We start from the raw sequence: 72,089 nt of genomic DNA, 5'->3' as shown, positions 1-72,089 counted from the left end.
GCATGCCACTACATCTTCCCCTTTTCTAAGGATTTACTGCTAGCATCACATGCCACTTTTGGCCTTACATCTGTCACACCTAGCTCTGAAGGACCCACAGCACAGATCACATACTTCCTTATGGTTCGGGGAAAGGAGGGCTTCATATTCTCTCTCAGCTGTGTCACTGTAGTGCCTAGATCCAGAGAAGCAGATGGCAGAATGAAGGACAGAGTCCTTTCCAAGAGATCCTCCAGTGCCTGTGACAAAACAAAGGGCTCTTGCATAAGAACAATAATGGATAACAATTGGCCACATGCACATAATTTCAGTTCCTGCCCTCAAAATTATGAATGGGTCTTGTTTTCCTCCCTAGGGTCACTCCTGATGGGAATGAAGTAACCTTAAAATCACAACTGCAGTTTGAACCAAAATTTAAGACCTGGATCCCATAAGATCCATGTCCTACCTTGTGAAGTTGACCCTGAGGAAGAGATAAACTTCAAAGCCCAAGCAGATGTCCAACATAACTACACCAGCATTATCATGGACTCGCAAAAAAAGGAACTTTAAAATACCCTTTGTTGGGGGGGCCTCATGGGAAGCTACTGGAACCCTTTTAAGCAAGCTCAGTTTTTATTACCAACCCCATACTCATTTTCTAGAGGCTTCAAATGGTGGCCAGGATGAACAGTTTGTGCTTTGTAATGTTTCCTTTTCTGAAATATCAAATTCTCTCCATTTTCAAGCACACCCTTCATCCACCTACTCATTTAATATTCCCTTAATCCCTTGTTGCATGACTTCTTCCCTCATCATGTGTGCAAAATAATCTGAAATCTGAAGTTTTAACTTCTTTAATTTAACAAAGTGTTCTCTTTCCCTTTCTGACAGCTACTGTTCCATTTTCTACTGCTGGCAGTACTCTACAGCTCTGCAGCTGATGGCATCTCTCAGGTTACAAACAGACAAATCACAGCGAGGGCCTTTTTTACAACTTTGCAGAGAGTATATGGTTTCACATCACAGCAACATCTTGAGTTTATAGCTACCCTGAGCCTTGATGGGGAATTTTCCCATAAATCAAGATATTTCAAAATACACAGGAATGAGTAGTAAGGAAAGTGAAAGGGAAAAAAACGCAGGATGATGTCAGCATGGATCATGGAAGGCAAGAAAGTTACTCCAGGGCTGGCAAAATGTGACACTGTCATTTTACTGCAGCCGTTTTTCAGAGACCACTATGAAGAGTTACATGACTTATATTTTGCTGTCTCTGCATTTTGATCAAACCAGAGATAATGTATTTCAAAGATGACCTACAATGTGTACTTGGGACACTCCTATTTTGTAAGGATTACATTAAAGCATTACCAGCCAACTTTCCTCCCAGACATTGCACAGGCAAAGGCTGAGACATCTCAACTACCTTGAAAAAAGAGCATTTCCTTTCTTGTCTTACATGAACTTAAATATATATATCTCATTTCTTCCATCAGACTAATGTCTCCTCAATTCTGATATGCAATTAAAATATTTACTCTGTAAAGGATGAAAAGGCACTGGTCAAAAATAATCACCTTGCGTTTTATTTGTCCCTTTTGTTCACCACTCTCTTCTCTGCTCACTTTAGCATGTTGCTAACTCAAGGGTTAGGCCCCAAGAAATTGTTTAGGCACTCAGTTCATTATGAAGGCACCATTTGCTCTGTGTTTGTGCAAGGGATTTACAAAATCTCATAGATGGAGCTGAAGAATCTTGATAATATCATCTTTGAGCCATGATCTGAACACCCCCACCCCCTCTTTTATTTTTTTTCTTCCCCCCCCCTGCATTTGTTTACTTCCATCTTACCATGTGGACTAGCCATTAAAGATATTTCTTCAACTCACAAGATTTTATAAAACACTAATAACCCAGGTGTAACCTTTGACACTTCCACCAAATCTGGCTCTAATCTGCTTCATCCTTATTCCCCTTTTCATATTTTTTGTAGTTAGGGCAGAGCATTTTCTTCCTTAAAGCTGCATACAAACAAAAGTGCATTAGAAACCATCCCTTTACAATATCTTTCCTATCTCTTCTCAAAAGGTATGGAAATACCAAATGGTGAACCCTAACATCTTGTCTCCACTTGTATTTGGGATGCACAGCAAGTGAAACGCAAGACCTCGCATTAAGCTCTTTCTGCAGGTTTCTGTTTTGTGATCCCTGGTCAGTACTGCCATAAGATACAGAGTGGGTGCAGACTAATCAGGAAGCAAGTACAGAGATCAGTGTAAATAATACAGCATTGTATGATATGCACTGCTTCTCTGGGCCAGCAAGATGCTGTCAAGTAAAAAAAAGAAACAAAAAGCACAATGGACAATACACCTTCCAAAGAAAGATCTGCCCTCGTCCCTTCTATTACCCCTCATTCCTTTCCCCACTTTCTTTCCCCTTGGTGATTAAGTTTCCCTTAAATAATTCTGTTTGAGTGATAACACACACCACATTACAGTGTTTTACTCCATTCTCAGTCCTTTTACTTCCCTCTGTTCACATCCTGTACCTTGTGAGGTCAATTTTATTGCTATAGAATCTTGTCAGACAATGAGTGCTTTTTAAAGGAATATTAGGAGATATAACCCAAAAAAGTTCATTGGACCAAATGCAGAGGCACAGGGCTCTGTCTCTGAACAGAACAGAACAACTGCATATGTTCATTTTGTTGGCTTTTATTTCTCAAGCTGGGGATATTTTCAGTGTTTAGTCAACACAACTGTGATTTTCAAAAAAAGACAAGTGAGCCAAATCCCTAGCAGCATGCCACTTTTGTTATACTACTTCATCATTCTTCTTTGATCATGTAAGAGATACTTCAATTGCATGAACATTGTTTACTGTGTGATAAAATGCCAGCCTGGGATCACTGCAAATATCTTAATGGTTCCTTCTTGTGGGTAGTATGCAGCAGAAATCATGAAGCCTTGAGTGGAAGAATTAACTCAGTACTCATCATTCAGGTGTAATCATAAGAAGCAAGAACTAAATGGTGAAATACTGGAACATGCTGCCCAGGGATGTGGTTGAGTCCCTGTCCCTGGACAGGGATCAGATTCAGTGTGGCCCTGGGCAGCCTGATCTAGCTGGATATGTCCCTGGTGACTGAGGGGAGTTGGACAAGGTGACTTTTGAGAGTCACTTCCAACCCAACACAACCTGTGAATCTGTGAATGTCACAGACATTGCCATCTGAGACAGCATCCATTATATACCTCCATTATTACTTTTCTGATGGCTGATCCTGACATATAGATCTTAGAATACCCTTATGGAATGCCACATCTTTTGTGAACATTTGATTTATATTTTTGGGGGAAAGAAACACATGGAATGTGAATATATATTCACATATATAGAGGGTTACACAGGGGGTTACAGGCATTTAAAGATTCTCTTTTCCTGTATTGTAAAAACTGTCAGCAAAGCACTTTAGTTTATAATCGAAAGAAAGAGGCAGACAAACAGCAGGAAAATATTTCTGGCATTTGTAACTTAAGAACAAAAATTCCAGGATTGGTCCAAACAATCAGAAAACTGAAACAATAGATCTACAACAGGAGAGAAGGGGGGAGGGGGGACTTAAAAAAAAAAGAGAGGAAATTCTGCACCTCTGTTTGCTTATTTGCATTACTTGTTTTAGTTTGTGTAGAAAGGTTGTTGCTTCAAAACCAAAAGATAAATTACTAAAGGTCTAATGTCTTTTTTTTTTTTTTTTTTTTTTTCTAAAAGCTTCATGCAAACACAAGCCTGTATTGTTAACCTAGAAAATCTTTGTGGTTGCTTACAAGAGTATCCTATCAAGTGGTGGTGAATGGTGCCACATCCAGCTGGCAGCCAGTCACTAGTGGTGTGCCCCAAGGATCAGTGCTGGACCCCATGCTCTTTAACATCTTTATTGATGATCTGGATGAGGGCATTGAGTCCATCATCAGTAAATTTGCTGATGACACCAAGCTGGGGGCAGGAGTTGATCTGCTGGAGGGTAGAGAGGCTCTGCAGAGGGACCTCGACAGGCTGGACAGATGGGCAGAGTCCAACGGCATGAGATTGAACACATCCAAGTGCCGGGTTCTGCACATTGGCCACAACAACCCCATGCAGAGCTACAGGCTGGGGTCAGAGTGGGTGGAGAGCAGCCAGGCAGAGAGGGGTGCTGATCGATGGTAGCCTGAACATGAGCCTGCAGTGTGCCCAGGCAGCTAAGAGGGCCAATGGCATCCTGGCCTGCATCAGGAACAGTGTGGCCAGCAGGAGCAGGGAGGTCATTCTGCCCCTGTACACTGCACTGGTTAGGCCACACCTCGAGTCCTGTGTCCAGTTCTGGGCCCCTCAGTTTAGGAAGGATGTTGACTTGCTGGAGCATGTCCAGAGAAGGGCAACAAAGTTGGTGAGGCATTTGGAACACAAGCCTTATGAGGGGAGACTGAGGGAGCTGGGGTTGCTTAGCCTGGAGAAGAGGAGACTCAGGGGTGACCTTATTGCTCTCTACAACTACCTGAAGGGAGGTTGTAGACAGGCAGAGATTGGTCTCTTCTCCCAGGCAACCAGCACCAGAACAAGAGGACACAGTCTCAAGCGGCACCAGGGGAGGTTTAGGCTGGATGTTAGGAAGAAATTCTACACAGAGAGAGTGACTGCCTGTTGGAATGGGCTGCCTGGGGAGGTGGTGGATTCACCATCACTGGAGGTGTTCAGGAGAAGACCTGATAGGGTGCTTGGTGCCATGGTTTAGTTGATTGGGTGGTGCTGGGTATAGGTTGGACGTGATGATCTCGGATGTCTCTTCCAACCTTGTCTATTCTATTCTACTCTATTCTATTCTATTCTATTCTGTTCTGTTCTCTTCTGTTCTATCCTATTCTATTCTATTCTATTCTATTAGATTCTATTCTATTCTATTCGATTCGATTCGATTCTGTTCTATCCTGTTCTATCCTGTTCTAGTCTATCTTTTGGGTAAAATTGGTTACCACAACAAAGTGAGTACAGTACCAGAAAACATACACAAAGAGTTAACTAAACACCCTATGGCATACAGAAAGGACCACCCCCTCCAATAACCTTAGAAATCAGGTCTTGGCCATGCAATGCACTGGTTTCTTTCTTTTGTTTTGTCTTCCTCCTCCCCCTTTCATTCTGGTGAAATGAAGACAAACTGTGTAAATTAAGATCTTGCTAGGTTCCAGGAAAACAAGAAAGTACAAAATAGCTCAGTGATACAAGGTGTGAGTAGCAAAACAATACTAGAGCCTCCATCTGGCATGCTGCTATTGCAGCTTCTTCTTCTCAATTTGTTTACTTATTCATTTGGCTTTATTTTGTTGTCTCTTTTCTACTCTTACTCATTCAACTGAGATGAATATTTAGCTTTACTTTTTGCAGCTGTAGACAGAAGTTTATAGGTACAGCTGCTTGCACACCTATGAAGGCCAAACCTTAGAACGTGTCTTCAGCAGCAAATATGAAACATTAATTTCAGTGAAAAATATGAAAAAGCCACTTTGAGTTAATGCAAAGTAAACTATTTCAAATGAATTGGACTGTATTTCAAAAAATATTTTCATTTAGAAGTGTATTTTAAATTGTTCACATTTTAATTTTTCAGTAATTTTCTCTCAACAGTCTTTTTGGTATTGGTTAGGAAACAGTGAACAATGAAATACCTGAATAATTCATTTACTGAGTAAAATTTAATATACTTGTTACCAAAATACCAACATCAATTCTAGTAACAAAAGTAATCATGAACAGATACACAATAACTTCAAAACATATAGCATAAAAATAAAAAACCTATCTACAAAGCTCTAAATGGAAAGTGAAGCATTTAAAGTTCAACAAAACCACTTCAACTACAGTGAAAGGAAAAATGTCTAGAATTTCCACCAACTGGATTTCTTACTGCACCCAGCTCTGTGCTTTCTTGGAATGTGGTATATTCAGGCAAGAATGTCACTGCATGACTTTTGGTACATTACCAAATCTTCAGCACGGTGGCATCAAGGAGGATGCAATTTCATCGTAGATGTCTCCAGTGGCAACACTGGTTTTAAAGTTTCCCATCCTCCTTCAGTCCTCAGACAGCTCCCCTGCAGCTGTTCATCCTCTCCCATGCTCAGGCAACACTACAGTCTGAGAATGGGAAAGAATATGAAATCCACCATCTCCTTAAAGAGCAAGTAGAGAGAGAGGAAGAAGGAAAGCACTGATGAAGTGCTGGTTGTGCCTACTGTGTCCAGTTCTGGGCCCCTCAGTTTAGGAAGGATGTTGACTTGCTGGAACGTGTCCAGAGAAGGGCAACAAAGTTGGTGAGGGGTTTGGAACACAAGCCCTATGAGGAGAGGCTGAGGGAGCTGCGGTTGCTTAGCCTGGAGAAGAGGAGACTCAGGGGAGACATTATTGCTGTCTACAACTACCTGAAGGGAGGTTGTAGACAGGAAGGGGTTGGTCTCTTCTCCCAGGCAACCAGCACCAGAACAAGAGGACACAGTCTCAAGCTGCACCAGGGGAGGTTTAGGCTGGAGATTAGGAAGAAATTCTACACAGAGAGAGTGATTGCCCATTGGAATGGGCTGCCCGGGGAGGTGGTGGAGTCACCATGGTTGGAGGTGTTCAGGAGGAGACTTGATGGGGTGCTTGGTGCCATGGTTTAGTTGATTGGGTGGTGTTGGATAATAGGTTGGACGTGATGATCTCGGATGTCTCTTCCAACCTGGTCTATTCCATTCCATTCTATTCTATTCTATTCTATTCTATTCTATTCTATTCTATTCTATTCTATTCTATTCTATTCTATGCTATGCTATGCTATGCTATGCTATGCTATGCTATGCTATGCTATTCTATTCTATGCTATTCTATTCTATGCTATTCTATTCTTTCCACTCAGTAGATTATTTTCTTTAAAGCCCTGGTAAATATTGTCAGTGTCTGTATGGTATCACTCTGAGAGACCATACAGCATGGCACACTTCCCACTTAAAATCTAGACAATACAAAGGCTGGCAAGTCAAAGTGAACTCTGAGTTAGTGTCACAAAACTAGATTCTTATCAGAATAATAGGCTAAAGCCAAATAAGTGCAAGTGATATAACTTTGCCTCCTAAACTTTGTGTTTAGACTCTGTTGAATTAACAAATTACTTACTTACATGGTAATTACACCCACTTCTAGGTAGCATTAACTGAAAAAGACACTTCTCAGTTCTAACAAAATTAAAACAAAGAAAGCATTCCAGAGGAGCAAATGGGAAAGGACCTGTCATCTTTTTCTCAGCCATATGAATAATGCTACTTCTCCTGAGCCCAGAAAAGTCAAGAAAAAAATAGTTTGTCACCTTTCAGGTCTTTGGCTGGGAAGCACTGTAGGAATCCCACATGAATTATCATTTATTATTAACTTATTGTGTGCTGTTATAGAGCCAGCAATGAATAGTTCATGTCAAAGAGGCTTATAAAATGCTTCTAAGTCAAAGGTAATAAGCTTAAAGAGCACTTTGCAGAATCTTTCTCAACTAAGAACTGTGGTGTAATGGATGGGTGTTTATTTTTCAGTTGAAGTCACTGTAAAAGACTTTATCCCAATGAAGATATAACAGAGAATGGGGAAATGTAAACCATCTGCCTGTGAAAAATTGCAAAGGATTTATGGAATGGTTGTGAGGACTTCTGCACAATGTATAGGCAACAGCAATTTTTTTTTGCTTTTGATCAAGAGACAGGATATGCTGAAACAGCCACAGGCTCTTTGCCAGCACATGGTAAGAAAAATACTGCAGTTGGTCAAGATGAAATTCTGACTTTAACATATGTTTGGAGACCCTTTGTCCCAGACATATTCATTTTAGCATTTTAGCATGTATCGTCTTACCCTCTTTAACAGAGAGAGCTTTATCCTAGATAAAGCTTTATCCTAAAGCTTCTTCCTGGATAAATTTAAATAAACCATCTGCCTCCATGAACTTCTCAGAAAGATTCCACCACATTAAGTGCCATAGGAGCTCTGGAAGAAGGCCCACCATTTGTCTCACTACATATTAACTTGGTGTTGCTTCAAATGGACATCACAGGACAGATTCAGAAACACACCTAAATATTGCTCTGGAAAATGCAATAATCAGACTCATCCAATTGTAATACCAGGAAAGACAAGAGGTCCCTTTGGGTTCAGTGATTCTAATTAATTTGTCTAGGTTTCATAGGTGAGAGAAGGACTGTGGTGAGAGACAGCAGGAGGTTTTGCAGACAGGAAATGATGGGAACAGAGTCTTGGGGGAAAAGCTTAATCCAAGATTTACATTCTGTTATTGTTATTCAGTAACCAGTAAAGACAAACCCCTCAAAATATAGCTAAGCTATGCAGATATGTGGCATACCTGTATTTCACGGGCCAGCCTTTTCTACAGTCTGAGTGATGGGAAAGCAGACAATACGGTTTGAGGGCACACCGGCATGTCCATGCTTCTATAACAATCCAAAGAGCAGCACAAGGTTGCTGTCTTGATTTACTCTTTCAAACTTTCTATACTGCACTTAACTCTGCATCTCTTCTCAGAAACCTCTTTTAATGTCCACTTTTTTTTTTCCCATTGTGGCTTAGCTACCTTACCTTTGCACTTTTTAAACATGTTGCTAAATTTGAATTCCTCCCATGACTAGAAAAGATGAGCAGGAGAGACTCGGGCACAACCAGTCAGCATAAATCCTCAGCCTGATGAGCAATCTGGCATCACACAAAAAGGACAGCACCTAGAAGAAGATCTTATAAAGGTATAATGTCATGTGTTATGATAAAATGTATCCTGTTCTGAAGAGCATTTATGATGTGGACAGAGCAATGGCTCCTCTCCAGGCTGATAAGGCAAGGGAATAATGAATAAAGGCAACAACTACTAAAGGCTACTAAAATGGCACAATGTATGTGGATGGTCCCTTCGTCAGCCAAACAGGAAATATTTGGTACAAAAGGAAAGAGAATGGCAGAAAATAGGGGGGTTGTGTGTTGGGAAAAGCAAGTAAAATGTTTCACCTGCACAGAGTAGATTTTGCTGTAGTCTGTAGTCTTATTCAGAGAACGAATAGAGCCTCTTAGCTGCGTCCCAGGTTGCATCAACAGGAGCATAGCCAGCAGGTCAAGGGAGGTGATTCTCCCCTTCTACTCTGCTCTGGTGAGACTCCACCTGGAGTACTGCATCCACTTCTGGAGTCCCTATTACAGGAAGGATATGGATGTGCTGGAATGGCAGAGAAGGGACATGAGGATGATCAGAGGGCTGAAGAACCTGTCCTATGAGGACAGACTGAGAGAGTTGGGGCTGTTCAGTCTGGAGAAGAGAAGGCTCCCAGGAGACCTTACTGTGGCCTTCCAGTATCTTAAGGGGGTTACAAGAAAGCTGGTGAGGGACTTTTTAGGATGTCAGGTAGTGATAGGACTAGGGGGAATGGGAAAAAAATAGAAATGGGTAGATTCAGATTGGATGTTAGAAATGAGTTCTTCACCATGAGGGTGGTGAGACACTGGAACAGGTTGACCAGCCTGTAGTGCTGCAGGGGGTTGTTGTGGCCAAAGTGCAGCAGCCAGCACTTGGACTTGTTGAATGTCATCATGTTGGACTCTGCCCATCTGTCCAACTGGTCAAGGTCCCTCTGGAGAGCCCTTCTGCCCTCTAACCGAACAACACCTGCTCCCAACCTGGTGTCATCTGCAAATTTACTGATGACTGACTCAATCCCCTCATCCAGATCATCAACAAAGATATTGAACAGGATGGGGCCCACCACTGATCCCTGGGGGACACCACTAGTGGCTGGCTTCCAGCTGGATGTGGCACCATTCACCACCATTTGTTTCAACATTACTGAGAGGGCAAAACTTCAGGAAAAGGATCTGTAGAGCTTGAATTTTATTATTTATACATCACATAATTAAGACTGAAGGATTGTAAGCAGACACTCACCAAGTCTATTTACTAATTTACAAATGAACCCTCTAGCTCAATTGCACAAGAAGGCACCCTTTTGGCTTTTATGTTAGACAATAGCTATTGAATTACCCAGCTTGAATAGACTATTGATTTTTTTTTCAGCTTATCTAGGTTTCTCTACTACAATCAATACATGCTATCAAAATGTCTCAAATACCTTATGCTATGCCTAACAATGTTAAATGGCAGATATTCTTGCGAGTTTTATCAGTGTGTCTAAGGAGGAAAATGTTCACATGCTCTCCTTCTCACTTTTGAATCTGTTGATCTATGTCAGCCTTTGTGGCAAAACTAGACATCTCAAAGGTGTTTAATTACACAGATGTTACACATTGACAGAGAGAGAAAATACAATCTTGTGTTCTTACTGAGGGAAAGCTGGGGAAACACTCATTCCCTTTTCCCGTTGGCATGGGGTGGTGAGCTACTCATCCCATGTGCATTGGCTGGCCCCTCTGCATGTGCAATTGTCTGGTTCTCTAGTTCAGTTCTAACTCTAGCTAGTGTTTCTCCTCTCACCTCAGAAACACAAGGTAAAACAAAAACAAAGCAACCAAATAAACAAAAAAAACCCAAACCCAAACCAACAAGACAATAACATAAAGGCAAATGCTGAACTTAAAGCACCGTCAGCACAGCAAGATCTCAGGTTACCGAAATGCAGATCTCATGGGATATTGGAAGGGAAACTAGCTTATTGCAGAGAGGTGTTGGGTGACAGAGCATACAGATTTGGAGGAAAGCAGGCTTTATGAGTTCTGCAGCTCATGGAATAACTTGTCCTCCCTTCTTGTTTACTTATGTTTCAACAAGAACAAAGAACAAAACTATCCTAATAGCATCTTCTGAACTGGGCAAATATTCAGGAACTGCATTCTTGTAGAGGTTCCCTTTTTCTAGTTGTTATGCATTAGATGAAGGTGTCATGGGCTAGTGCTATTTGAAAGTAAAGCTTGGGTAAAGATTTTCAGGTAAGAATAGATGATTATTCCAGCTCCAGGAGACAATACAAGTGCAGCTGTGTGGAAAGGAGGAGATAAAAAACCACTTACAAATTCCAAATAAGGAAGGCTTCAAATGGAAAAATGTCCCTTTGCAACAAGTAATTGCCTCCCCACCTTTTCAAAACACCCAGAGAGTTTCTCCTTTGTGGAGTCATTCGTTTACCTCTATTTTACAGGAAAGCTGAGAATATCATATAGCTGTCTCAATTCCCCTTGCAGCTGGAATAAATTGTCTTAGATCTATTCAGATTAATTTAGGTCTAGAAATATTCATAGACCTTTGCCCTTTTTTGACTCTCCAACCAGCCTATGTTTTGTTTGCCTTCGCAACTGCCGACTGGCTTGGCAATGGACCAAATCCCAAGCTGGGATGCTCTGGTCCTTAGTGAACCCTGTGGATGTTCAGGTTATGCAGCACCTTCAAGAATCATCTGGTTTTGGTGTCGTAGATGTTGGCATTTTTTCACTGAGTGGCTAACAAGGGTATACTCACCACATGATATGCTCAGGAAGACACATCCACCTAGGCATTGGTTGCTGGGCTTTTTTTTTAACACTTAATGCTTGTTTCTTTTCTCAGCATGCCAAGTGATAATCTTCCCATGCATTACCCTGCTTTGGTGGAGAGATTCTCAGCAAGCCTAGCTCTCCAAACTGACTGGAGGAAAAAGCTGAGCTGTGAAATCTAGGCAGGATTGCTGGAAAGAAATATAATCCTTTATTCTTGTTTTAAAACTTGTTCTACATTTTGTTTTTTTCTGAACTCTGGAAGCCAAGTGACAAAAGTAGGTAGGTGGAGAACTTCAATTCTTTTTATTAAGGCAAAGCCTCTTCTTAGCACATGCATCTGCAACAGAGCAGATATTTTTCCTGTGCAAAGACAGAACTTTATTTTAGGCTGCTGCTCCAAGGACTTCACTTTTTGGAAACACAAAGTGCTACCTGGAAAAAGCACCATTGAAAGCAGATGCTCAGAGCTACTTTAGAAACCTAGTTTATGTCTGTAGTAGGTAAGTGTTCCAAGGGTTTTTAAACATAGCTTTATGGACCTTACTGCCTTTGCATACACAGCCAGGTTTTGAACAAATTAGGAATGCTATGATTTGTGGTATGATATGGCCTGTGGTTTCAAAATGATGCTGAGCTTGTCATTGAGGTTACCCTGAAGAGACAGACATGAGTTATTTAGCTCATTCTTTGCCAGACTTTGCTAATCTTTGCACCCTTTAGAGGAGTTTGTGCAAATTGTAACATCTGTGAGGCTTCCAGAATTACAGAGGTCTCAAAAGAATATGAGTACAAAAATGCATGGGGCAACACTGGCCTATTTGATCACGAGGTTTAGCTCCCCATCCTACTTTCAAGACCTTTTATGAAACTTGCATAACCCCTTAGTTCAGTTAAATAAATACTCAGTTAAATAAAGCTCCTCTAGCTTCACAGCTAGATCTAGCCTTCATTTTCTGCTGTTCCTGCCACAGTCCTATGAGCTGAGGCACAGGGACATCAGGGAAGCTGGTTTGATCAGTACTGCTCAGTCTGCAGGTTTACCAGTTTTCTTCCCAACATGCAGACTTCACAGCTCCCACTGATTCTGTGTGGAGTCCTGAATGCTTTGAACTGCTGAAAAGTTCAATTCTGTACTTTGTAAAAACTACCATGAATTTTTTGAAAATCACATTCTCTATGGTCAGTGCTCTGGATTTTCTGATCCCATCATTTCCTGATCCCATCATTTCCTGGTACCAAAGACTAAGGAAGAAAAATCTGCAGAGTATAAAGTGACAAAATCAGTAAGAGCCTAGCTTGTCACCTCTCCCTACAACCTTCATGACACAAATTAAGTTGGAGGGATACAGAGACTGACCTATTTTATAGAAACAAATAATGATAACCATAAACAGACATTTTTCTCCCTTTCTCATTATGCAGAAAATAAAAGTGCCTCGCATGTATTAGTTTGAGAAGTTGCATACTGAAACAATAATCTTTTACAGTGGTTTTAAAACAAGATAGATGAAAGTGTCGGATGTTGTACGTTTTCAAACGGAGAAAAACATGCAAATTAAGTGAAGGTCAAATTTCTTGTGGTTGAACCCATAAAGCAAATGCAGAACATATTTTGTTTGTTTGGATCTTGGGGGAACAAACTGTTTTTATGGTGGAGTAGTTGCATTACACCAAAGCAAGCACTGTAATGTATTGCATTTCAAAACCACATTTTTAGCAAAGGTACTGACATCCAACACAATCAGTCTTGATCACACAAACTGCAAACCATTCTGAAAAGTGAAAACTTGAAAAATGCACCTTTATTTTCTAAATTATTACATACAAAGGAGGAAAAAAACGCTGCAGTGAATGTTGATGTAAACCATACCACTAGGATCTGATAGTGAAAATCTGTTCATCATCCATGACTTTCTTACATGAGTCTAATTCAGACTGGTCATTCAAAATGGCTACATCTGAAGCATCCTGTCTTGCTAAAACCCACTAACCTCTTCATGATCCAGCTGTTCATGATGCAGTAGTTTACTTTAAATACTTTGAAAAAGTTTTGCTAGTAAAATTAAGACAATTACTGGTATCTTAAGACAATTACTGTTCAGAATTGGTTAGGAGGGGTGTCTGGAAAGTTTTCAGAAAGAAAAACAAAATCCTTCAAGATTTTCAGCAAAGAAAATAAGAATCAGAAGCTTAGAGTAGAAAAAAAGGGTATTTTGTTATTATTGAAACTACTATTTAATTGCAGGGCATCAGGTCCATGCACAGGTGCTGCTTTGGAAGCTCCTTGGGTTTTAAGCAAAAAATTGTATGTAGTGAATAATCTGAGCAAAAATTCTTACCAACTCTGATTCACTTATGTGGTGGGTTGAAATTTCCCCCCAACATTAACTTTGCCAGACCAGCTCAGCTGGAAGCAAATGGAAGCTGTATTTACAGGCAAAACTACAATCTACAATGGAATGCAATGAATATGCACAAAATATACAGTATTTACAACATGTCAGATATTTACAATTACCAAACAGCACAAGAGCCCCCTCTGGTCAGAGACCAGGAGAGGCTACCAGCTTCTCCTTCTCTGCCTACCAAGACTCACCCTGGACAAAGACGAGAAAGGAGCAAAGAAAATTGCTGTTAGATTTAACCAAAACAATGCAGCCAAGGTGAAGCAGAAGCAAGTTAGTATCTCTCCAGAGTGACAAAGTAGAAAGAAGAGACTAGAAGAATTGTTTTGGTACAACCAATCTTATGGTAGATATCTCCCCAATAGAATTGTTTAGAATTATCTTTAATTTCCTTTTCACTCCCAATAGTGATTTATTTACATTTTACTACTTTTCTGCTCATGATCTGTGAAAAAAATTTTATAGGCATAGCCTAAAACTACCAGAACTTATTAACCGCTGTGATTGCCACTAATCACCATTTTCCAAAACCCTTATTCTGCAGAATTCCTAACCTGCTGAATCAATGCCTCTCTCCCAAGATAAACAAACTGCTCTGTACTGATTTATGAGTGGTTGCATTTGGGAATTAGTGTATGCTAGGGAGTTATGACATTTCTAAACAAATAATGATGTTGAACACAAAAATGCTAGCCTGTTTGTGATCCCCTGAAACACAAGATGAATCTCAATATTCCTGAAGGAGGAGTAAATTACGCTCATTAGTTTAAGGGATACAAATAAGCACAGTGTGTTTCTAATTCTAATAGTGAGTCACAGCAGAGTGCCCATTAATAAGATGCTTTTGTGTGCCTGAAGCTTGTCAACCTCTTCACAAAACAGCATGATTGTCCCTCTTCCTTTCCTCAAGTACTAAGCAGCATTAGCCCATAATCACAGCACAGACAGTTTAGATCATGATCCTTAGGTCATGGTCCCTTTATACAAGGGACATTTATACTGTCACTATGTAGGTGCCACAAAAGAAAGTATCACAGAATTTACTGGTTGGGTGAAGTGGTATGACTGATGTGTGTGGTAGAGCTTTAGAATTATACTGCTTCATAAGCAGATCTGAAAACATTCTGGTCAGACTACCCCACCTCAAAAACTTTCAAAAATCGACTTTTCAAGGCTACCCTCATAATAAAAGGGGCAACAAAGACAACATGTTTAAACAAACTCCAAACTTGAAACAGGGATTCAAGTACGATGGTCTTTGCAACCTCCAGTGGATCGATATTCTCTCATTAGTGGCATATGACTTTTCAGGTCAGAATTGCACTTTAGACAGCTGCAACTCTAATGTCCTGATTGCTTAATTTTTGCAGTATTCTGTTCATTAAGAAAACACAGGAAAGAGAACAGAGGTTACCTAATCATAGAATCATAGAATGGTTTGGGTTGGAAGGGACTTCCGAAGGTCATATAGTCCAACCCCCTCTGCAGTAAGCAGGGACATACTCAACTAGATCAGGCTGACCAGAGCCCTTTTGAGCCTCACTTTGAATGTCTCCAGGGATGGGGCCTCAACCACCTCTGTGGGCAACCTGTTCCAGTGTTCCACCATCTTCATAGTAAAGTTCCTAACATCCAATCTGAATCTACTCTAGTTTGAAACCATTGCCCCTTGTCCTATTGCCATAGGTCTTTATAAACAGTCTCTCTCCATCCTTCCAGTAGGCCCCCTTCAGGTACTGGAAGGCTGCTATTAGGTCACCCTGAAGCCTGCTCTTCTCCAGGCTGAACAATCCCAGCTCCCTCAGCCTGTCTTTGTAGCAGAGGTGCTCCAACCCCCTGATATTTTTGTGGTCCTTGTCTGGACCCACTCCAACAGGTCCGTGTCCTTGCTGTATTGAGGACTCCAGACCTGTACACAGTACTCCAGGTGAGGTCTCATCAGAGCACAGTGGCAGAATCACCTCTCTGGATCTGCTGGCCACACATCTTTTAATACAGTCCAGGATGTGATTTGCCTTCTGGGCTACAAGCTCACACTGCCTGCTGATGTCCAGCTTCTCATTCATCAGCACCCCCAAGTCCTTTTCCTCAGGGCTGCTTTCTAACACCTCCTCCCCTAGTCTGCATTGTAGTGAGGATTGTTCTAGCCCAGGTGCTGCACTTGCCTGCACATGCTTTTGTTGAACCTCATGAGGTTCACCTGGGCCCACCTCTCCAGATTGTCCAGGTCTCTCTGGATGACATCTTGTCCCTCTGGTGTATAGACAACACCACTCAGCTTGCTGTCATCTGCAAACTTGCTGATAGTGCTCTCAATCCTGCTGCCTATATCATTAATAAAAATATTAAACAGCACAGGTCCCAGTATGGACCCAGAGGGACACCACTTGTTACAGTTCTCCATTTGGACTGCAAGCCATCGAGTACTAGGTCTTGCAGGAAGAAAATTAGGGTGGCAAAAGCACATTTGGAGCTTAGACTGGCCTCTGCTGTGAAGGACAACAAAAAATCCTTCTATAAATACATTAATAGCAAGAGGAAAGACAACCTCCACTTCTTGGTGGACACAGAGGGGAACGTTGTAACAAAGGATGAAGAAAAGGCAGAGGTACTTAACACCTTTTTTGCCTCAATATTCACTAGCAGGACAGAATGTCTTCCAGACAGCTGGCCTGCAGAGCTGGCAGAAGGAGCCAGAGAGCAGCATAGTTTTCCTCTGTTCCAGAATGGGGTAACTGGTGATCTGCTTAGCTGCTTGGAATCCCACAAGTCCATGGGACCAGATGGGATCCATCCTAGGGTGCTGAGAGAGCTGGCAGATGAGCTGGCCAAGACACTCTCCATCATTTTTCAGCAGTCCTGGCTCACTGGAGAGGTCCCAGATGACTGGAAGCTGGCCAACGTGGTGCCCATCCACAAGAAAAGCTGGTTGGATGAGCCAGGGAATTACAGACCTGACAGCCTGACCTCAGTGCCAGGCAAGATCATGGAGTGCAATCACACAACACTTACAGGATGGCCAAGGGATCAGGCCCAGCCAACATGGGTTTAGGAAGGGCAGGTCCTGCCAGACCAACCTGATCTCCTTCTATGATCAGGTGACTGCCTGGTGGATGTGGGGAGGCCTGTGGATGTAGTCTACCTGGACCTCAGCAAGGCCTTTGACACCGTCCCCCACAGCAACCTCCTGGCCAAGCTGTCAGCCCATGGCTTGGATGGGAGCACACTGCGATGGGTTAGGAACTGGCTGGAGGGCCGAGCCCAGAGAGTGGTGGTGAATGGTGCCACATCCAGCTGGCAGCCAGTCACCAGTGGTGTGCCCCAGGGATCAGTGCTGGGCCCCATGCTCTTTAACATCTTTATTGATGATCTGGATGAGGGCATTGAGTCCATCATCAGTAAATTTGCTGACGACACCAAGCTGGGGGCAGGAGTTGATCTGCTAGAGGGTAGAGAGGCTCTGCAGAGGGACCTGGACAGGCTGGACAGATGGGCAGAGTCCAACGGCATGAGATTGAACACATCCAAGTGCCGGGTTCTGCACATTGGCCACAGCAACCCCATGCAGAGCTACAGGCTGGGGTCAGAGTGGGTGGAGAGCAGTCAGGCAGAGAGGGACCTGGGGGTGCTGGTCGACGGCAGGCTTAACATGAGCCTGCAGTGTGCCCAGGCAGCCAAGAGGGCCAATGGCATCCTGGCCTGCATCAGGAACAGTGTGGCCAGCAGAAGCAGGGAGGTCATTGTGCCCCTGTACACTGCACTGGTTAGGCCACACCTTGAGTACTGTGTCCAGTTCTGGGCCCCTCAGTTTAGGAAGGATGTGGACTTGCTGGAACGAGTCCAGAGAAGGGCAACAAAGTTGGTGAGGGGTTTGGAACACAAGCCCTCTGAGGAGAGGCTGAGGGAGCTGGGGTTGCTTAGCCTGGAGAAGAGGAGACTCAGGGGTGACCTTATTGCTGTCTACAACTACCTGAAGGGGGGGTGTAGTCAGGCAGAGGTTGATCTCTTCTCCCAGGCAACCACTGACAGAACAAGAGGACACAGTCTCAGGCTGCACCAGGGGAGGTTTAGGCTGGAGGTTAGGAGGAAGTATTACACAGAGAGAGTGATCACCCATTGGAATGGGCTGCCTGGGGAGGTGGTGGAGTCGCCATCACTGGAGGTTTTCAGGAGGAGACTTGATGGGGTGCTTGGTGCCGTGGGTTAGTTGTTTGGGTGGTGTTGGATTGGTTGATGGGTTGGACGCGGTGATCTTGAAGGTCTCTTCCAACCTGGTTTATTCTATGTATTCTATGTATTCTATGTTGGATGATAGGTTGGACGTGATGATCTTGAAGGTCTCTTCCAACCTGGTTTATTCTATTCTATTCTATTCTATTCTATTCTATTCTATTCTATTCTATTCTATTCTATTCTATTCTTTCTACCACCCTCTGGATGTGACCATTCAGCCAATTCCTCATCCACTGAACAGTGCACCAACCAAATCCATCTCTCTCCAACTTGGCAAGTGGGATGTTGTGAAGGACCATGTCACAGGTTTTGCAGAAGTCCAGACAGATCACATCTATAAGTTCTCCTTTATCCACAGACACACAAAGCCACTTGATTGGTCAGGCAGGATTTGTCTCACCAATATGAAGCTTTGTATGAGTATCTGTTGTTGTGGGGTTTTGGGTTGTTGGGGTTTTGGTTGCTTGTTTTTTCTTTTGGGGGGAGGGGTGGAGGGGTGTTGGTGTTTTAAACTGGAGAGACACCATGACAAAATAAATTTCATTATGAGAGATGTGATTATTCCTCAGTTGCCATGTAACAGTAGACCAGATGTACACTGCACAGTCATCTGGGCAGAACTAATATACAAGTAAGCCTATGGATTATTCATCTTGGACAAAGTACATGTTCATGGTTAGAAATAATTTCAAGAATTACTTCTGTCTATGAATCAGTCTATCATCTGTCTATCTATCTATCTATCTATCTATCTATCTGTCTAATCTAATCTCCCTCTTGAGCCCACTCCTGCACACTATCTTAGAAATTAGACAAGTTAACCAATTTCCATTTTCCTCCATAAACATCAGCCTATATCCCTTCCTTGTTTCACATTCATCTCTGGTAGTCCCTTTACCCGAACAGTTGTATAACCAGAAGGGTACATGCAATACCATTTAAGTGTGAGTTTGTATGAAAACAATCCACTAATAAAAACAATCCACTAATAAAAACAATGTATTCACTCCAAACCCAAGGAGTTTTATAGCTCTCATTTGGACCTGTATAATTCACCAAATATGCTAGCATAACTCATGCAGTTTCTCCAGCATGAATAAAACTGCTTTTATTTTGGAACAATTACTGTGTTCACAAAACAGAATAAAATAATTCATGGTGGAAAAGTCTGTCCACCTGGAGAAGATATTCCAGAGCAATCTGAAGAGAAAATTTCCTCCCTAGTCCTCCCCAGTGGCTTGATAGGATACTTTTTATTTTTTTTTCTTCTGTCCTAGTCAAGTAGCTCTGGAGCAAAATCACAACCTCTACTGATTTTCTCATCTGGCAGTCCTCCAGCAAGCTTAACCCTGTGCGGCAGAGTATCCCAGCAGCATCTTGATTCTTACTCTCCCTTCCTGTATTTGTGAATCATTTTGTGAAAAACAGACTCTTGCCTGATTACAAACAAGGAAGTTGAGTGGCCCCTCATGCAGAAAACCTGGACTCTCCAGCTAAATGGAGAGGGTCTGCAGCTCCCTGTGTGTGCTGTGAGCCCGCAGAGTACAGGACCTGCCTAAATATGAAGTTGTGAATCCTGCCTGCCCATCAGACCACCTGTGAGCCAATCTTTCCTCAAAACTCTCACCCACTAAACTTCTAGAAACAACAACACAATCTTTCCAGAAATTCTGAAGGAAGGGACAGATTTGTTTTATACTGAAACCCAGAAACTCTAGAAAGCAAAAAAAGAGAATGATCCTGTTAAAGCAAACGAAGCATATGGTGTAAGAATTAACCTCAGGATGACAGCAAATCATATTTTATTTTTCTTTTCACTGGCCCTGTGCTGCCAGCGCTCCATGTGCTAAACAGGTCTTTCTTTGGTCCATAAGTCACTGAAACTCCTAAACCTTCAGCACAATGTTTAAATATAATAAGATTAAATAAGTGGAAAGCCACTGGCAGCACTTTTTCTGGCAGTGGACTGTCTTTCCACCCAAGTTAAAACATCCTTCATTCAGCCTCCCCACTGCTGTCCAGACACAATTCTGCTTTTGCCATCCACAGTGGGGTGGGTCTGCAGCCTGAAGCAGAAGTGCCCAGCACATACTCACCCCTTGCAGGTCTCAGTGTTGTGGGGCTGTGTGGAGTCCAAACTAGACAGAACAGGGAAAAGGGATCAATTGCATGACTGTACAAGATGAACCAGACACACACACACATGCTGTGCACTGCAGGGCTCATTGGAGGCTGAGGTTTCCTTAGGTCTTTAATGAATCTGAACTTGATGGTAATGGTACCGTCTCCAGCTAAAGGAGATACAATCCACAGGATCAGCCTGAGAGGAAGCATGCCAGCACTTTTGTAACTCTCCTAACAACCTTTCTCATCTCCATTAGTGATTGTAGCCCTTTCAAGCATATTTGAACTGCTGTTTGGCATTTCATTGCTAAGAACTGATGAAGTAGGCCAGTGGGAACAACTGAGAGAGGCATCTAAAAATCCACAAGCATGTCCTATGAGCAGGCATGACTGCCCCAGCGCACATCAGTGAGTGGATGTTACATACTGTTACGAGCTTGCAGAGGAACACCTCACAGGTGCATAGCTGAATACACCTCTAAAGTATGAAAAAAACCAAAACCACTGTGTTTTTCACTCTTGTTTTCAATCAAGAGATACTGTGTTGCTTATATGCTTTCATATTTGAGTTCTAGGAAAAACAAATCATACTAAAACTTCAGAAACTGGGTATCAAGCAAACTTAATGACTTCAGAATCTTGTCCATTCTTTCTGTGGACAGGAGATAGATTTTCTTAAAAGGAAATAACACCTGGAAATCTCAGACTCCACCCCAAAATGAACATACAAGCTGAAGGAATCCAACCCTCCTTTCCTTTTAGCTTGTAAATCATTTAATGGATAGTATAGCTAGGAAGGAGACCAGGGGAAAGAGGAAGCTATAGATCTCCTCTGTTGCCACTACACAAATGGAATATTCACCCACCAGCAGCCCTACTACCTGTTCTGCATCAGAAAAGGGCACAAACATGCTGTAATGTCTTGAATTTGAAAACACTTTTATTACTAGGCAGCACTCACTAAGAAACAGCATGTTTTCTCTCTTATCATATTCAAATCTATTTGCTTCTTTCTTGTGTCTTCGTTTCCCCACCACTCTAGATACATTTGACAGAAAAGTAGAGCAACCAGCAGCCAGGAAAACACATCTACTCTAGAAGCAGTTCAAAGATTGCTGCCTTTGCCTTTACTTGAAAAACACCTGTTCCAAAGTCTTGTCCACTTTCCCATATAGATGAGCTAACCTAATAAATGATTTCACAGCTCTCCCACACTTTTATCCCTAGATTATAAAACCCCCTGTTTAGCTCCTTCTTCTTTTACAACCTTCCTTAACCTTTGTGGGGTTTTTTTGTGTTTTTTGTTTTGTTTTGTTTTGTTTTGGCAGCATTCTTTTCAAGCTGCTCTGCAAACAACCAATTTCTTTTCACCCAAGAAGCCCTCCTGAGAAGCCTAAGTGAGATTTAGCAGGAAGCCCTTCATCACACATACCTATGAATTAATTGAAAACAATGATTTCATGCATGATGAAAAGCCCTACTGAGTTACTACCCTACCACCTTCTCTTCCCTCACCTTACCACCTGTCATATTGCTTTCTTGGTTTTGGTTGGCATAGAGTTAAGTAGCTCATATGGTGCTATGTCTTGCATCTATGACCAAAACATTGTAGACAGCATACCCATGTTTTCAGTTAACAGCAGTGCTTACAGTGTCAAAACCTTTTCTAACACTGCCCCATCAGTGAGCAGGCTGTGGTGCAGAAGAACCTGGGAAGGGACATAGCCAACACAGCTGCAGTTTAATTGTGCTAATCCCCAGTGCTTAGACATGAGTATTTTAATAAACTGCAATCTAACTTAAACAAACAAAGATACTATAATGACATTAAAACTACTCAAATGTGCTGTAAGAGATTCCCAAGAACAGAAATTTCCATGGCCAGTGGGGTAATAGAATACATAGAATACATAGAATAAACCAGGTTGGAAGAGACCTTCAAGATCATCACGTCCAACCCATCAACCAATCCAACACCACCTAAATAACTAACCCATGGCACCAAGCACCCCATCAAGTCTTCTGAAAACCTCCAATGATGGCGACTCCACCACCTCCCCGGGCAGCCCATTCTAATGGGCAATCACTCTCTCTGTATAGAACTTTTTCCTAACATCCAACCTAAACCTCCCCTGGTGCAGCCTGAGACTGTGTCCTCTTGCTCTGGTACTGGCTGCCTGGGAGAAGAGACCAACATCCATCTGTCCACAACCTCCCTTCAGGTAGTTGTAGAGAGCAATAAGGTCACCCCTGAGTCTCCTCTTCTCCAGGCTAAGCAACCCCAGCTCCCTCAGCCTCTCCTCAGAGGGCTTGTGTTCCAAACCCCTCACCAACTTTGTTGCTCTTCTCTGGATTCATTCCAGCAAATCAACATCCTTCCTAAACTGAGGGGCCCAGAACTGGACACAGTACTCCAGGTGTGGCCTAACCAGTGCAGTGTACAGGGGCAGAATGACCTCCCTGCTCCTGCTGGCCACACTGTTCCTGATGCAGGCCAGGATGCCATTGGCCCTCTTGGCTGCCTGGGCACACTGCAGGCTCATGTTAAGCCTGCCGTCGACCAGCACCCCCAGGTCCCTCTCTGCCTGGCTGCTCTCCACCCACTCTGACCCCAGCCTGTAGCTCTGCATGGGGTTGTTGTGGCCAATGTGCAGAACCTGGCACTTGGATGTGTTCAATCTCATGCTGTTGGACTCTGCCCATCTGCCCAGCCTGTCCAGGTCCCTCTGCAGAGCCTCTCTACCCTCCAGCAGATCAACTCCTGCCCCCAGCTTGGTACCATCTGCAAATTTACTGATGATGGACTCGATGCCCTCATCCAGATCATCAATAAAGATGTTAAAGAGCATGGGGCCCAGTACTGATCCCTGGGGCACACCACTGGTGACTGGCTGCCAGCTGGATGTGGCACCATTCACCACCACTCTCTGGGCTCAGCCCTCCAGCCAGTCCCTAACCCATTGCAGTGTGCTCCCATCCAAGCCATGGGCTGACAGCTTGGCCAGGAGTTTGCTATGGGGAATGGTGTCAAAGGCCTTGCTGAGGTCCAGGTAGACTACATCCACAGGCCTCCCCACATCCACCAGGCAGGTCACCTGATCATAGGAGATCAGGTTGTTCAGGCAGGACCTGCCCTTCCTAAATCCATGCTGGCTTAAGCTTTTTTTTAAGCTTTTGGAAGCTGCTGGACTTATGCCAGGAGGAAAAGGATAAGCCCTATTTCTTGCCTTGCTACAGATTTCCTGGGTGAGTCTGGCTCTGGCTCTTCCTACCGGCTTTTGTTTTTTTTCTTGAAGATCATCTCAGCAATAACACCTCTTGCTGGAGAGCTGCAATCCAGACCTTTTGTGTAGCTTTATGCTACCTAGGAGAAGGGGAACACCTCATGAGGCTTCCTCAGACAACCCGGCCTACAGTATAAACTCAAATGCTATGCTTTATCAAGAGACTTTCATATCAACTTTCTCCCCTCTTTGTCTGCTCCATGACTCCAGCATGCAGATTTGTAGAAGGGTTTGACCCTAACCAGCTTTTATCTGTCCTTGGTTTTAACTGAGTGGGGCAAACCTGAGCCAGGATACAGATGCCTGCATTGACTATTTCTATAGAGGACCATATTCTATGTATTGTCAGGACAATCACATCTTGAATGAGTGCACAACGCCTTGCAGAGGGACAGCAGCCAGGATGTGCCCTGCTGGACTTTGCTGGAGAGATCTGTGAAGAGATACCTGTCCTGAAAAGCTACAAAGGAATGACAGCCAGACTGCCAGCCCTCCCCGGTGCAGCAGGCTTTTTACAGGGATGCAGGTAGGCTTGCCCATGACGTATGAAATGCCAGCATGTCTCGGGGAGGAACAGTACCATGAATTTTGCCCTTGGGTGGCTCAGGGCAGAATTTTGACAGCAAGTAAAACAGCATCACACTTGGGAGACAGGATCGCAATTTCAATCGTGAAAGATCTTTGCTGTTTCAACACACATCAGAACAACAAATTATTGCAAAGACCATTTTGAATGCAGACTGTTTTATTCTCTATGCATTTTTTTGCAGACTGCTTGATCAGATTTGTTTGTATGGACCTTTGGTGGAGGAGATGTGGGTGCCACTTACATGACTGCACCAGTAGCAAAAGTTCCTTAGGTATACACACAGGCAGGTCATGCAGGTTCCTTGCAAACATCTGAAGCTGTGAAATTCAGCCTGTGACGCACCAAAATTCTGCTGGCTGAGTGCTTAAAATGGTACCAAAATGGGGTTGTGGATTGGGCTGTGAAAGGCAAAAGTAAACAGGGAGACCATACACTTGGAGTTCATACAAGCACCTCACAGTCATTATTACAGGCCTACTTTTAGATTCAGCTCTGGTGACACATTTCTAGTTCTGCACAGAGAGAACCTGGAAGAGGATTTGCTACACTCCTGGTGGAGTCTTGTTGGCTGGCTGGAAAGCAGAATCAGCCAAGAAAGGGACAGTTGGGGCAAAACCCAGAAGTCTTGACCTCCAGTTCTTCCCCAGTCAGACCACACTGTCATGACCCTCATAATGCACGAGGCCAAAGCTTCTGCAGGCAAGAAATATGGCTGCTAAACTGACCTTTGCATTTCCATCCATGGAATGGAGGTAAAAACCCTACCTGAGCTCAGGGAGCATATTGGAGTAAACTGCAAGGACAGATCATTTTCTTAAATGAAAAGGGTTGCAAGTTGCTATGATAATTGCAAAAGTAAGTCACAATATTTTGGTTTTGTGTGTGTGAAATTAACTGGTCACCTTTAGTCAGTTTTGGCAGTATTTCACTGCTCTCCTTGCTCCTAGTAAAATTATGAATACTCCATGCAGAAGTTGAGAAATAAATTTTGTGCAAGACTTAGGCTGTTTTAGACTTATAAACAGACAATGATTCGATTTCTGACATTTTAATTTCAAGTTACTCCAGTGTTTTATGCCCTGCATATGCTGTAATTCAGTATCAAAGAGCTTTACGAGGCTACCTTTAGAACATTAGCAAGTTCCCATTTGCCTCTTAGCATAGGCCTAAGTAGAACTCAGAACTAACTGTAGCATTTAATGAAATGTGCTACAAGAAAGATAAGGTCAAATCTGCTCATGCAGGAAGGCAGTGTTAGTTTGTTTCTCACTTGAACTTTATTTGCAGCGACACTTACTTCCAACCAACCACTCTTGTCCGGCAGAATAAATCAGAGCAGCTACATGTTTAAGAACAAATTTGTATACACTTGTTATGCTGCACTTCCTCTCATAAAAATACTCAAGTGCTTTGCTATTCAGGGAGGCAATGGAAGTGCATTGACACGGTACCTGACGTGTCTGTGCTGTCACTACAGCAGACAGCATTCTCAGCTGATTCTAACAGGAGGTAATTTCTCTTCTAGTACCAAAGAACCAAAACGTCCCCGCTCTTCCCTTCCCCCTCCACCACTCCCACCCCATCCCCCATGCCAGCTCCCCGCAGCAGTACTCACTGCCTCTGCTCAGTGGCAAAACTAGCTACTCTGTTTCTGCTTCAGGTCTATGGAGGGAATGCCCACTCACTCGGAGTAACTTCTACCCTTTTTGCCCTTTCTCCGTTTGTTTAGCATCTAGGGGTCCATGGGGGGGGCTTCAGAGAAAGCCTTTGGCTTCTAAAAGGATAAAACTTCCAGCATCTTTCCTCTCAATATTTGAGGAGTCTGTACCCCCCAAAATAATTTTTCTTCCCAAAGACAGAATAATTCCTTCCCAGAGCTAGCAGTTGCTCTCAAACCCCTTGCCATTCTAAATTTCACAGAAAGTATCTCTGAGTTTGAAATGTGTAAATCATAATGAGCCAGTCAGCCACTGCCTGTACACACGCAATCTGAACAGCCACTCCCAGGCTTGGTTTCTGAGGCACTTCACCCTGCATCCCCAGAATACAAATAAAGGTGGAAAACACCTTGTAGAACACTGAAACAAATAACCACTCAATACAACACTTGTGTATTGGGACAAGTAACCAGGTTTGGGGGAATGCAGGAAAAAGAATTAATTTTAAGACATCCTGAAGGTTTAACTACTAATTTGCATTATTAATGTTACACAGAGTCCTTACAATTATCTCTTGTGCATGATTTATCAAGTACTATCACAAAGTAGTACAGAAAATACTTACTACAGTGAAATTGCTATGAGCGCATTAAAGGGTTTCTCCCCCAGAGAATTTCACTAGCAGAGAAACTGAACTGAATAGAGAAGAAAACCCATTGTACAAAATCAGTACAGGAGGGGTTGTCTCAGCTATTGTTTGACAGTGTTTAATTGGCAGATCTAAGAAACACTCTGAGTTAGGAAAAACATCTTTTATTGATTCTTTTATACGTCCCGGCACTCTGATGAACTTCACTTCAAAGGCAGGCCCTGTGAAGGTGGAGTACTGCAAATTAGTTGTCAGGCTTCTGCAGCTAAAGGATGACTCAAGATGACCTGCTCTCCTTTGTAACAACAGCTAATGAAAAAGAACAGTATGTTATAGATACATATGCACACACACATACAGGTAAAGACACACATATGCAGATGTTTATGGTAAGGCTTTGTCTTTTTGTGGTTGCAAAAGCATTAACAACATTCACACTTACAATCTTAATTGCTACAGCTCACACTTTACTTCCATTTGAAGTCCTAGCCAGCATTAAGAGGACACTGGTGAAACAGAATAAAGAATTCAAAAGGCACATCATTCTCATGAAGGCCATGAATACAAACAGATCAGCACTGCAGAAAACAGAATCACAGAATGTTAGGGGTTGGAAGGAATCTCCAGAGATCACCTCTGACTACCCACAGTACAAGACAAGCCCTAGAAGGTAAAGTGTTAACAACATAATTGTCATCATTTCTATCAATCAAGTATCCCATCTCACTCTGACGGATTTCAGTTTAAGGTATGCAGCACCAAATGACATGGTAAGATAGTATGTCCCCAGCAAGCTAAAGACACGCCTCTGGCAAAGGGGTGGCATTGAGACAGGTTTAGCTACCCTGAGGAAGCCTACATTGTCATACCCTCTATTTCTATTAAAGAAAAAATACTACTATTGAGTAGTAGTACTACTACTACTAGTAGAGCAGTAATACCACAGTTACTGTGAGTTACTGTGTGCAAGACAGAATTCTGTCTTGGAAAGGAGAGCAATTATACTGTGAAAACCTGTTAGAAATTCCTTCCTGCTGCAAGGATTTTTTTTAAACGTTTGCTGGCCAGCTGTGCAGAGAAGAATCCTTCCTGGCAGAAGCCACGTTGTCAGGTAGGAGAAAGGTAGTATAAACAGTAATGAAAAGCACAAAACTAAAAAAAAGGCCATATAATTGTTCAGAGCATTGATCTAGTTCTCTACAATGACTGAATGCCTGGCTATTGACAGATAAGAAGAGAGAAATTAATCTGGACCATGCTTCCAGTGAAGATGTGTCTCAGCTTTTCCCCGGGGATTTGGAAAAAACGTTTAATGCAAATAAACCCAGAAAAGATTTCTCTGCAAGGAATGAAAAATACTTTAACTACATAAACTTCCAAATTATCCTTCAGCAGCCACACTAAGTCCTAAGGGGAGGAACAAGGCAGAAATTTTTTACATCTCTACTTTGTGTTGCAAGATCTATGCACTAAGCAGAAAAACAGAAGTTGGCAAAAGCAAGTGAAATTCCAACAGTTCCAGATTTGTAGTAGCTAAGCCGTCTAATTGGACAATAGTAAATAATACTCAGCCTCATAGGGATTAAAAAAAAAAAAAGAACTGTACATTTCATTCTCTCAAAGTCTTCTGTAGAAATGAGCAAGTGGCAATTTTCTACATAAAACCCACCTGAAATTTCCTGAAGCCTCAAACTTACAAATGTGAATTCAGAAGAACGTTCTTTTCAAGAGGTATGGAGAGGACAACTTCTTCTTTTTTTTTTTTTCCCTTTCCACAAAAGCATTAAAAAAATTACTACTAGATATAACCAAATGTAATACAAACAATATACATGAAATTTCATTCCTTCACCTCACTCCCCAAAATACATCAATATTCATAGAATCATAGAATCAATAAGGTTGGAAAAGACCTCAAGGATCATCAAGGCCAACCTGCCACCCAAGACCTCATGACTACTAAACCATGGCACCAAGTGCCACGTCCAATCCCCTCTTGAACACCTCCAGGGATGGTGACTCCACCACCTCCCCGGGCAGCACATTCCAATGGCAAATGACTCTCACCATGAAGAACTTTCTCCTCACCTCCAGCCTAAACTTCCCCTGGACAGCTTGAGACTGAGTCCTCTTGTTCTGGTGCTGGTTGCTGGGAGAAGAGACCAACCCTCTCCTGGCTACAACCTCCATTCAGGTAGTTGTAGAGAGCAGCAAGCCCTCCCCTGAGTCTCCTCTTCTCCAGGCTAAGCAACCCCAGCTCCCTCAGCCTCTCCTCATAGGGCTTACGCTCGAGACATCTCACCAGCCTTGTTGCCGTTCTCTGGACATGTTCAAGAGTCTCAATGTCCTTCTTAAACTGAGGGGCCCAGAACTGGACACAGGACTCTAGGTGTGGCCTAACCAGTGCTGAGTACAGGGGCACAATGTCTTCCCTGCTCCTGCTGGCCACACCATTCCTGATACAAGCCAGGATGCCATTGGCCTTCTTATGTCCTATTCCTTTCTTCTTATTCCTTTGATTACATCAGATTTGGTACTTAAGAAATAAATCTTTTCCCCTCTCAAGTGCTCTCAGAAGGTATCAGTGTTAGTTACTACAGATCAGACTAAGGTATGACCTCATTAATGTTTAGATTATGTAAAGGGTGAGTGCCAAGAGGATGGAGCCAGGCTCTTCTTGGTGATGCCAAGTAACAGGACAAGGGGCAATGGGTGGAAGCTGAGGCATAGGAAGTTCCACAGAAACATGAGGAAAACAATTTTCACTGTGAGGGTGATGGAACACTAGAACAAGCTGCCTAGTGGGGTTGTGGAGTCTCCCTCTCTGGAGATATTCAAAACCTGCCTGGATGCATTCCTCTGTGATCTGGTATAAGTGATCCTGCTCTGGCAGCGGGGGTTGGACTGGAAGATCTTACAAGGTCCCTTCTAGCCCCTAACAGTCTGTGATTGTCTGATCAGAGAATGTGATGTGATTCCAAGCTTATACTGTGGGATATGTCTTAACATTCTATTCAAAGGAAAAGAATGCTTGATGCTTGGTTTTCATCAAATGCAACTTTCTGAAGTAACAGAGGATCTTTCAGACTAGTCCTGAGAAGTGTTGTCCTCGATCTAATACAAGATGTACTGTTGATTGTCCTTGATATGTATTTTCATATATAGTATTAACTGCATACTTTTTGAGGGGGGAAAAAAAACAAACACACAACCAAAACCAACCAACAAACCAGAAAAACCTCAACCAAATAAAACCAAACAAACTTTACAGGAATTCTTAAATATCCCAATATTTTTATTATTCATTTAAACAGACTTGTACATCACACTGAGCTTAAAAGCATGATTATAAAAACCACTCACTATCCCCTTTTATTTTTTTTTTAAATCACAAAAGAGTTTAAGAGCTGAGTAACTTACACAGAGGTGATAGCACTTAGATTTTCTGAGGTCTTGGTAATATTAAGTATATTATAAATCTAATTCTCAAAGTAGAGAATCACAAATATCCCCAGGCACAGAGACCCTATTCAAGTACCCTCATTTCCAGAGTGCCTCTCTTTAACACATTACTTGGTACACTCACACTTACACTTCTGAGCTGCCCATTCTCAGCCCATTCTGTACTTCTCAGAACACACAGTAATTGTAAATATTTTTCTTCTCCAAAACAAAGTCTGACCATCAGAGAAAGTCTATCAGATTGTGTAAGTATCTTCTCAACATCTATATGTAAACAGAAGTCATTGAACTTCAGTAAAGGCAGTTTTTCCTTCTGAGAAATAATGAACAGCTTTTGTGAGAAATGTGAAGAGCCAGTATGTTCAACACAGCACCCCCCGTGTAATTCCTTCAGAGATTAAACTACAACATCAATGCTTGCTACAACAGTATGTAGATATAGCCAATTGGCTCCATGAGTAGGAAACAACATGATTTATTGCAAAGAGTAGATTTCGGACAAACAGGTATTTTGAAGTCCAGCTTGTTATGATTTTATTTAAACAAAACAAGAGTTTAATGTTTTCATGCAACATCTGCACTAAAGTCTTCTTAAATAATCATGACAAACAGCAGAAGAGTTAAGGAATGCACTAATTATAGACCTTAGTGAATATACAAAAAAAAAACACCCAACCCTCAGTGTTATAGGTTATACAAAGTAAAGAACATCTTCAATACTTTCCCAAAATACTGCAGCAGCCGAGACACAGTGATAAGCCTTATGAGGGCATAGGAATGTCATTTAGAAATCACACGGCAACTACCCATTTCCTTTAATTTCACAAACAAGACAAAAGCAACGTTCAATTCCACACACTGATTTTTTTTTTTTTTTAAAGTATGTCTAAACAGTACCTTGAGTTTTATCCAAACAGCAAAAGTTAGACACGGTGCTTATTTAGTAAACAAGTAAGCGGTAAATCTCTATTACACTTCTTCCTTGGTTTTACCTGGAGTGGCCATGTTATTTAAAAGAGGGTAGGTTTGGCACTTTTATACTGATGTCACCAATATTAATATTTCTTGGGATCTCTGGCAGGTTCATATTCTTTACAGCTGAAACAGCCCGGGCTGGAGCTCCAGCTAAACCAGCCTGCATATAAAGTGAGGGAAAGTGCAAGTTAGGCAAAGTTGGTCACGAGAAGGTCGTCGGCTAGCAATATACACAGACAACTAACTTTTCAAGTATTTTCATGGTTACACAATTAGAAAGACCAGATGGTAATAGTGTTTGGAATGAAATGGGTTATTTGGAAACAGTATACCAGAAAGAAAACAGTTCACACGTTCTTTTTTCATATGGTAAAACATGTAATGCCAACTTGATGGAAAAGTATGTGGGGAGGCATAAGAGGCTCATCCAAGTGTGGGTAATGGATAGGTTATAGAACAGTCGTGAGGGTATTGGAAATCCAATGTGCTGTCTCTGCCTCTTACCTATTCTATTCACACTGCTCACAGATGACTGCTTACAAGTTCAGAGTATGCAACCTCAAAAGTAACAAGCTACTGAATGTCAGTTGAATTATATTACTCATCTAAATGAAAAATGACTTTTAAAAATGAAGAAAAAGGATTTCAAGGTGGTTTAGCCTAAAATGAAAGGATAAACACCTTGCATTTGTAGGTGATAAAAAGCATGCAGAGAGATCATTCTACAGACCAACTGGAACAATCTGTTGTCCCATAGCATCTAATTATATGCTAAAATATATGCAGTCATCAGGCACACTGGGACACTACAGAATAACTTGGTTGTCCCAAATTAAACACTGAAGTACCTGCTTTGTACTAAAGTCCTCTCCTCCATTTAAAGCCAGAATCTGTGTAAATATGCAAGTTTTACAATATAGATGTAAATGCATGAGATCTCCATTCAGTTCTGCCTCTTATCTAAAGTAACTAACAACTTCACATGTATTACTGAAATGCCAACAAAGACTACTAACAGCTCAGAGGTCTGAAGACATACAGAACATGACCCTTCCCTATTGCTTCTGAAGAATACCTCTTCAAAACCTTGCTAGGGTAAGGATTATTTATAAAAGGCCTCTAACTGTTACTGTATTTGATTCTGTGTACTCCTTTCAAGTATGGAAATGTTTCTCCTAAAAGTTCAGATTCTCTGTATGGATCTAATTAGCTGTGTGGTTTTACTGCAGGCTTAGCACAAAAGTAATTTTTCTTCTTGCTGGGGAGAAAAAAAAAACCAAACAAATAAAAACACCCCAAGCAACACCCAAAAAACCCCACCAACTCCCCCCCCCCCAAACCAAACAACACCCAACCCGGGGGGGAAAAAAAAAAAAGAAGATAGACATTGTGTTCCAAATTCTTTGAATAAGAAAAACAACCCCCAAACCTTTTGAGTTTTAAAAGTAGGATTAAAAATACTAAAAAAATAATTAAAACCACAAAGTAGTTTTGCAGAAGCACTACAGTTTTAGGTTGTTTACTTGTAGATCAAGTGAAAAGGAGCAATCCACAAGAAATGAAGCAGCTTGCTAAGAACGAGTTGAACAAAAGACCTGTAGAGGTAGGTCTTTCATAGTAAGAGTGTTAAAGACTGAAGAGACCAGTGCACTTGCAGATAAAAATTCTGAGCAAGCCATGCAGCCAAAAGAGTAACACCTGGAGAACTGCGTGTCATAACTTGATTATTGAGCACTGTTGGTAGGTTAGTACTGCTTAAAGTATAACCTTTTCAGATTCCAATGTTCACTGGAATTCACTGCAATTACGGGGTGTAATTACTGAGGAGTACACCTGACTTTCATGGTGTCCACCTACACTACTGCACAAAAGGAGAGAGGTGCCCCATATACTCCTCTGATGACAACTCTGATTTCTGAAGGCTGTCCAAGAGCAATACCTTCTCTCTTTTACTCCTTTCTTATAAGAAATAAATGTAAGGTCAAATTAACATACACTTTCCACTTTAAAACCTATCTACTGTTCTTCTTTCTGCAAAAACATAGTCTGTATTCAAAGCAAAACCAATTCAAGTTTCTGATTTGAACTAACCCTTTCATATCATGTGGAAAGGCTAAAGCATCATAAATCCCTAGATTTTAGTCACAGAAGGATTCCTAGTACCATGAACAGAGACCAGAAAGTCATGAGTCATCTGTTGTAACATCTTCCATGCACTCTTACATGAAGGCATGTGGAGGTAGAAGAGAAGGGAAACAGTAAATCTCTATTGCAAAACCAATCATTTGCTTTCACCTTGGCAAACAACCTAAATTGTTAGCTCTCAGAAGTACAGACTAAATAAAATTTTAAAAGTGCAAAAAAGTACGTTCAGAGTCTCCTTTTCTATTCAGAGGCTGCTTCAACTGCAAGACATTTATGAAGCAGAAAACCTGGACCTAACGTTAATAGCATTAACAAACGCAAGTATCCAAAATCTGCATCCCTGGATCAGCAGTATCTTAAAGAAACAGTATTAGAGACACTGCAGTTTCTTGCTATTTATTAAAAAAATGGTGCAGATAACATGAAGCTGCTCAAATGGTGCAGGTAATATGAAGCTGCTGTCCTTTTATTTTTGAAAACTTGGAAATATTAATTTGAAATCAAGAGGTAACCACCAATGCATTTTTATCAGATAATACAACAAATGCATTTTCTTCTTATTTGGTTCTATCCTTTAAATTCTGTACTTAGTGACTGGAAAAAACATTCTTTAAGCAAAACTACAGGTGGGGTAATGTAAACTGTTTTCCATTGAGAAGATGAAAATACTCATAAAGTAGTAACAAAAGCAATGAATTATACAGTTTGCAACTGAAACAATGGGACACCAGAAAAATATTCTAAGTGATGGACACGGTCCACACAAACAGGCATGACTGTCAATTCAAAAGAGATGCCTTCTAGGTGACTAGGATGGAGATTCCCTTACCCTAACTTAATGAAAGTTAATTATTCTTAATGGACAAATAAAAATTTTAGTATAACCAGTCATTTTTTTTTTACCTACCTGCAGCTATCCTCTTTACACAGACTTACAGTCCCTGCCTCCCGCCCCAATGGCATAGGATACAATGGAGACACAATTGAGAATTATTTAAAACACCACAAGTAACATGACCATTGCCCTTCCACCCCCTTACACAGGCACCACTTCCAACAGTCACATTCCATGAGGACCATTCTGGATCAAGATCAGCGAAGATACCTGACAAAAGTGCTATTGGTTTCAAAGAGTCTTTGTTGGTTTTGCCAGTGAGACTGTCTTTCACTATCATATGATGGAGTAGCAATTTTCAAATTATTATATGCTCTTCTCCTGGCATTCTGTGTTTTAAGTGGGTTTGTAATTCAGTGTATACATACTATGCATAGCAGAATGCTATTTATCACTATTAATGTCAACTCTATTAAGCACAAGACAGCATTTCAAAGAGAGGCCAAACAGTTCACAAAAAACATCTAACAGATAAAATGACTGAAAAGTAGTTAAAACTCCCAACTGTAAAACTAATACAGCATTTCAAATGCTATCTTGTATCTGAATGCCTTGGCATTCCTTTTTAGCATTAGAGACAGAGAACTAAGACACAGTCCTTCCATTTCATTATTAGTTTCTTCTACAGAAGGTAAACTGCATTTACAAAAACAAAGGTACTAGGAGAAATACTTCCAGCCAAGTACACTTTCAGTTATTTTATGAAGGTACCTGATTAAGAGAGGCATCACTGTTACATTAAACTGGAAAAGTTTCAACTGCCTTTTTGTCAAATAATACAGCACATAGGTTGGTGAGGTGCAGAGAAAAGAACTGTTTCACTTGAAAACCGAAACATGTAGCAAGCTTTAAACATGCAGTGAGTGGTGAGTTGTCTTGTCATAGCGAGCAAATGATTTAAGCAAGTGAAAAATGAAACTTCATGACATATTAATGAAATTTCAGAAATGCAGCAAGAATTGCATACAGCTAGTAGTACAAAAACGTCAATACACCATATTTTTGCCACAGCTGCTTTGTATTCTCAATTCCATTTGTTATTGAAGGTTGTACTTTAATGTTGTAATGCTGTATATTAAAATTTTAGGTTTGGTTACTGCAACAATTACTTGTAAACCTGTCACATACTTTGAGAATGACAGAGCAATGCCACATATGCAAATCAACAATGCTGTTTTAAAATTTGAAATAGAAATAGTTAATAACAAAAGTTTTGTTCTCCTGACCCTAGTCTACTAAGTGAGAAATATGAACTCTTGGCAGTTTACTCAGGTCATTATTAATCGCTACAGGGATCAGTTTTCCTCATTCTTATCATCACCTTTTCTCATAATGCCCCACTGGTAACTTTATATGAAAGCAATCCCAGCAACATTGTTTACTCTTTAAAAAGACATTCAGATGATTTGGGAAAAATATTGCACATAACAAATGAAGTTAATATGCATACATAAATAGGGGAGGGGGGGGGAAAAGATCAAACTGTCATCCCAAACAACTCTACAAAGAGCTAACTATCACTAAAATAGATATATAAAAATATACAGCCTACTGGAAAACAAAATAATGAAGGCTAATGCTTTGCCAAATAAGCCACCCTCTTCCAGGTATTATAGCGGTACAAGGACCTCTCTGCTGCTGGTGTTTCATGCCAATGCTTCTTTCCAGAGTAAGTATGACTTCAAAGCAGCAGGGTTATGAAATCATGAAAGGATGTGATACATAATATAAAGGAATGATCATGTCCCCTGCTTATGAAGTTAAATAAATGAACATAATTAGAGAAAAACCAAAATGAAGTCTGCAAGTATATCAAAATGAGGCCAAACAGATAAGACTTAAGACATACTCTTAGAAATTTTAAGCACTTGAATCACAAAGAGAATAATGGATGGGAATGATTAATTTTGTTTGTTTGTTTTTCATTGCCAGACCCAAAAATAAAAACAGAGTATGTATGAACAGAAGAGAGAGGAAAAGTAGCTTTGCACAAATAAATAAACAAACCTGAAATTAAGCTCCCTACTGATACAATGAAATACAGATTATATGCTACAAGTGTTGACATATTAGGCAGAGGAAGGTCATTTGCTTGATGTTTTTCATGTACTATCACATATTCCAAATTTAGATAAAGTGTTTCATACTGCCCAAAAGTATTTTCAGCTCATGCTTTACAACTTAGTGCTACCAAGTCAAATTACAGATTTATATTTGTTAAATCTTAACGGTATTGCATTACTTTATCCTAGGAACATCATGTAACAAAGAAAAATCTAAGCTATTAACAGATGAAACAAACTTCATCTGCTTAAGATTCCAGCTATTTAAAACACCTGCAGTTTGAATACACAGATACTTAACATGAGTGGAAATGAATTTTGGAGTACTGCAATTAACGTCGACCAACACCAAAACTGTAGAGCTGAACTAAATGTTTCATAGAGCAAATGATGGCGGACAATGACCATAAACTGAACTTCAAACACACATTTCTCTCCTCCCTTTTCAGACCCTTGCTAATATTCATGTTCAGTGACTGCACTTACCAAGGTATCTTACAGCAAAATTTAGTGAGTCAAATTAGAAGGGCAGCAAATGTACATCTGAAGTTGAGGACATGCTGACAACCCTTCTCATTTCATGCTTAAGGCTGAAAGATTGACTTTGGTTATTTCTAGTTCATCTTTGCAAATGTCACTGATAGCTTATAGATGCACAATAAAACTACTTCAATTTGTTTGGGTTGGTGTTTTGTTTCTTGGGTTTGTTTGGGGTTTTTTTAAAAACATTTTGTTCATCTGGAACTTCTCTTTCCAAGTAGGTAAAAGTTCTTTGTTTTCATTTGGAAATACTAAAGGGTGAAACAAAATTTTCTTAACAAGGAAGCTGTATCTGTTATGTTATCACATCATATTTTATTATCTGTGTGTTCAATTTTTATTCAATTAGTTTTGCAGGTTTGTTTTTCACAAGTTCATATTCCTTATTTTCTTAAACTATGATACCAAAAAAAAGTTAAATTCTAAAATGCAGGAAGAGAGACAAAATAAATATGATGCCAATGGAAAGCTAGTAAAATACACTATAGCCAATAAAAAGATGAGGGAGCTACAAGAAGAAACTAGCACAAAAAGTAGGCTACAAGGACTAGTATGGGTATTTTTACACATAATTTTTGAGTCTGGCCTATATAATTTATTGCCTTTGACATCATTTTGCTTTCCCTTTTTGTTAAAAGTACATTTTTTTTCTAAAAGTCAGCAATACCTTTGTCTACCTGTCCTGTCTGGGAGACTGAAAGATAAAGGTCTGTAAGAGAGAAGAATGGAAAGAGCTAGAAAAGATCAGGAGGTTCGGAAAAAAATGAGGTCCAACTTAAGTCTAAATCACACGCAGTTGAACACTCCAAATAGAGAGGAGGTATCCCAGGTTTACCTACAATTCTTCCAGAGGCTCTGGATAAAATCCCAATGACCCCTCTCCCAGAAATCCCCTCCCTTAATCACAATGATCCTCTGGCTTTAGTAATATTGACCAGAAATGCATTCACAAGTAAATACTACACTGAAAGGTAGGGAAATACATTTAAGATAACATTTCTCAGGGTCCAAACCTTGTAGCCAATCCAAGCAATGTAAGAGCTGAATCAGAAATCAAATCTAGGGACTTCCTCATTGTGGTATAAATAATTAATCTGTGTTAAAAGCATTAATATATTCTCTAAGTGATAACATTGCTCAAGTGTTTGTGCATTTATTAAATGCACTTTATCTTTGATAAACGCTAACTGAAGGACTGTTTAAAAGCCTAATATATAACTAAACAAATACCCGAAGTCAAATGGATAAATATTTTATATTAAAGGAAGCCAGGGGAGTCCAATAAAATTTCAAAATATTTCTGATAATGTAGGTCAGTTACAACTTCATTTGCTTCCTCATTGCAGCTATACAAAAAAATGCAATTTGACCTTAAAGCATCTATTATATTAATGCAAGAACCACAACAGAGGTCTAGCAAGCCAAACAGACTGAAGCAAGAGTACTGTGGCATAGGTGGCAGTCCTATGAACTACAGACTGTATCAATAATAATTTCTAAACTTTAGAATTTGTTTGTTTGTTTGTTTTAAATAAATTAAGAAGATCCACCAGTTTTGATTTCTTAGTGACCAGCATTCAAGTATATTATAAAGTTACTACTGATTTTAATTTACGTTAACTGGATTTGCTTGTGTCTTGAAAATGCATGCTCAGGAAAGACGTGTTGGAAGATTTACAATCTTGATCAAAAGGACAAAAAGACAAGAAATAGCCATCAGGAAACTTCTGTGAATACATCTGAATCAAATGATTAATGATCTGAGGAAACAGTCACCAGGTATTGTGAATTCTCTCTGTATTACAGTAACTGTTAAATTTTAAAAGAAACAGTCACTGAACTAACAAAATAAAAGCGTTTGTGACAACCATACCGAGAAATGTTCTACTCCATCTCAGTCAGCAAGTGTTTCATCAGTGCCACTTCTTTACCTACTTTGTGGAATGTAAAGTTAGAAGTTGCTATTTGCCTGATACATGCTCTAAGCTAGTCATGGTGTTTTTTCAGCTCTCCTACCACCTATTTGAATGCTGAAAGCACCTTAAAAGAATGGATGACTTACTGATGAATAATGGAAAACAGCAATTACTGTAGCTGGTGGCACTGAATTGATGTGTTTCAATGACTAGTCAGAGACTGGTCTATGTGGATTTGGTAACAGAACTCACATAATCAACAATAAGTAGTTTAAATGTTTTTAGGTAAAACTGCAATGTGCATAACACACGGTTGAACAGAACTGCTCAGTAAGTTCAGTTTTTGGGACACTATTCCTTTTCCAACAAGTAAAGAAAAATATGTATACGGAAGTTATTCAACTATAGTAAAAAAACCTATGAGAATAATTCAAATACTCATCTCTGTGACCAGCAGCTCATAAGAGTTTGAGGAAAAAATGTTTAAAAAGAACATTTTGGCTATCTTCTTAACCTATAATACAATCTTTCTGGATGTATATTGCTATGCACTGTATCACATCATACTGAGCTTTTTCCTGTTTGTTTGGTTGGGATTTTTAACAAAGTATCATCCCATTCTTGGATACAGTTTTGAAGTTGTGCAAATCAGACACATAGATGTATTAAAAGACTTGAGGTGGTGCAGTATGAGGTTGCAGAATAATGAAAATAGTATACATTTTACCACAAAAAAGCTGAAGAATTCCATTCTTTTTGCTGCACTTAAAAAATAGGAAGTTTGCTGAGTATTCTCCTAAAATGTCATTTAGTTCATATTTATGCCACCTGGAATACTTTAACCTGCTCAGCTGACTTAGTCTCAGCTGACAGTAGTCTCCAATTGAAGCAAAGGTTTGTTTACAAACTGGAATATTACACTTTGAGAATCAGATGATGTGTTCTTCTGTGTAATTACTCTCATTTTAGAAAGAACCAATCCCAGACTTAGCTAAGATTTATTAGTAGTATTTTGGCTTACAGGGCATTCCTAGTGATGTTGAATGAATAATAGACAGTGTCATAGCTCCAGTTATACTAAAATCCTTTCTAAGTTTCTTTCCTAAACACAAATTCAACAACTGTTGAGTTGAAGAGGGATTCCAACAACTTCTGTGAGTATCCCTCACTCAAACTATTATGGGCATACACAGAATGTAATTTTCTTATATGAATCTATTAGGCTGAAGAGCAAATGTTCCTATAAACAAACCAGCTTTGTATACTCACTTTGGTTCTTTATCTATTTGAGTCTTACAGTCACATGATAAACACACTGGAAATGAAATGCTTTCTGCAATAGAAACTTGGAGAACTACTGAAGTATTTCAACAGCAATAATGCACAATGCTATTAGATACAAATAGCAAAAACTAATCAGCAGCAATTCTAAGCAATTATTAATCACAATGAAGCTCTGACATCCAAATCTAATGATACCTCATCAATTTTTAGCATTATAAGCAAGCAGCTGTATATATATAGCTTGCTAGTGAAGGACAAACAGCCTTATACAGTGTGCATTTGCTACAACCATGTTTTTAGTACAAAAGCTACGTATTTTGTCACTCTTACCTCAGATTTCTCCAGTTTATTTTGAGCATCAATCTGAGTAACAATTTCATTCATGTTGGTCTCCAAAACCATTCCACCCATGACCATTTCGGCCAGTATGTTATGGACCTAAAAATGACCAAAACAAAATTTGAAAATGCAAAATGTCTTACATGCAATTGGAAGATGATACCTGCATTTCTCAATGCAGGAACACATGATTCTAGTCACTTAAATGTTACAGGGTGTTGGACTTGATGATCTCTAGGGGTCCCTTCCAACCCCTACCATTCTGTGATTTAGCAATCTATTTAAAAACATTTGGGAACAAAGCTTGCAACTTGATGTTTGGTTCTCAGTATCTTCTCTGTTCATAGTTCCATTACAGTTGAACCATTTTGCTTACCAGTCCTGGAAGAAACTTTCAGATTTGTGTGTCTTTCAGCACCTGTTTTCTGTCTAGGGACTATGGATGTTGTCATTAGCATTGATATCTCTAAGGAGCAGGTTCTACATGATTAAACAAATTGCTTGCAAATAGATGTGGAAAAACTACTTTGAGCTACATCTATGAAGGAAAAGAGACATAGTGGAGCTCATTCACCATGAGTACCAAAACTAGCATTTCACATACAATTAACACACCTGATTCCCACAAACAGGTAGTCATCAGCATCAAGGACTGAGACTGACAGCTAGTACTGAAGGACTATATAAACCAGCTGGAGACATTAATGAAATGGGGATGTTTAAATATCCCAATTCCCTGCAGATTTGGGGATGAAAGCCCTGGTTGACAAATCTGTGCTTCAGAGTCTGGCTTTACATTTTATCTAAAGATAAAATATGCAGTATGTAACATAAAATATTTTAATCCCATTATGATTCTGAAAACATGCAGTGTTTTATTACTTTTTTGAAATAAACACTTTGTACAATTTGATACTTCAAAGCACCATTCCACTATTACTCTGGATAGTCTTGCAATTTTCCTGTGGATCAAGCACAGCTGTAAAAAACAAAACAAAACAAGCAAACAATTTCATTCCCCTAGATTTGGGTGTTTACAAGGATTTTGCTCTCAGAAAGTCCTCTAATAAGTGTACAGTACAAACTAAGCACCATGAATTACTGCTGAGCGTGTTTCAGTATTTCATGTTCAGTGCTTCATGATACAGAAAACACACGGCATGACAGCTACCTTTCCATCATGCAAGTTGCTTTGTAAAACATGGAAATTAAAATTTCTTGTTATGCCCAAGCAAACCTTAAAACCCTGAAGTTCAAGGCAAAAACCTGCCTAGTTCATTGTTTCAAAAATTCACCACGTAACTGTTCAAAATGTAGAGTACTACATATCCTCACAGAAATGCTCTTCCAAATACCTCCAACTGAGTGATTCCTGAAACACAAACTATTTGCAGTTTCTTGCTACATTAATGAATTTTACAGCCCGTTTCAGATTTTACTTTGGTTTGTGTCTAATCACTTTTTAACCTATTTATAATATTCTGGCGTTCCAAAATTTGATTATCAATCATGAAAATTACATTTTCCTTGTTTCAAACTTATTTCCTGAAATTTGAGCTAATAGCCCACTGTTCTTTATTTCTGAGAAACACAGCTGTTCTTTTTCTCCAAGGCCTTCAACAACCTGGTTTTTTAAATACACTTCTTATTGCTCTGCCTCCAGTGTCTTCTGTATTTTACGTCTTATATGCAGGCTGTTCCACACCTTGGATCATGTTTCTTAACTTTTTTTGCTACTTTCAATTATGCAAGTCTAACACACAGCATTTCAAAATGTTTCTAAAGCATGGATTAAATACAGCAACTTAATTCTTGTCCCATATTCCTTCTACAGGGATGATTTTCTACATATCAGAATACAACTCATTTTACTTGCTCATCTGTAATGAAAGGAAGTCATGACTACAACCAGTAATAGTTTGTAAATAATGCAATCTGTTTGCTTGCTTCTCTTAAATACATTGCAAGAATAAAACAGTTTGCCCAGATAAAAGCAACAGTAAGACATGCATTTAATATTGATTTTTTCTTTCTTTTTTTGTTACAAATACATATTAAAAGACACATATTTTCTCTACTCTTTCTAGTGAAAAATTTCACTATTTTCCTAAGGAAACAAAAAGTTTTCTAAATTAAAAAAAAAAAAAAAAAGGCATTAAGTAGCAATGAAGTGCAAAATACCAACAGTGCATTCAAAACATTGCTTAAGACGGAAGGCATACTGAGTGTATCTCTCATATTCTAAACGAAACTCTTGAGAACATCTGAAATTGTCATTTTGTAACAAAAATGTTGAGATGTCTTGTGAAAATAAAGAGGGTTTCTTACTCCTGTTCCATGCACTGTCTAAAAGCATGAATGCATGCACTCACAAATGTGAAGAAGGAATGTGCCAAGAGAAAACTCTCCCAGGAAAATTTGGCAAACATATTTTATTGTCTTCAAGCTGCAATCTGACTCTGGAGGGTTCACTGTTCTGGTCAGATAATAAACTCTTGGAAGAGATCATGATAATCCCAGGGATATTTCAGCCCGTGCCAGAAACTTGTGGAAAAATAAAAGTATCTTCTTACATCCCTGACTGACTGTATTTTAGTTGTAAAAGATGTATATGATAGCTTTCTGCTATGTGTTTTCCACCAGAAAGCATTACACTCCAGGACTTGGTGTAGAAATCAGTACAAGACTGAAATATTCCTTCAGCTCGGAGAAATGTTTTCCTCCAGCTACAGCAAATTTATTTGGTTCTAATACAGATGACCTGTAAATGAAGAGCCCAATTTTCTCCTATACAAACTACATGCCCAAAGACCCCAAGTTCTGATCTTTTACAGCACATAAAACCCACTATCTTATTCCCACCATTTCATACTCCAAATGCATTTCTAGTATTATAACAATGTTGTTCTTGAGTAAGAATCTCTCTCGACTCCAGGTTACTGCAAGCCATCACTGAGTCCTGTATAATGATGACTGCCTGAGGAAGGCGAATAATTTCTTACAGAAAAGCCAAATAAAACACTACTGAAGAATCAAAAGCTGTTGACATTAGAGTTTAACTCTTCTACATGTTACACCATTTTATTTTTTCTACAGGAATGGTATTGCTTGGGTTTTAGGCAGTTCCAGCATGAAAACTGGAAGAAAAGTCACCTTCCATAATTCATAGAATCACAGATTCTTGGGGGTTGGAAAGGACTTCTGGATATCACATAGTCCAACACCTCTGCCAAAGGAGGATTACCTAGGGCAGACCACTCAGGAACACACTGAGGTAGTTTTAGAAAGTCTCCAGAGAAGGAAGCCTGTTCCAGTGCTCTGTCATGCTCACAGTAGAGAAGTTTCTCCTCATATTGAGGTGGAACTTCCTTTGTCCTTGTTTACACCCATTGTTCCTCGAAGACAGATAACTCATCCAAATCCTCCTTTTCTCAACACCAGGCCACTCAAAATAGTTGTTTGAAATTTTTCATCCCAAACAACTCAAACACATAAATACCCACTGTATTAGGACTCTGCCCAGACAAAACATCCAGTAGTAGTTGCTGGTTTTCCTTATTGCACATTTGAAATCTATAATCAAGCCACAAGTATCTGGTTTAGTGTGTTGTAACTCAGAAAACTTGATGCATTTTCCTTCTTGACAAGGTGACCTTATTAGCAGTTTAAAGAGAATTTAATGCTGCTATTTCATTCTCACAGATAAGCTACCTGCTTTTTTATTTTTATTATGAATCTATGAGAATTCTAATGAACAAATACTAAACCAAAACAAATATTTTGATCCTATGTTAAAGAATAAAGTAAGTCTTACAAACCAATAACATTGGAGAAAAAAAACATGAAAGAAAAACAATAGAGATGACATTAGTCAAAACTGCACTCCTACTGCCACTCTACTGGTAGTAGCCTTGCATTACTGCAGAAGTTGAGCTTTCTGTGTTGTATTCTTTAGCTGGTTTATGCTTAAGTTAAAATGACTGCACTGTGTAATGTCATGTTAAAAAATATTTTAACTCAAGATTTCACTCATCTTTCATTCTGGAAATTTGTTACTTTCACTAAAGTTTCTAGTGAGTATTTAGGGTTCACACTTTGCTCAGAGTCTAAAAATTCTAGCCTAAGCATTTAATGTCATTCTCATGCATTTTTTTTTCCAGTAAATCAAATTAAACACTTAAAACTTTAGCTTCCCTTTGACAAAATAAATTTCAAGAAGAAAATATCATTTCATATCCAGTAAAAAGAAAATTATTCTTCAAGAAATTTAATATTTCAAAGCACATGAGAAAGATATTTCTCCTATAAAGTGTGAAAGACTACTTAGATAAATGCATGCTACTGAATGAAACAGGCTACAGACAACTTGGTCCACACAGCACTCAAAGTATTCTGCAACTAAAGGTAAAAGATTAAATTTCTTGCAACAAAGTGTTTGCATCATTTGGATTCTTTAAGCTTAGAAACCAATATATAAAATACTCAAATTCTTTTGTACTGAAATCCAGCATTTTGAAAACACCTAACATGGTCCAGCCAGGCTTGAAATCCTAATGACTTGTCATGAGCATGGTTTCAGCTCAAACACCTACTCAGCATCATTTACTGACTCAAATGTGACACTGTCTGTTCAAAGTACCAGTGCTTCTTCCAAAAGAGCTTCCTGATTTTGAAACAAGCTGAGTCAATTCCACATGGTGACTTCAGATACTTACTACTATTTCTAGTTCGCTTTCAGGGATTTTTGTCCTAGATTTATAGAATGGCTTGGGTTGGAAGGGACCTTAAAGATCATCTAGTTCCAATCCCACCCCGCCATGAACAGGGACGCCTTCCACTAGACCAGGCTGCCTGATGTTGATGAAAAAAGATGACTGCATAGAAAACATAAGTGGGCATAAAATGCAACTGAAGGGATAAATTATATATATTTTGTTGTTACCATTCTAAGTATTAGACCAAAAGGTGCCAATACCTTTTAAAATAAAATATTACTACAGTGATAGCATTTCTAAAAACTCGTTTAATAACTATTCTTGCTCCTGATAGCTTGGAATATTCAAACAAGATTGTCTGTAAATGTTTGGAGAAAGACATAATGTCTGTCTGAGATTTAGAACAGAAAGGATTCATGTGGTATCCACAGGATCACAGGAAGGACCCTCTGGAGATCATCTAGTCCAACCCCCCCGGCCAGCACAGGACCATATAATCTAGCACAGGTCACACAGGAGTGCATCCAGACTGGTCTTGAAAGTCTCCCGAGAAGACTCCACAACCTCTCTGTGGAGCCTGTTCCAGGGCTCTGTGACAGTAAAGAAGTTTTTCCTCATGCTGAGGTCAAACTTCCTGTGCTGTAGTTTACATCCATTGGCCTGTGTCCTATCACAGGGCTCAAGTGAGAAGAGGCTGTCCTTCCTTCATGACACCCAGCCCTCAGGTATTTCTATACATTTATTAAATCCCCTCTCAATCTTCTCCTCTCCAGACTAAAAAGTCACAGGTCTCTCAGCCTTTCCTCATAAGGCACATGCTCCAGTCCCTCAATCATCCTTGCAGCCCTCTGCTGGACTCTCTCAAATAGATCCCTGTCCCTTCTGAACTGGGGCAGAATAGAGGGGAAGAAGAACCTTCCTCGATCTCCTGGACACACTCTTCTTAATGCACCCCAGAATACCATTTGCCATCTTGGCCACAAGGGTGCACTGCTGTCCACCAGGACTCCCAGGTCCTTCTCCACGGGGCAGCTTTCTAGCACATCACCTCCTAACCTGCACTGGTGCAGTTTATTATTCCTTCTCAGGTGCAGGATTCTGCACTTATCCTTGCTGAACCTCATTAGGTTCCTCTCTGCTCAGCTCTCCAGTCTGTCCAAGTCTCAAACTGCACAGTCATAGCACTTGAAAGGCAAATGCCAGTTTTAACTGGAAAACCAGGTAACAATTTCAGTTCTGAGTAATGTAACACCTAATCATTAACAAAGCAGAACACAGTATTTCTTGAAACTAAGTCCTACTCTGAGAATATTCAGACCTCCAATTTGACAGTTATATATGTAGTAACTGTATGAAAATCTCTCACATTCTCTTTTCTCAGAAAGATATTACACCACGGCTTTCAGCTCTGAAAAGTAACACATTGATAGAAACTCTACATTTCACTGACAATAACAGCAGAATCACTGCAGAGTTTAGCACCAATTACTAGCTAAACCAAACATTTTACTTGACAGGAAATATAATAGGAGCTCTTCACAGTACCTTATCTACATGGAAAATTAAGTCCAGTTCACAGACATTTTCAAAACATTTGTCTAGTGTTTCCACAAATACCTGCAAAAGAGGGAAAAAAATAAAGCCAGCGGTCAAGCTTTAACAGAAACTCAGTAATTCCATTAGACACAAGGCTTAACAAAAGCAAACAGAGAAAATAAACACAAGCAGATTTTAAGGCATTAAAAGCATCTAGAGAAATTGTGGTTAACATTATTATGCCAACAGCATGTTATCTATGGAGGGCAAACCTGTATGCATAAGTCAGTCTATGTTATAAACTCTGGTAAAAGTCACACAGTTTTAAGCATGAGTTGCATCTTGAAGAAAACAATAACACCATCTATATTGCAATTTTCTCAGCTGCAGTTCAAAGTGTTCCTTCCTATTTTGTTAGAATCCAATTGCTAAGCAAAAATAAGCTAGTTTTTTTTCCACCACCTTCCAGGCTTCTCCCAGTTGACCAGACCACTGTTAACTTTGTCATATGTGCTATGTAATCTGTCAGCACCATGCAAGTTTGTCAGTGTCACAGCTTCAAGCAACAGTTCTTCAGCACCTTTCACTGGTTTAACTTGCTGAATTCAGGATGAACCAAGGGAAAAGGTAGCTGTCTTAATATCACATCTGCTAATCCTGTCAGGCATACCTCCACAAAAATTTAGAAAAGTACAGCAACTTGTATCTAGGCAAATAACCCCTAGAATGTAAGTGCACAAGGCAGAAAATACAAGCAGCTGCTGAAGTCTAGCCCCTGATGACCTCCGCAGATGTGGACTCTATGTTAGCATGCTCTGGGTACTTCGGTAACAGATTCCTTGGTATTCACATCAGCCAGTTTTGGTGCACTAGGAGCATCCTAGCACCCCCTTAAGCCAGATAAAGAAAAGATGACTGTACTTGCACTCCTGAAAGCAAATCACCATGTACTTGGGGTGAGAACAAATAAATACTCTAGCCTTAACAGAGGTGTTATGCAAGGGATAACTCTTTCTGATGTAGACAAGACCTGTCAAGACCTCCAAGTTAAGCACATGTTTGGGTTTGAGAGCTTAGTATCTTTAAAAATTAAGAATAATTTCTCTAAGAATTTACAGGTAATTTATTCATGACTAGTAAATTAGCTGCAGCATGTGGGAGACTGTAATCTCAGTTTTAATGTTTCAGTGCCATTTTGTCACAGCATGGGTTTCATATGAAGTTGTCACTGTACGAAATATTTTTTGCAGGTCTAAACTCAAATCCAAAAGCAGTAATATGGAAGAAGTTAAACACCTGGTTTTGATTCTCTCCCTTCTATGTGGTTTACTAACCCCATCTTCAGACTTTGAGAGGAATCAGGTTTCAAACTGTCTAGGCCCAGAGAAACAGGAATGAGGAGCCATGCTCTACTGACAGAAACAGTCATAGATAGAAGGGCTGCTTCTATAGATATGTCATTATGTCTGCAGACACAGCGAAACAGGTCTGCATGACACCAGTCATTTCTGGTTGTCTGCCTTTCATATTAAGAAAGATTGCTTTAATATATGAATCCTTGATCTCAGATTCTCTTTATGCTACAAGAGAAGAGGACCACACTCTGCTGCTGCTATTACTACAATCATCAATCTCCATTTTGAAGTCAAACTACATCTAACTGATGTCCCATGCACTTAGAACAAGGATTAATCTTTACTACCAAAGTACCAGTTCATAACTTATACTAGGAACACAGGCAGACTCAAGAACGTAGAGTTCACTGATGACAGTTAACAAAGTAAATGAGTATGTTTCTGTTAAATTTTACTGAAGTTAAGCAAAGCAGAACTATCTTTTTCTTTGAGTAATTGTTAATTTGTTGTGATAGTTAACAGTCCTCTATAAAGAAAGGATGCAAGCAAACAAAAAAACCCTTGTATGTTAACAAATTACACAGCTCACAACTATGTGCAGCAAGACAAATTACCAGAAATTTTCTCTTACTTTCCTTGTACCTTAGGTGAATGTGGTTACAAGGACAATGCTGTTTGATATTAGCTGCAGGAAGAAGATTGGAAATAAGAGTGTAAACATAACTCTTGTAACTAAAACCTTTGAATAAAGGTTAACAGTTTGACACTATTTTTGAAAGAAAATACTCCTCATATATATCACATTTGAACACGAATTTACATTTCTGACCCTCACATCCACCTAGTTCCTTGGAAAACAAATGAGCCAGTTAAAAACAAAACCAATTCAAAAATCCTCAAAATGCTGCCACAGATCTGTGCATTTAGTAGCATACGTTCACCCACACATTCATACAATCATGGAATAGTAGGGGTTGGAAGGGACCTCTGAAAATCATCTAGTCCGACTCCCTGCTACAGTAGGTTCCACTTGAGCAAGTGGCACAGGACAGCATCCAGGAAGGTTTTCTAAGTCTCCAGAAAAGGAGGCTCCACAACCTCTCTGGGCAGCCTGCCCCAGTGCTCTGTCATCCTCAAATAACAGAAGTTTATTCTTAAGTTGAAGTGAAACCTCCTGTGTTGTTTGTACTATTGTTCCTTTTCATATCACTCGCCAACACTGAAAAGAACCCTAGGCTGACTGGCCTGTAGTTTCCTGGATCCTCCTTCTTGCCCTTTTTGAAGATTGGGATGACACTGGCTTTCCTTCAGTCCTCATGTACCTTCCCTGTTCTCCATGACCTTTCAAAAAGGATGGAGACTGGCTTAAGAAATAACTCTAGCCAGATCCTGCAGCACTAGTGGGTACATCCCATCTGGCCCATGGATTTGTGAGTATCCAGCTTGTCTAGGCTATTTCTAACCCAGTCCTCCTTGACTAAGGGAGAGTCAGCCTTCCTCCAAACTTTCACTCTTACCTCCAGGGACTAAGGGACAGCCTTAGCAATAAAGACGGAAGCACAGAAGGCTTTCAGTAACTCTTGCCTTCTATTCTCCTGATAATGTACTTGAAGAAGCCTTTCCCACCTTCTCACAGTCACTGCAGCCAAGTCTGCCCCCCATCTTCACATCCCTAGCCAGGTATCTTTGTTCATTATCACAAAGCCCAAGAACACATCTCTCCTCACAGGGACCTCCACCAAACTGACTACACAGATGTTTTATTTTTGTGACTCTCTTCCAGTGACTCGTGTTTCTCCTATAACAACATGGGATTCACATTCACAATTAAACTTTTACCTATTACACAGTGATACCACCACACACTGAATGAACTCACAGATTCGATGCGAGTTGAATCCAAATAGGTTTTAACCCAAGGGAAATCAGCTGGTACTAAGCATTATTTAGAGGGATTTTTCATCAGCTAAGGACTTCTCATGGAAACTTTAAAAACTTCCTCAATCTTCCACTGGTGGAGTTCACTCTGAGTTAACACCAGCATGAACAAGGTATACAGCCATCACATATCTACTGACCACAGAATGGGTCTGGGTTGGAAGGAACCTCCAATAGTCATCCAGCCCAATCCCCTCTGCAGTAAGCAGGGACATCCTCAACTCTGGTTGAGGATCAGGTTGCCCAGAGCCCTGTCCAGCCATGGTCTAGTCATGAGGTCTGTGGTGACAGGCTGGACTCGATCTTTGAGGTCTCTTCCAACCTTAGTGATACTGTGATACCTTGAACATTTTGAGGGATGGGGCCTCAACTACCACCCTGGGCAACCTGTTCCAGTGTTCCACTACCCTCACAGTAAAGAACTTGTTCCTAACATCCAATCTAAACCTACTCTTCTCTATTTTGAAGGCATTGCCCCTTGTCCTATCACTACAGGCCTTTGTAAACAGTGTCTCTCCATCCTTCCTGTAAGCCCCCTTCAGGTACTGATAGGTCATTATTAGGTCTCCCCAGAGCCTTCTCTTCTCCAGACTGAACAGCTCTCATTAGCATACAAGCCAGGCTGTATTTTTCACACTACCATTCCTTGACGTATTTTAAGATTCCTTCAAATAATCAATATGGTAAATAAAATTAGAGTCACTTTCATCACAGTTGTAATTGAGAGTCAAATGAACTGCACACTGTGGAGAGATGTGTTAGAATTTAAGTGCTCCAGTAATCACTTCGTATGGTATGGAGTTTTAAATCAAAATAACCAGAAAACACACCAATTTTTTTCAGGACACAAACACACACCCCACACACCCCAAAAGCACCTTGTGATGTTATTGGAAAAGAAACATAAATAGATGAGCCAAATAGCATTAAATAAGGATGCATGAACAATGCATTACTAGCTCCCCCTTGTGCTTCATTTTTGGAGCTGACACAGACTGCTAGGTGCAGATGGGTGTTACTGTAAATACAACTCCATTTTTCCTTATTGCAGTCTATAGATACTATTTTCTCCACTACTTTTATTTCCATGCACTATAACCTTGTACTTCACAGGATCACAAGAGTCTGAAATAGCTATTACATATGTATAACACAATGTAATTAACAATGAGTCCAGAAGACTGCAAAAACCTACCAAGCATAATACAGATGTTGTCCTATGTCTCATCCAATTAATCAGAAACAATAAAGAGAATCTTGTGTTTGTATTTAAAAAGAGCAAAAAATTGCATTATAAATTTGGATGAGGTATTCAAACACATGTAGTCTGTACACAGCATAAACTCTGAGAGTCTAATCAGTAACACAGTGCATTTATATCTGAACCAAGAGAACTCACCTGTGAAACAGATCTGACCTTATGGTGCTGTAAGTGGACCTCACAAAAGTGTCTTAGCTATTACAATGTAAACTTTAAGCTGAAAACTGCAGACTGCCATATGTAATCTAATCTATTACATTCAGTTTGCAAGTGAGAAAACTCCTAAGCACTAGACTTGAGTTCTAGGTTCATTTCACCGGTTTATTTTCATGAGATCATTAACCAGTCCTCTATATTACTCTTTACAAACTCCAGATGTCTTAGTCTTACCTGTGCTGCCTGCAGTAAAGTGCTGTGTCTAAGCTATATAGTAAACACTTCTCAACCAAAACCAGACAAAGTGTATTTACTGCAGCAGATGTGTACTGGTATGAATTGCCAGTCTGTTACATATGCGGCCGGGATGTACTAGCCAAATTTATGAGGGTGCTTTTCCAGTGTAAGAGGAATTTAATTCCAATTGTTACTGCTAAGAGGATTAAACAGATCCTTCTTGAGAGCCAGACTGGAAATTTAAAACATTTAACAGTTTAGAGAAAAGTTTGTAAGATCTCCCTAATTCAGAGGGTTTGAGAGCTATACAAATGTAGGTGGCAGTGAGTTCAAGCAATTGGCTTCATCACTTTACTAAAGTGAAGTTTAGGTTACACTGTGTAACCACAAATAAGTGGAAGCTACTGATATGACATTTTAAATATACCATAATGAATAATGTCCTAGCTGAACTTGCATAGTGTTCCTGCAAAATATAACAGGTCAGCCTGATTGACCTGGACAGTCAATTAAACATAAGGGACTTATAATACCCCTCTACCTGAAAAAGCATCTGTAAATCACATGAAATATTAACATGCTTTTCTTCTCACTTCATAAATATTTTAGCATTGCAAATAAGAAGAAACACTATGCAAGAGGCAGCTGAGCAACTCTGTAAAACAAACTGCTAAGTACAAGTAGGGCATTGCATCCCTCACTCAGTAACTTGCACTCTTCTGCTATTGTAGAATGTTTCTATAGCCAAACATGACAGAAGTCTAAAAAAACCTTTCTTTTCCTGCTACCCACAGCTACTCAAAAAGGCAATTTGGATCTCTTGTCCAGAACACTAGAGAGCTGTTATGAATGCTAAGAGACGACTGTGAGGTCTGCAGGGAACTGTGAGACTTTTAAGGGCTCACAGTGCTGTCTGTAGTGAATAACAGATACTGGCCCATGTCTTAGGGCACCAAAAATTTCTGTTATGCAATAAATCAGTTTTCTTCCTGTGCAAGTTTTGGAAAGGTTTAAAGAGTAAAGGGATTTTTTTATATATATGTATACACACAGATACATATATAAATAAAATACCCATTTTATTTAATGACATACATCACTTCATGATGTGAAATTTTTTGCCACATCTGACTACACCAACAACCACCAGTGAAATCACATGAAAATTTCGAGTTGAAAAAAAATCACTGATGTAGTCACAGCTCTCTTGACATAGGAGTGTTCATACAACCAGATACGATTTTTGCTGCTGAGCTGACACAGACCTATTGAACAGTTTCAATCAGACACTGTATTTGGAGCCTGGAAAAAGACAATTTGAGGACTTCAAGCAATCTTCAACAGAAGATTCAGAAGCCTTTATCTTTATTAATGTAAGCTATAACTTGTAATACCTTTGGGAAAGGTAAGCTATAGGGGGACCAAAGAGTAGAATGTACTGATCCTGACCAAGAGACCACTGCATGTTTGGGAGTTCAGTGGTCCACAAAACGCTTCAACTGGCACAGGCCTGTGCCATGCTGCACAAATTCTTTGGCTGCAAGATAAAAATCAGCTAGCTCACACAGGCACAGGAGCCTGCACGCAGCTCCCAGTTGGTACCAGTGATTAAATGACAGAATGGCTGGTCCTTGCATGCATACAAGAACCCCTCATGAGAGTATCCTTCAGGAAGAGAGTTGTATTCTTGTGAGGAAATTTCATAGCTCAAAGGTCCAAAAAAAAAAAAAAAAAAGGGAGACCTTCTTTCCATGGACTGGATCTGCTGTGCACAGCACACCATGGGGAAATCCACCTGCACTCTATCAGATGCTGCATGAAACATGATGTCCAGGATCTTAAAGGAGTCTAAGATTTACTATTTACATGCCTCTTCTTATACTGTTTTATTAAAGGGTTATCTTATGAAGTCATTTTGTTGTCGAGCCTTTCTTACTGAGGCCCAGAATGAATGCGCACCAAGCTCTCTTTCTCTTCACCCCTCCCACCCACACCAGAGCACAACACATGTATAAGGCAGCAGTTTCTCTAATTTGCCAAACAATATCTGACCAAAAACTCACAAGCCACAAAGAAAGTTTAATCCAAAGAGGTTTAGGATGCAATACTCTATTATATATTTGGTGTGTATAGAAATACATATATATGCACACACGCACCGCTTCGTGTATCAAAGTTCTCATTATTTGTGTGGGTCTTGTGAATGTTTCAACTGCACCACTTTTACCTGCAATCAAAGTAAGCCCTTTAAAAAGCTGCAACAAAAAATAAGCTGCTGAGTGTTCAGTAGGTTCCAAACAAATTGTTTTCTTACTTGCTCATCAACTTGAGAAACAAAGACACAAAGCTGCAAACAATCAAAAGCATGTTAGGTGTGTTCACAGTATGGAAGCCACCTTCATTGCCAGCTAAATATTCACATTCTAAGGTACTTAGAAGTAGAATTCCATTTCTTAAAAGAAAAAAAAGTTTAAACAAACAAACAAAAAACTTACTTGTATGAGGTCTAAAATGCCGAGCTCACTTTCTGAAGAATCCACACAGAAGACAAAATACAAGGTGGCATAGTGTCGGTAAATCAGTTTATTATCAGATCCACCTATTAATCTAATTAGGAAAGAAAACAGGAAAGCTTAGTTAGCACCTTGGGATAAGCTCAGCAAAATATCACAGTTATTTGAGTTAACAGAAAGCCTATTGTTAGTGGTTGGCTGGAGTTTTCCTAAATCCAGCTATACTGCAGCTTTTATTTTGTGATCTAATTACAATGGAAGAATACCAAGTACCAGCTCAAGTTGCATTTAACACAGTCACTGTTATCCATATTGATAATGACATGAACATATGCACCTGTTTGTTAAAATCAACTCAAGTGGATCATGCAGTTTCAGTGAAATACGGTTATTAAATGTACTTCCATTAGACACTCATGGGGACTAATCATGGGGATTAATCTACTTTACAGATTAACAGAGTGTAGGCTTATGAATCCTTCCCTGCCCTTCTCAGAGGAGCAAAAAAAGAAAACCATAATACAGATTGGCATTTGGATTACCAAAAGATCAACCAACCAAAAAAGAAAAATAGCCCCCACACTTAAATTGGGTTAATTTCTACTTAATAAGCACAAGCACCTAACACTCACACTACAAAGTGTTAGATATCTTGAGAAATAAAACTGTACTACAATCAGTAGTTTGTGATGAAATGTTAAGGTCACAGAAACAATTACTGTTGTTTGGGTTTTTAAAAAAAAACTTCACTAATTAAGATACTAGCCAAGAAGACAAAGGTCTAAAAAAGCATTTCCTTTCAAACTTCTGCTACAGCCTTCAGAAAGGGACGATATTCCTGAGGTCACTAATACTCACTTTGAGCAGCAAAAGGTACACTCAAACAAACAAAAATATTTTGTAGCCCAAACCTACGTGGCCATGAACATCACAATTCTCCCTTATTTCCATCCCCAGAACTCAAATCACTTGTTTGGTGCATTGTACCTGATCCCTTTATTTTCTGCCTTCACCATAGGGAGAGAAGACATAAACAAAGTATAAGAAATCTTTCAGGTCCCTTTTGCTTAAGCATCTTGCTTTGTACTAATGCATGGAGTGGGGTGGGCAGAAGGAGGAACCCTGTTCCTGAAGAGCAGGAACTATGTTTATGAGAATATTACAAACACATGTGAAAGTAAAAGAAATGCAAATTGAAGTTTCCTCTTTCATGAGTTTTTTTTTCTTTTTTTACACCATTCTATTAAATCCTTCAAGACACAGTCTAAATAACACGCTGAGCCCTTTGCTTATATTGCAAACTATAAAGTAGTGTCTATCCTGAGTTAAAAAAAAACCACACCACAAAAAAAATTGAACATATTGAAATGTAATTCTGGAACTGAGCAGAACTGTGCCATGTGTCTTAAGTTTCTTTTTGCTACACAGCTGTGACATTTTAAAAAGGCTCCAAATGGCTTCTGTCTTTCACTTCCAGAATTCAAGCCAGACCTGTTTCTGTCTTGAAATTATCTAAGAACCTAATAACAGAATCACCAGTTGAGTAGCCAGAAGAGAACAATTTAGTTTTAAAAAATAGAAGTCAATATACTAGGAATCACCTTATCATTAAAAAGACATCATTCCTTAACTGTAACATGTCAGCTTTTAAGACTCTGCACACAGAAAATTTAGGTATTAGCAGAGTAATTTTAAGCAAGCAGAATTTTATATAACTAAAATATTTAACAGGTTATGATAATCTCTGTGTTTAAAGTGGAGATCATGAGCTTACCCCATCAGTTATGACTGCTTTTTCTAGAAGGTAGCTTTGTTACTATTTACTCCTGGTGACTAATATCTCAAAATAAAACACTTTCCCATTTCATAATTTCTGCTCTTCAGCTAAAGCGAGATCACACGAAAAAAAACAGTTGAGATGATTAAAGATAAAATATTTTGTGTGTCCTCTAGAAACAGGAGACATAAGCTTGGTTTTCCTCCTACCTTGCTCTAGCCACACTAAAAAAAAACCCCATGTGTTAGTTAGCACATTTAAAACCTTTATTTCTCTTCCTAGTCTATATAGCAAGTCTAAGTTCTGATAAAAAGAAATATTATTATCACAGGCTGTCCACTCAAAGTTTAGAAACTCAAACCAAAGCACTGCCTACACAATATTTTCAGTTTCTCTATGGGTATGGCAGATGCCTATGCTTCATCAAGTGAGACCAGAAATCTTTGGGTATTGTGTGTTTTTTCCTTCCCAGTCTTGTCTCTGAAACAATTACAGCACTAGGTATGGTACTGTGTCAGTTACAGCACTAGAAAAAAAAAAAAAAAGAGGTTTATTGCCTAACTCATTTTGATACCTACATATATATAAATGCATGCTTTAGTCAGAAAAGAGTATGTATTCTTAGTGCAAAATGGCTTTATTCCTTGTGTATTGTTCTTTGTGTATTGAAAGTTCTCAAATGACATTGATTTTACACTACAGCTGTAAAAACAGTTACATTGCTATCATCAGTAATAATATTTGCTAACCATTAAGTATTGGGTGTGTATTTCAAACTTGATACTTACAGTCCTCCTTCTAGGAAATTACAGACATTTTCATCACGTTTTGATACCAGATGGAAAGTTTCTCTGATAATTTGTTGCTGTGTATCTTCACTCTATGAAAGAAAATGTATTTTGCTATCGAGTGTAAATGGATTAATTAACAAAACACAGCAGAGAGCTAATAAATAGAACACAAAGCAACCTCAAACTATTTCTGAAGCCTTCAATCTGCCAATTAACAAGCTGCATATTTTGTGGTTTTAACACCAAAAGATACTTTTTTTTTCCAGTTGCAGAAGACCACATTATTGAGAAACAACTGTGAAACAAGTTTCTTTCTGTGAAAGAAACTTTGAAAATAAACTCATCTAAAAATAGTTGTAAGCAACCAGGAAATTTTGTCATGTATTATTTGTATCACCACTGCAGCCTCACCTGCTACAGAGATGCTTTGAAGCTACTTTCACCCACTAACAGGAAGGACACTTTTTCAGAGGCTTGAAGTGGGTGGGGAAGCTAAAAATCCCACTAGACAGATCTTTCAGAAATAGCCTAGCATACAAAGGAATAATAAGCAACAGGTTCTCCTAAGCTCTCTAGCAGACCAGATACATCTCTTCTGAGTCTGAATTCAGTTGATTCCATTCATCACTCTAAATTCTTGTTTTATAAACACCTTCTAAAATTCAAAAAGCAACAGCAAAATGCTGCAGCTGAAGTCAATTGCTCCATAAAACACAAAACAAGAAAGTGCAGGTTCCTCTGCTTTTGTATTTTGTGTTCCTTAAATCATGCCTGCCTTACTGCACTGGGGTTATTTCAGTTAATTCCTCTGTATTTTCTTCAGTAGCAAGAACAACTTTCCTTAAGAAACAGAGATCCTCAGTATTTAAAGTAACTTTTTGTTTCCAGAACCTGGACTTATTCACAAAGTCTTTTAGAAACTTATTCTTAATCATGGCCATAGGTCCATATTCTGAAACATAAAACCACAGCACAGGTGTTTTCCTATTTATCATGAATTTTGCTACCCAATTGCAAAATATTAACTTCATTGTATGCAGAGGAAGCTCTTTCCATTCTCATATATATCAGAGGAAAAGGTTGCATTTTGTGTAAGTTTTAGTATAATGAAGCAAATACCTCTTTCACAGATCTGATCAAATTAATCTCTCTAGAAAGCAGGAGGTGCCCACATTTGCAGGGAGGGGGAAAGAAAAAAAAACAAGGAGATTCCCCTCCAGTATGGTTCAATCAATACTGCAGTGTGCCCAATTTTCAGAAAGTCCATAAATAAGTCTGGCTTATTTAAGTTACACACAAAAAGATTAATTTTTCTGTGCACCACAAATATTAAGAGAAATCACCTAATCACATTAATTTCTTAGCTTCATCATTACTAACATTTTAAAAAATTTCAAGGTGTTTATGCAGACATACTACCCTACTTTAAACACTGAGGATTTTTAATTCCAGTTATGACAGCAGTAAACCAGAATGGAGTAGACATGAAAAATCTGGTATCCTCCCACCATTCCTTGCTCTCCTTCTTGCTCCCAGGGCTTGGATTACACAACAGTGTCAGAAGAAACAAAACAATTATATTTGAATGGAATATGAGAATAGCAAGTAACTGTTTCACATTAATGTAAGCTTTGTATCTTTTTGAGGCCTTTCATCTACCTATGTGCTACCTCCACAAACAAGATAAACTTCTTTAGCAAGATACTGTAATAGAGGTTACCAAGAGCAGGGTGAGAATGCACACAAGGGCAATGCTAATCACTGTGTAGACGAGAACATTCCACCTTAATTTTAATTAGAAATGGTAACCTCAAAATGATGAGAAATAAGAAAATAGGTTCACAAATATCTATAAGACTTTGCCAATACTGACTTAGGAGAAGGGCTCAAATTCAGCCATCCACAGCAATGACCTGTATCAGTTACAGTCCCTGCTGAAGTGTCACAGTCATTGTTCCCATGCAGAGATGTAAAAGAAAGAAATGTCCCTTATAATAAAGTTAAATATGACTTGTGTAATAGCCAGAAGTGCAAGTAAGTGGCCACAAATGCAAACACGTAATAACACTACTGAAATAGCATATTTAGTTTCCACAATTCTGGGAAGCATCAGGTTTTTTTTCTTGTGTTTTATGGCCCAAGGTCTGCACAGAGCTTAGACTATTTGCCAGGAAATACAGAAACTTATCAAAACATAACCTCTTCTGCTTCAATTAAATCACCTGTTTCTACATTTTCTTAATTTTCTGTCACTGCACTTTCTCTTCATTCAGATCAAGTGCTTGTGCAGGATTTTCAGAGCTGCTCTGATACTTGCCTTCTCCCATGTAAACAAATATACTCTTCTATTTAATTTCTCTTTCATGTCACTTGCATTTTTACGGTACTCTGAAAGTTTCCAAAGGAAAGGCACTGCTTTTTCAGTCCACAAAACTTCTTCGCAATGCTAACGCCTCTGCCATACCATGAAGACACGGGACACTACATCAAAGACGCCTGCAGTCAGGCTAAAAAGCATGGCAGAGTTGAGCTGCGCTTCCACAAAGGAGCTCAGAGAAGTCCTGTCGTCGAACAGGACTCTCTTTCTTCACCTTCAGTATTAAAGGTCAATTTCCCATGAAAATAACACTGGCTAGGAAAACAGCTTTTTCCGGAATCTCATCCCTCTTACTGACTCCTTTTTAACGAGGTCTCAGCACCCTCCCTTTCCCCTCGCACTCGGCCCACGCTGCCGCCTTTAGCAGAGCGAAAGCAGCAACACCGAGCCAGGACCACTTGCGTGCAAACCACCCCACCCCGACCCGGCCGCACGCCGGAACCGCCGGTCCTGAGGGAACTGAGTGGCTGTACGGCAGAAAAAAAAAAACCGCCTCAGGAGGACGAACGCCCTTCCCTCCCCACGCCCCTGCTTCAGCAACCAGGCCCCAGCCCGCCCGTACATAGCGCTGGTAGAACTTGGAGAGCCGTGGCTTGCCGTGGTTGTTGAAGATGAGGATGGCTTTGATCATGGTGGGACTGAGGCGGCGGGAGCCGCCGGGCTCGCTGCTCTGTGCCCCTCCTCCTTCTTCTCCTTCTCCTCCTCCCCACCCTTGCCCCCTCCCCCCACCCCGTGCTCTCGGGGTGGCGGCAGCAGCGGGGCGCGCGCACCACGTCGCCGGCGACCCGCGGCCCTCAGTAGGAGAGCAGATCCTGCCACGCGCGACAATCCCCCCCACCCCACCCCATCAGCTGACGGGAGGCGGTGTCCCGCAAGGGACAAAACGCCTTGCGGAGCGGCTGCGCATAAGGCAACTTCCGGGATCAGCATGGCGGAAGCGGAGCAGCAGCAGCAGCCCCTCGTCTCTCCTCAGAGCGAGGGCCGAACCGAGGGCGGGGAGGAAGCCCCGGAAGGAGGCGCTGCAGCTGGGGCTGCCGAGCCGGCTCCCCCTCCGGCCGGATCACCGGGCACCGAGGAGCCAGCCGGCGACACAAAAAAGAAAAGTAATAGAGCGAGAAGTCACTGTCTGGGTTGCCGGGCGGGCGGGTTTGTGCGGTGAAGAGCAGGTACACTATCCAATCGTCAGTGGGAGCGGGTGGTTCTGGCCAATGAGGGCATAGAGGGCGGGGCCGCGGCCCGCGGCGTTAATTTGCTCCCTTTCCCTTGCAGTTGATATCTTGTTGAAGGCCGTGGGCGATACCCCGATTATGAAGACCAAGAAGTGGGCTGTGGAGCGTACCCGGACAATCCAGGGTCTCGTTGACTTCATCAAGAAGTTCCTCAAGCTGATGGCCTCCGAACAGCTGGTAGGAGCAGGCATCTGGCAGCCAGGCCCGTCGTTCTCTGCAAGCCACGGGAGAGGCTGAGCGCCAGCTGTGGCTGGCACCTCCGCTTACCCAAGGCCCAAGCCGTCACACCTAGCAGCAGATTGTTTTAATCTGGAGCACCTAGGCTGGAACACCTCTCTCATGAAGAAAGGCTGAGAGAGTGGGCATAGTTCAACCATGGAGAAGGGAAAGCTCTAGGGAGACCTTATAGCAGCCTTTTCAGCAGGGCCTGTTATGACAGAAGGATTAGTGGGTTTAAGCTAAAAGAGGGTTTATTTAGACTATGTAAAGAAGTACATTACAATGAGGATAGCGAAACACTGGAACCATAGAACGGCTTAGGCTGTAAGAGACATTAAAGATTGTCTAATCCACCCCCCTGCCATGGGCAGGGATGTCTCTCAACTAGCCCAGGTTACTCAGAGTCCCATCCAACCTGGCTTTGAACATCTTCAGGGAGAGGGTATCCACAACCTCTGGAAAATCTATTCCAGGGTCTTGCCACCCTCGTAGTGAAGAATTTCTTCTTAAAATCTAATCTAAACCTATTCTCCTTCAATTTAAATCCATTTCCCCTTGTCCTGTGGGTGGACACTTGTAAAAAAAGTCCCTCTGTAGCCTTTCTGTAGGATCCCTGCAGGTATTGGAAGTCAGCTCTAAGGTTCCCCTGGAGTCTGATCCAGACTGAACAATCTCTGTTCCCTTGGACTATCATAGCAGAGGTGTTCCAGTCCCTGGATCATTTTTGTGGCCTACTCTGGATTTGTTCCAATAGATGTATATCCCTCTTACAGTGGGGACACCAGAACTAGATGCAGTATTTGAGGTGGGGTCTCACAAGAGCAGAGTAGAGGGGGAGAATCTCCTCTCTTGATTTGCCAGCCATGCGAAGTACTTCCATGAGATTGCCTTGTGCTCCATAATCTTGAATCATTTCAGGTCTGAACATGTTGCCCAGAAAGGTGGTAGGTACTCCATTCCTGGAAACATTCTAGGGCATCCTGAACAGGACTCGGAACAACCTGAGCTAGTTAAATATGTCCCTACTTACTGCAGGGGGATTAGACTAGAAGACCTTTAAAGTTCCTTTCCAAACCAAACCATTCTATGATACTTATCTAAATTGTGGTGTTTAGCAGAAAATTTGGCAAAACCGAAGTAAGTGTTTAACACCAGTAAAACTGACTCAAAGTAGACATTACCACTTCTCTCTGGCACAGCTTGAGACCTTTTCCGCTAGTCCTGTCATTTGTTACCAGAGAAAAAAGGCTGGCTCTGTCCTCTTTCCAACCTCCCTTGAGATGGTTGTAGAGAGCAATGAGGTCTCCCCTCAGCCTTCTCTTCTCTAGACTGAATAACCCCAGCTCTCTCACAAGCTCTTCAGCGGTCATGTGCACCAGGCCCTTCACCAGCCTCGTTACCCTTCTCTGAACACACTCCAGAACCTCAGTCTGTTGTAGTGAAGGGCCCAGAACTGAACACAATACTCAGTGTGACCTCAGCAATGCTGAGTACAGGGGGATTGATCATCTCCATTTTCCTGCTGGCCACAGTGTTTCTAATACAAGCCAGGATGCTGTTGGTTTTCTTAGCCACCTGGGCAAATTGACTCATATTTAATTGACTTCAGAAATATGATTGTACTAATTTGTGATTAGAAGTAAGCTCTTAACATCCATACATTTTAAAGTTTTCATTTAAAGTTCAAAGTTAAAGCTAGACTCAGCAATACAATCAAATGTGTAGGTAAAGTGTAGATGAAATCACTTTGATTTTGGTCTGGAGGCTCTTGAGCATGTAGGCATAGCTTGACTAGCTCACTCTTTCACTTGGAAATCATGGAGTTTGTTTTTCCCAAGGCTACCCTACTACACATTGCTATCTCACACTGCAGATCCCAGGCCCTCATTGACATTATTTTTATATACATTTGCAGCAGGACATGAGAAGGATGCCTTCAAAGTAACTCTATTTTTTATGTCTCTTCTTTTGACCAAAGTAAGTTTGGAATAGCAAAATGGTTCGGGTACTTGAAATGAGAGGAAGAACTAAACCGGTTCACCTTACGCTGCTGTATGGGAGACTAATGGGTCAATTTGTAGGAGTCAACACATTGCTTTGGCTTGGTCTAGTTTGCCTGTCAGAGCTCACTTCTGGAAGTTGGGTCACTCCTCCACCCTGAAGTGAAAATAGTGATTTGTGGTATTTTGGTGTGGATTGTAAAGCCTACTAAGTAAATGGGGAGCGGAGCACAGATTTACTCGCCTGTCTGCAAAATGTTTCTTCTGTATGATCTATGAAATCTATAGATCTCCATCTTCTGTTTTCTTTTCTTACAGTTCATATATGTAAATCAGTCCTTTGCTCCATCTCCGGACCAAGAAGTTGGGACCCTCTATGAGGTGATTTTCATCTTAAATATCCTTTTGTAATGTCCTTAGGAGAATTGGTCAGTTCACTTCTGGTACTTGCCCCTAGCTATGCTGCTTATAGCTTGCTTTTAGTACAATGTAGTTGATAGTCACAAATCTGCAAGAATATGTTTTAAAGATATGTCTGGAAATGCATTCCTTCATGTGTACTGTGTTGTCATACCTGTCTTTATGAGGGAGAGCTTTGTTATTGATAACAGTACTCCATGACACAATTATCTGATGGGGGCTTTGTTTTGCTTCATGTGTATGCTAGCCCACAAATAATCTAACAGCTCTTGGTTGTGTTTGTTTTCTCCTTGCAGTGTTTTGGAAGTGATGGCAAACTTGTACTGCATTACTGCAAAACTCAGGCATGGGGATAAGTGACAAATAATACGGCTGTTTAGGTGGTGTCTTCATGAATGGAAAAGGGACTAACTTTGTTAAACTCACCTGTAAACACAGAAAGAAGGGTTTTTGCATTTCTGCTTGTGACTGCATTTATAACAGTGATGCAGACAAGGAGCACAAAAGAAGAGCTATTTAAGCTACCTGATCATCCAGCTTCTCTCTGAACATCTGAGGTACAGAAAAAAATATGCATCTGCCTTGTATAGAGCAGAGGCAGCTCTCTTGTTGCTGAGTTCTCTATTGCTGTATCTGAAGGGAAATTTCCATGATTGTGTGGAGGACTGGCTGGATAGCTCTGTCACTGTATGCTGTACTGAAGACAAAAGTTCCTATTTATTAAAAGAAATGTTTACTGTGTAACCTGGGATTCAGTTTCGTTTTGACATATCACAGTATCACCAAGGTTGGAAGAGACCTCAAAGATTGTCGAGTCCAACCTGTCTCCACAGACCTCATGACTAGACCATGGCACCAAGTCCAATCCCCTCTTGAACACCTCCAGGGATAGTGACTCCACCACCTCCCTGGGCAGCCCATTCCAATGACAAATTACTCTCTCCGTGAAGAACTTTCTCCTCACCTCAAGCCTAAACTTCCCATGGTGCAGCTTGAGACTGTGTCCTCTTGTTCTGGTGCTGGTTGCCAGAGAGAAGAGTCCAACCCCTTCCTGGCTACAACCACCTTTCAGGTAGTTGTAGAGAGCAAAGAGGTCACACTTGAGCCTCCTTTTCTCCAGGCTAAACAATCCCAGCTCCCTCAGCCTTTCCTCATAGGGCTTATGCTCAAGGCCTCTTCCCAGCCTTGTTGCCCTTCTCTGGACATGTTCAAGTGTCTCAATGTCCTTCCTAAACTGAGGGGCCCAGAACTGGACACAGTACTCAAGGTGTGGCCTAACCAGTGCTGAGTACAGGGGCGCAATGACTTCCCTGCTCCTGCTGGCCACACTATTCCTAATACAGGCCAGGATGCCATTGGCCTTGGCCACCCAGGCACACTGCTGGCTCATGTTTAGGCAGCTGTCAATCAGCACCCCGAGGTCCCTCTGTTTGGGAGCTCTCCAGCCACTCTGACCCCAGCCTAGTGCAGCACCCAGCACTTAAGATTTGTTGAATGCCATCCTGTTGGACTCTGCCCATCTGTCCAGTTGGTTGAGGTCCCTCTGCAGAGCCGCAGAGCCCTTCCACCTTCTAACTGACCAACATCTGCTTCCAACTTGGTGTCATCTGCAAATTTGCTGGTGACTCTCTCAATCCCCTCATCCAGATCATCAGTGAAGATATTAAAGAGGATGGGGCCCAGCACTGACCCCGGGGGGACACCACTGGTGACTGGCCACCAGCTGGATGTGGCACCATTCATCACCACTCTCTGGGCTTGGCCCTCTAGCCACTTCCTAAGCCAGCACAGCATTGAGCGGTCCAAGCCGTGAGCTGACAGCTTGGCCAGCAGTTTGCTGTGGGGGACAGTGTTAAAGGCCTTGCTGAAGTCCAGGTAGACCACATCCACAGGCCTCCCCATATCCACCAGGCAGGTCACCTGATCATAGAAGGAGATCAGGTTGGAGAGGCAGGACCTGCCCCTCCTAAATCCATGCTGGCTGGACCTGAGCCCTTGGCCATCCTTCAGTGCGCAGTTATTGCCGCCAGGATAATCTGCTCCATCACTTTCCCTGGCACTGAGGTCAGGCTGACAGGCCTGGAGTTTCCAGGTTCCTCCATTCGACCCTTCTTGTGCATGGGGACCACATTGGCCAGTTTCCAGTCATCTGGGACCTCACAGGTGAGCCAGGACTGGAGGAAAATGATGGAGAGCAGCTTGGCCAGCTCATCTGCCAGCTCTCTCAGCACCCTAGGATGGATCCCATCCGGTCTCATGGACTTGTGAGTGTCCAAGTGGCTCAGCAGGTCCCGAACTAATTCCTTATGGATTGCTGGGGCATTACACTGCTCCCTGACCCCATCACCCAGCTCAGGAGGCCACTCGTCCTGAACTCCTGCCTTGCTGTTAAACATTGAGGCAAAGAAGGTGTTCAGGACCTCAGCCTTTTCTTCATCTTCAGTCACAGTGTTCCCCTCCAGGTCCAATAAGGAGTGGAGGTTCTTCTTGCCCTTCTTTTTACTGTTAATATATTTGTAAAAATGCTTTTATTGTCTTTGACAGAGGTGGCCAGCTTCAGTTCCAACTGGGCCTTTGCTTCTCTAATTTTTTTCCTACATAATCTAACAACTTAAACATACCTCGAGAAGCCTTCCCCTCCTTCCACAGGTGATACAGCCTCTTTTTTTCCCTTAAATCCTCCAGGAGCTGCTTGCTCATCCAGGCCGGTCGTCTTTCCCACTGGCTCATTTTTCAGCACATGGGGACCGCCAGTTCCTGTGCCTTCAAGAGCTCCTGTTTGAAGTAGGTCCAACCATCCTGGACCCCTCGGTTTTTGAGGGTTGATACCCAGGGAACTTTGTGAATAAGTTTCTTAAACAGGCTGAAGTTTGCCCTCTGGAAGTCCAAGGTGAAGGTTCTGTTGGTGCTCCTCCCTATCTCCCTGCATATTGAAAACTTCACTATCTCGTGGTCACTGCACCCTAGGCAGCCTCCCACCGTCATGTCTCCCACCAGCCCTTCTCTGTTGGAGAACAGCAGGTCAAGCAGAGCCTGTCCCCTGGTAGGCTCACTTAACAGCTGCATCAGGAAGCTGTCCTCCATGTGCTCCAGGAATCTCCTGGACTGCCTCCTCTCCGCTGAATTAAGTCGTGCATCTGTTGTGTTCATTCTATTACTTGTGAAATCTTCGATGGAGTAAATGTTATCTCATGTAATTTCAAGACAGTATTTTAGGGGGGTTGTTAAATTATATTATTTTTCCTCTTAACATTTTGGTTTATAATGTATTACTTCATCATGTTCCTTCATAGTGTTTGTAGTATAAGTACCTCATTTATATGGCGCAGCATAATGATAGGCCTCAGAAATACTTTCCTCTCGCTCAAATTGTGTAGTGGTTTGTTGAAAGCTGGACACTTCAGCAGCTGACAAATGTTTCTTTAGTGACTATTGCCATTAGTTGAATGATGCAGCTAGCTGTTGCATCTTCAGTTAATGGAGAGAGACCTCTTTTCCTCTTTAACCTGGAAAAGAGAAGACCAAGGGCATCTTATCATTTATAAATGTCTTAAGGATGAAATCAAGAGAATGGGGCTGGGCTCTTTTCAGTGGTGCTGAGTGGAAGGACAAGGGACAATGGATACAAACTAGAACACAGGATGTTCCACCTAAACATAAGCCAAAACTTCTTTAAGGGTGGTGTGGCACTGGAACAGGCTGCCCAGAGAGGTTGCGGAGTCTGCTCTGGAGACTTTCAAAACCCACCTGGACATATTACTGTGCAACCAGATCTAGGCACAGCTGCTTTAGCAGTGGGGTTGGGCTAGATCTCCAGAGGTCCCTTTCAACCAGTAGCATTCTTGTGAGAGGAAATGCTAAAATCCTTTCCTATCTATTCTCCTTTTGGCTGCTGTTACTTTCCTGTTTCTGCAGCCGCATGTTCCATCAGCAGTTTATTTCCTTTTACTAAGGCATAACATGAGGAATGCTTTTGGTTTTTTTCATCCTGGAGAAGGCTTGGTACCTTGTGTAGAGTACTGATGCTTGTTTTTATTTATTGGAGGGATTGAAGAGTTTGAGTATGGGGGTTGGGTTTTGTGGATTTAAGTTAAATGTTGTCTTGTAAAACCTTTTATGATTGTTTGAGGTGAACTAAGTTGAATGTCAGCTATTTGCTTGCAGAGTGTTCTTTTGCGGGATAACAGTTTTTGTCCCTGACATAAGTGACTTCTTCGGCACATACACAGGCAAAACAGCCTGTTCTAGTTTGAAGCATGCTTGTACAATAGTCTTGAGCCATGTGCTGCCATTTCACAGTATCATAGTATCAGAGTATCACAGTATAACTAAGGTTGGAAGAGACCCCAAGGATCAATCAAGTCCAACCTGTCTCGGTAGACCTCACGACTAGACCATGGCACCAAGTGCCACGTCCAATCTCCTCTTGAACACCTCCAGGGATGGTGACTCCACCACCTCCCTGGGCAGCACATTCCAATGACAAATGACTCGCTCAGTGAAGAACTTTCTCCTCACTTCGAGTCTAAACCTCCCCTGGCACAGCTTGAGACTGTGTCCCCTTGTTCTGGTGCTGGTTGCCTGGGAGAAGAGTCCAACCCCCACCTGGCTACAACCACCTTTCAGTTAGTTGTAGAGGGCAATGAGGTCACCCCTGAGCCTCCTTTTCTCCAGGCTAAACAATCCCAGCTCCCTCAGCCTCTCCTCATAGGGCTTGTGCTCAAGGCCTCTCACCAGCCTTGTTGCCCTTCTCTGGACACGTTCAAGTGTCTCAATGTCCTTCTTAAACTGAGGGGCCCAGAACTGGACACAGTACTCAAGGTGCAGCCTAACCAATGCAGAGTACAGGGGCACAATGACCTCCCTGCTCCTGCTGGCCACACTATTCCTAATACAGGCCAGGATGCCATTGGCCCTCTTGGCCACCTGGGCACACTGCTGGCTCATGTTTAGGGGATGTCAATCATCACCCCCAGGTCCCTCTCTGTTTGGCAGCTCTCCAGCCACTCTGACCCCAGCCTGTAGCTCTGCATGGGGTTGCCGTGGCCAAAGTGCAGCACCCGGCGCTTGGACTTGCTAAATGCCATCCCATTGGACTCTGCCCATCTGTCCAGTCGGTCGAGGTCTCTCTGCATCGGTTGAGGTCCCTCTGCAAATCACATCCAAGAGGCTCTTATGTGGTCTCCGCAACCTGTGCGTCACACTGTTTCCACCTTTAGAGGACTTCTGGAGAAGTAACACTCAGCTGAACTCACTGATATTGCAGCAGTTCGCCTACAGCATTGCGTGTTTGGCACAGTGACACAGGCGTGTGCCCCGAATGCTCACTGAGCAAGTAACTGGTTGTATTTTAGCACTTTGTAAGTGATAAACCTGAGCGTGGATTAAGGTAACACGGCAGAATTAAGACAACTACTGCAGAGGTAGGCACTGCTTTTTGTCTTGAGGAAACTGCCTTGTGGGTTCCCGTGAAGGCAGTGTGACTTTGCACAGCCACTAGAGGGTACACGAGGACAAAGGAATTGGCATCCTTACTCCTCGTTCTGTTTTTTTTTTTTCTTTTTCTCTTTCTTTTTTTTTTTTTTTTCCACCACGAACGTTTTTCGTAATAGGCCCACTTGCCAGCTTTACAAATACAAGTAGTTCATTCTGTGTGGCAGTATGTTTACCTAAGATAAGCTACTAGTCTGGCTCTTCAAAACATGTTCTATTGGTGCCTTTCACCTCATCTGATCTTAAATGAAACTACTGATACAACTGCAAATACACTCTTCAGAAGTGATGCAAGAAGTTTGGTAGGTGTGTTTTGGGGGCAGGTTTTCGTTTTAGTCTTCAAAAAAACCCCAACCTACTAGGAACTCAAGGTGAAGGAGAAATGCAAGTAATTGTATCTTGCAAGGTATCATGCAGATTTTAATTACTCATTTGTTTAACATTTGGCTTGTTTCTTGAACAAAGTTTATTTATTAATGTTTGCTCCAACATTTTTCTGTTTCTAACTTTTCTCCAACCCCTACTAATTAGTTTTTGGCCCACCTAGTTAACCAGTATACAGTGACACCTGATCCAGCTCTTGCATTCTGTTTCCTGAATGCTCTACACGGCTGTCTTTATTCTGCTTAATGACTGCCATTTCAATTCTACTAATTATGCCAGGTACCTCCCTTACAGGGAGTCCTTATTGTTACTCTTGGAGTTTTGTACCTTCTCACATCAGAGAGCCAGCCAATGCTTGTTTATTTCTGGGAACTTGATGGGCTTTATCTGTCTGAAGTCAGGATGTGACTGGTTTAAGTGTCAGAAAGTTTTCCTCGTGCATATTCTTATGTAACAGAGTAGATTCCAAACATGTTAAATACAGAATGTACTGGGTGAAATAAATGTTGCTTGTGGAATTTGTAGAAGACAAATTTCATGTTAAATTTCATATTTTGGAAAATGACAGTTACAGTATCTAAAATCACAGATGATCCTGAAACGCTTTAAAATGTATGCAACGTACCTCTTCAAAAAGAATAATTCCAGCAAATTTGAAACATCAGAAGCTTAAGTAAAATATGAAATATTTTCTCTGATTTCAATATACCTTGAGTAAAAGCATTGACTGTGCAGTTTTAATTGACTTCAGTTGCCACAGTGGGAGGAAAAAGGATCTGAAAGTAAAGGTTCACATTTTGGGCAAGCCTGTGAGTATTGTATAAGTCAAAAAAGCGTAGACTGACTTAGAGTATTGTGTTCCACTTAGAGTTGCTACAGTACTGAGCTATCCAATATTTGTAATAAAATTTAATTCACTTGGGTTTATATAACTGAATTAACAGAATTGGCAGATTGGAAAATTTGGTAAATTAATTTTTAAAGATTGAGAGATAAAGCTAAACATAGGAAGGGAAAAATAATGGCCTTACAATACAATGTCCTGATACTAAAAAATGGTGCTGGGCACCATAAGCTTTCTTATTTCGAAGGTAATGATCATCAAGTTCAAACCTTCTAAACTGGGAAGCATTATTTATATTAATTGTTGTTCAGGTAATTAATGCTGGTCTCCAAACCATTATAAATTTCTGATTTGTAACTTGCAGTAGTCTTAAAAGCACATGGAAAACATGACACAGCTAAGTGAATCTGAAGTTACAAGAGTGACATGATAGTCATGCATATAGAGCAAATGCCATACTTACTTTTATGAGCTGAAGAATTACTGCTAAGGTATTAACAGAAGATGTGTCTTAATTATCCACACATCATAATTTTGAAATGTACTGATTGATCTACAGTAAAGTCAAAGAGGGGTGCTGGAAGTTCACACATCTCTTCTACAGACCACTCAACACTAAAGCAGCTTCTATTCATCCATTACTGCTGTTCATGCTCATTTTGCAGATCAAATTCTGCTTTTAGCTACACAAGCTTCAGGCTTATGCTGGGCTTCCTACTATCCTGAAGTCTTAATTACTCTTCAAGGATTTTGTGCAAAGGTTACTCAAGCCCTTATGTACTGCAACATCCTCATACTTGGCAATGAGACAAAAGGAGAGAAAAACGCCATTAGCTCTGCATTTTTCATCATGATTGTGACTATTACAGCCTTGTATTAAATACCAAGGACACTGAAAAGAAAGAAGTGGGTTTGGTATTATTTTTCACTGGATCATGAACAACATTTGACAAAAAAAATTTAAATATATTTGCTCTTATTTGCTGAGACCTTGATTTAGCTTTCCTTAGTATGATACTCAATATACTCCCAAGACTAAATAACATAAAATTCCATGTATTTTTCTTGTCTACACTCTGCACTTGCTTTAACAGCTGTAATACCATCAGATTTCAGGTATGTTTCATGTTATCTTACTCCTAAAACTTTAGACTTGGTGTCAAAATATCTAGAGAGGGGAAAAAAAAAACCATTTAGAGGTTGTTTAGTGTTAAAATAGGTCCTTAAGAAAGGTTAAATGAATCGTATTATTGACTGAGGAGACCAAAATAAATATGTTAAAAGCTTAATATTGAGCCAGTCATACTACATCTATGTCACTACACTAAGCAGTGCCAGGAGATTTTTCTGGGGCACTGTAGTTCAGTCATCTGTACAGCTACTTGGTAGAACAGCTGCTGGCACAGGTTTTGGCCTGCACACAATTCAGAAGTTGGCAAGACACTGTTTCTGGTGGGCATTTTGGATGTGTCCAGCCTGTTCCAAAGATTAAAAGGTAAGTAATACAGATGCAAACTGTTCTTTGCAAGTTGGCCACTGTGCCAGAGATCATTCCTTGTGATATTTGTTAGTTGATACAAATTAGTATGCACATTCAAGAAAAACCATTGCATGTTGAGGGGAAAAATATTGTCCCTCTTTCAACTTCAGGAGCAATCTCTGAATTCCTAAATACTTCTTCAGCTTTCCCTCCATACAGGCTTGCTCTAAATGCTTACCAATATCTAGGTTCAGCACCTTTTTTTGTTAAGGATGCAGGTTGCAGGTGGCAAGGAAGTACTAATCTCAATGCACTCATACCTTTCCTTATTGAAAGTTGGTGACAAACATTAATTAGTAAGATCTAGGAAAAAGTACAGCAGTCTTGGTGTCCTTGCTCTGCATCTTCTTGTGGGAAAATTCCATGAGAAAACTGTTTATTCACTCCATCCAATGGATAGGTATTTGTAGTGTTAAATTGTAGTTGCATGAGGAGCTTAAGCACAAAAAAGAAACGGGGGCGGGGTGGGGAAGGTTCAAGTTACATATTCCAATTGCAAAAATCAGTATATGACATTAAAGCACACAAAAATGTCTTTCCTTCAAACTCAGTTTGGTAGCAGAACTAATAACCCCAGTAACTCTTGGGAACTAAAATGCATTAAGAGCTCTTTAGCTCTGAAAGAGGAAACCTCAAGGAGAAGGGCTCCAAACAGAAAAATATACAGTAAGTATTGTCAGTGCACAGAAGACTAGACAGCACTTTAGTTTTCTCATATAAATACCACAAATTGAAAGAAATTGAACCTTATTTTAGAGTGTTTTTCTCACAGAGAGAAATGTCAATATTTTATATTTTATTTATAATGTGCATAGTGTACTAACCTCCTTCCAAAAGAGGATTCCTGGAATAAATCAGTTTGATCTGTTCTGCACTGTGTGGTTTAGTGCCTCACAGCTCTTCACTGTAGTTTGCTTTTTTCCCCCTTCACCTGTGCACATTTTGTTTAGCAGTTACTGGTGCCCTTATTTCACTCCTTGATTACTGCATTTTGTAGCCTGCTGATTTTTCACTGCATGATCTATGTCTGATACAATTTCTCCTCAGGCTTATTTTTGTGAATCACTGCAAGCAGCAGGTTTTGTACTGAGGAATCAGTCTCACCTCCGAGGTTATATGGCCGAGGAAAAGCTGCAGTGTTGTTCCAAAGCCCCAGAAGGAGTCATCCCACTTGGATGTAGGGCTCCATAATCATTGAACTTGGTCCCCTGGATCGGAGT

The 72,089-nt window shown here is 40.8% G+C and overlaps 2 protein-coding genes across 3 annotated transcripts; one reads left to right on the top strand and one right to left on the bottom strand.

The window, feature by feature from the left end:
• Nucleotides 1-30,795: 30,795 nt before the first annotated feature.
• On the bottom strand, nt 30,796-59,560 carry AP3S1 (adaptor related protein complex 3 subunit sigma 1). Of its 2 annotated transcripts, XM_054178286.1 has the most exons (7): nt 59,303-59,560; nt 56,361-56,452; nt 53,778-53,889; nt 46,345-46,416; nt 40,076-40,183; nt 37,213-37,254; nt 30,952-31,062 (listed from the first exon to the last, which is right to left on the bottom strand). In XM_054178286.1, the coding sequence occupies exons 1-6, from the start codon at nt 59,369-59,371 to the stop codon at nt 37,219-37,221; spliced, it is 489 nt and encodes a 162-aa protein (XP_054034261.1). In that variant the 5' UTR covers nt 59,372-59,560; the 3' UTR covers nt 30,952-31,062; nt 37,213-37,218. The 2 variants fall into 2 exon arrangements, with proteins under 2 accessions (XP_054034260.1, XP_054034261.1); XM_054178285.1 differs by lacking the exon at nt 37,213-37,254 and having other exon boundaries at nt 30,796-31,062.
• A 108-nt stretch (nt 59,561-59,668) lies between these two features.
• On the top strand, nt 59,669-63,083 carry ATG12 (autophagy related 12). Its single transcript, XM_054178433.1, has 4 exons — nt 59,669-59,843; nt 60,010-60,146; nt 62,507-62,569; nt 62,905-63,083. Exons 1-4 carry the CDS (start codon nt 59,669-59,671, stop codon nt 62,962-62,964), a joined length of 435 nt encoding a protein of 144 aa, XP_054034408.1. The 3' UTR covers nt 62,965-63,083.
• The last annotated feature ends 9,006 nt before the right edge of the window (nt 63,084-72,089 follow it).

Source organism: Dryobates pubescens, chromosome Z (genome assembly GCF_014839835.1).
Source record: "Dryobates pubescens isolate bDryPub1 chromosome Z, bDryPub1.pri, whole genome shotgun sequence".
NCBI classification, from domain to species: domain Eukaryota; kingdom Metazoa; phylum Chordata; class Aves; order Piciformes; family Picidae; genus Dryobates; species Dryobates pubescens.
Note: the sequence above shows the minus strand (reverse complement) of the source record. Positions and strands in the feature narration are given on the sequence as shown.

Excerpts from the sequence above, each read along its gene's own strand:
- AP3S1 (XM_054178285.1), bottom strand. The coding sequence starts at position 59,371 with ATGATCAAAGCCATCCTCATCTTCAACAACCACGGCAAGCCACGGCTC. Across the intron at positions 56,453-59,302 it reads CCAAGTTCTACCAGCGCTAT|AGTGAAGATACACAGCAACA; the intron begins GTACGGGCGGGC and ends TTTCTTTCATAG. Across the intron at positions 53,890-56,360 it reads AATTTCCTAGAAGGAGGACT|ATTAATAGGTGGATCTGATA; the intron begins GTAAGTATCAAG and ends TTTCCTAATTAG.
- ATG12 (XM_054178433.1), top strand. The coding sequence starts at position 59,669 with ATGGCGGAAGCGGAGCAGCAGCAGCAGCCCCTCGTCTCTCCTCAGAGC. Across the intron at positions 59,844-60,009 it reads CGGCGACACAAAAAAGAAAA|TTGATATCTTGTTGAAGGCC; the intron begins GTAATAGAGCGA and ends TTTCCCTTGCAG. Across the intron at positions 60,147-62,506 it reads TGATGGCCTCCGAACAGCTG|TTCATATATGTAAATCAGTC; the intron begins GTAGGAGCAGGC and ends CTTTTCTTACAG.